At 40.9% G+C, this 70780-nt stretch overlaps 5 protein-coding genes across 18 annotated transcripts in view; 2 read left to right on the top strand and 3 right to left on the bottom strand.

Moving 5' to 3' along the window:
- Positions 1 to 4357: 4357 nt before the first annotated feature.
- On the bottom strand, positions 4358 to 6458 carry LOC144715970 (ATP-dependent Clp protease ATP-binding subunit). Its single transcript, XM_078590941.1, has 3 exons — positions 6072 to 6458; positions 4699 to 5033; positions 4358 to 4569 (listed from the first exon to the last, which is right to left on the bottom strand). The coding sequence occupies exons 1-2, from the start codon at positions 6456 to 6458 to the stop codon at positions 4740 to 4742; spliced, it is 681 nt and encodes a 226-aa protein (XP_078447067.1). The 3' UTR covers positions 4358 to 4569; positions 4699 to 4739.
- A 1300-nt stretch (positions 6459 to 7758) lies between these two features.
- On the bottom strand, positions 7759 to 12452 carry PEPKR1 (phosphoenolpyruvate carboxylase-related kinase 1). Of its 4 annotated transcripts, XM_078591830.1 has the most exons (6): positions 12315 to 12452; positions 10293 to 10620; positions 9934 to 10235; positions 8921 to 9217; positions 8292 to 8555; positions 7759 to 8052 (listed from the first exon to the last, which is right to left on the bottom strand). In XM_078591830.1, exons 2-6 carry the CDS (start codon positions 10499 to 10501, stop codon positions 7847 to 7849), a joined length of 1278 nt encoding a protein of 425 aa, XP_078447956.1. In that variant the 5' UTR covers positions 10502 to 10620; positions 12315 to 12452; the 3' UTR covers positions 7759 to 7846. The 4 variants fall into 4 exon arrangements, with proteins under 4 accessions (XP_078447956.1, XP_078447953.1, XP_078447955.1 ...); XM_078591827.1 differs by having other exon boundaries at positions 9934 to 10620; XM_078591829.1 differs by having other exon boundaries at positions 9934 to 10686.
- A 1903-nt stretch (positions 12453 to 14355) lies between these two features.
- NRPD1A (nuclear RNA polymerase D1A) lies at positions 14356 to 52417 on the top strand. Of its 3 annotated transcripts, XM_078591833.1 has the most exons (19): positions 14356 to 14621; positions 15349 to 15457; positions 18005 to 18125; positions 21589 to 21713; positions 23887 to 23952; positions 24030 to 24188; positions 35663 to 35815; positions 35965 to 36078; positions 36207 to 37278; positions 37645 to 38099; positions 48868 to 49037; positions 49126 to 49186; positions 49272 to 49390; positions 49768 to 49910; positions 50264 to 50499; positions 50601 to 50774; positions 50853 to 50984; positions 51564 to 51739; positions 51974 to 52417. In XM_078591833.1, the coding sequence occupies exons 1-19, from the start codon at positions 14605 to 14607 to the stop codon at positions 52116 to 52118; spliced, it is 3747 nt and encodes a 1248-aa protein (XP_078447959.1). In that variant the 5' UTR covers positions 14356 to 14604; the 3' UTR covers positions 52119 to 52417. The 3 variants fall into 3 exon arrangements, with proteins under 3 accessions (XP_078447959.1, XP_078447957.1, XP_078447958.1); XM_078591831.1 differs by having other exon boundaries at positions 36207 to 38099; XM_078591832.1 differs by lacking the exon at positions 51974 to 52417 and having other exon boundaries at positions 36207 to 38099; positions 51564 to 51758.
- Positions 50212 to 56944, bottom strand: LOC144716647 (GroES-like zinc-binding alcohol dehydrogenase family protein). 7 transcript variants are annotated; one of them, XR_013584958.1, is made up of 9 exons: positions 56617 to 56944; positions 56490 to 56557; positions 56165 to 56401; positions 53879 to 54169; positions 53622 to 53809; positions 53235 to 53492; positions 52999 to 53093; positions 51573 to 51700; positions 50212 to 50476 (listed from the first exon to the last, which is right to left on the bottom strand). XR_013584958.1 is itself a non-coding variant. In XM_078591834.1 (6 exons), exons 1-6 carry the CDS (start codon positions 56729 to 56731, stop codon positions 53300 to 53302), a joined length of 1092 nt encoding a protein of 363 aa, XP_078447960.1. In that variant the 5' UTR covers positions 56732 to 56944; the 3' UTR covers positions 53165 to 53299. The 7 variants fall into 7 exon arrangements, 1 of the variants encoding a protein (XP_078447960.1); XR_013584960.1 differs by having other exon boundaries at positions 51573 to 51707; XR_013584957.1 differs by having other exon boundaries at positions 52999 to 53163.
- Positions 56945 to 69115: 12171 nt separating this feature from the next.
- LOC144716648 (FAD synthetase, chloroplastic-like) overlaps positions 69116 to 70780 on the top strand; it is a 4220-nt gene continuing 2555 nt past the window's right edge. The window contains exons 1-3 of one of the 3 annotated variants that reach the window (XM_078591836.1): positions 69116 to 69269; positions 69352 to 69439; positions 70184 to 70263. In XM_078591836.1, the coding sequence (XP_078447962.1) occupies positions 69163 to 69269; positions 69352 to 69439; positions 70184 to 70263 (275 nt within the window). In that variant the 5' untranslated portion in view covers positions 69116 to 69162. Of the gene's footprint in view, positions 69270 to 69351; positions 69440 to 70183; positions 70264 to 70780 lie in introns of those variants that run through there. The other 2 variants (XM_078591837.1, XM_078591838.1) reach the window with 2 other exon arrangements.

The raw sequence follows: 70780 nt of genomic DNA on the forward strand, positions 1-70780 counted from the left end.
GCACTATTCTGATGCAAGTCAGCCTCTCCATTTCTCTATTAATCCTCCCCAACCACTCTAGCCATCAAGAACACTCTTGATGGACATTAAAAACTTCACTGTCTTTCAATCAGCCTCTCTAAAAGGAAATGAGCTTAAAGATACTTTTCACAAAAAATGAGGTAAAGATCCAACCATATAGATGGAAAGATCAGGTAGAAGGAAGATTCGTTACAAATTTGAACCCTAAACTCATTCTAGATTGGAAGAACTATGACAGGAATTGGAGCAGATGCATTGGCTATTACCCAGTAGCTCATTGTATCCTTTAGTAGTTATCACCCGTCAACACATCAGGTACTAACTGCTCCGCATATACTGGTATATCTTTATACAAGCATTCACAATGGAAATATGACTCCTTTCTTGGGGGTAATTGATCATATGACACCAAATAAGATTTTTTATGTTCAATATATAAAATTACTATGTAGATAAGAAGCTTCTCACAGCTGATGGCTAGTTAATTCCTGTTTTTAGCTATGGGGTTATAAGAATTCCTAGCATTGAAAAAGTTTGAGCTCGTATTTCATGTGCCATATCTATCCCCCAATATTATATCTGTTAGTTTCTTATTCGAGTCTACTGATGGAAATATATGTGGCCGGCAAGCCAATCACACATTCCACATCTCGTTCCATGTTCATTAATAGAACATATTCATTATAGTGCACGTGTGATGCGTATAATGAAGTCCATGAATACATGATCAGACGTAGTGAATTATGATGAGATCGTAATACGGAGATCACTAGTCTTTAAGCATGTGTTCTAAACATTCCTATTCGAAGGATACGCGAGAAGGACATCAAAGTATCCGGATAGAATAGCACTATCTAGCCTCACTCATATGATGAGTATGGCAAGTCCCGTAGCCATTAGTGTGGCGACACTAAGGATAGATAGTGGGTGCTCTTTAGTAGAAAGAGTTCACTGAATTGATCCGTACGAATCCCTAAATGGTATTATACCGAACTGTCAATCAGGTTGATTCATGTCACGGTTGTGTAAGTGGTCCTTAGACCAGAGACACCAAAGACGTCTTGTGGACGGACGGTTGCACTTTGGCTATGGCCAACGAGTCTCTAATCATGGGATTCTAAACGGTCTTAGTTTGGGTGCATCAAGAAGTACACAAACGCGATTGAGTGGTCAATATAGGAATGCCACCCTCGGTATAAGAGGTGACAGCTCAAGGAAGATGATGGGATGAAGTCCTTGGCCAAGGCAGTGAAATATTGGAGAAGAGTTATCCGATGATTTCCGAATGCATCAGTACTAACTCCGATAACCGATTAGGGTTTGACAGTTGACCATACCCTAAGTCGTCCACGGAGCGTCAAGTGGATGAGGGATTATACATACGGTAAGCGATGATGAACAGGTTCCATGACTGATTCGATACACACTCTTTTGTATCTTCTAGGACACGAGGTGTAGCTTGGCACCCCACGTGTCGGAGTCTCGACCTATCGATTGGGTTAAATCGGTCCGACATTAATTAATCTATATGATGATATAGTTAATTAATTTGGAAGGCCACTAAAGGTTATTGGGCCATTGGAGTTATTAACTAGACTGATACATGGGCCTAGAGGGTCACACGCAAATGGTCTTTTGAACGTTTGAAGATATACTTAAGTTTTGGGGGTTTTTATGAAAAATACCCACTTAGTATAAATAGGGGAAGGCCCTGAACGAAATTCACCCAAGCCAGAATTGTTCAGGGGCCTTTCCCCTTCTTCTCCACTCTCCCCACACCCCCTCTCCATCCCTGATGTGATCGGGACGACGTAACAATGCCAACGGAGAAAGAACAGGGCTCGTCAACGAGGAGGAGATCTGACGCACCGAGGACCGCGTGGATACGTCTAGAGGCCGCACACTTGAGCAGCTCGACTCGTCTCGCTCCGGGATCGAAGAAATCACGGAAGCGATCCGTGAAAAGGTACTTCGTTTAATGTTTTCGTTGATGTCGTTCGATTCGCAAAAGACTTCCGCTACACATCGTTTTTGTTCTGTTCATGCAAGTCAAGGCCTCTAGAATCCAACATCTACTACATTCATCTATGATTCCCTGAAAATGGTTGTATTCTTACAAACAAAGTGATGGGGTGGAAGATTAGACTTCTTGTTCAAGAGAAGCATGGAATTAACTACCTGGTGGCACACTCAATGAACCGCGGAAGGGAGGTTGTCTCCTTATCCTCCCCAAGTGCCTTTCAACCCACTGTGATGGATTCACATCATGATATTATTCTTCAGAAAAACTAGGGCATTTGGATTTTAAAACTCTTATATGTTTCCTTTTTTATGTCTGTAAAGATGTGGACCATGTTCGTGAAACTTTTCAATGATTGGTCAACATATTTTTTCTATCTATACTTGCATATCTCAAGAAAAACTTCATTTTTTGGCATCATCCATCTTGATATTTGGGGTCCATCTTAGATAACTGGATAGTCTATCACATTCATTTATGAGTGCACCCAGATAACTTGGGTGTACCAATGACAGATACGTTAATAATAAATTCATTTATTATTAAATTTTTAAAGATGATATCCCTTGAACTTAATACACGTATTTAAAACTTTGATAATACAAAAGAATTCATCAACAGCACAATACAGCATTTTTTTCACCACGAGGCACAATCCATCAAACGTTTTGTGTCAATACCCCTTGCAGAGCGGTGTGGTTGAACAGAAGAACCATCACTTGTTAGAAGTTACTCGAGCACTACTTTTCTAGAGTAAAGTCTGAACTAACCTCCACTGAGACACACTCCTTACTGGTACTCATTTGATAAATGAGTGGTCTACCTGCAATATAGGACGGAAAAGTCACATATAAGAGATGAAATCGCATTTGTCCTTATGTCATTGGAGGCCTACTCTTTCACTAAAGGTATTTGGGTGTACTGCGTATATTCATGCATCATCTTCTCATAAAGGTATCTTTATGGCGGGTACTCAATAACTTTGAAAGGACACCACAACTATGATCCTAACAGAAAATGTTATTATGTCACCAAGGATATCACATTTGATGAGGATACTCCCTACTATCCATCTGTTAATATCCAGTATCAGGGGAACTATACTCAGTGGAAGAGCACCAAGAAGTCATGCAGCTTGAGAGCCTTGCCGACCAGTTCTCCAAGAGACTCCCAAGGAAACACGAGGGCAACACGGTCCGCAAGGACATATAATTGAAAATCACCTCAACATGAAGATATCATCTTACTAGTCCCTTCTATCAAAGATTTCAGCCAATTTTACACTAAAACAAAACAAACAGCCAGTGAGGAGTTGTATACCCTTCTCACTAGTATTGTTCGATCTGTTAATATGGGACAATATCCTATTCAAAAAATATGCTAGTTCAGCTAGTCTCTCAGTTCCTTATGAACTGTTCATATCCAAAGTGGGTTCAATTCGGCTTCCACCAACCATCTTTGAAGCTTTAGTGGATCCAAACTAGAAGCAGGCTATGGAGGATGAGATGGTGCCACTCCAACATAACCATACTTGGACATTAGTTCAACTCCCACCAGGAAATAAGGTAGTGGGCTACAGATGGGTATTCACTATCAAGTATAAGTCAGATGGAGACATAAAATGATACAAAGCATGACTAGTTGGCTAAGGGATATACGCAAATGTATGGGACAGATTACAGTGAAACCTTTGCTCCATTAGACAAAATGAATCTGTTAAGAATCTTTATTAGACTGGATTCTATCAGGTTGGGAAACGAATCAGCTAGATATTAAAAACACATTTTCTCCATGGCAATCTCGCAGAGGAAATTTATGTACATATTCCTAAAGGTTATAAGACGGCTCAGAAAGTGGCTCTTGTGTGCAAACTACATAAAGCTCTCTATGGCATCAAGAAGTCCCGACAAGCCTGGTTTAGGGAATTAAACAAGGCAATGCATCATAGAGCAATCTCTGCCCAAATTCTCTACATCTCATACAATTCTTAAACAATCACACCATTGAAATAGGTTATTTAAGTGAACACCTCATTATTATTATTTTTATTCATCCTTATCGCGTTGCTTTGAAGCCATCAACGAGGCGTCCCGTTGATGACTGTTGAAATTCTGATTTGTGACTCAGGTATGAATATACCTATTTGACCATTACTAACTGTCTGACACTGAGATAGTCCAATTGTGCGTTTATAGATATCTATTTTTTCATTTTTAAACTTCGTTTCGATGAGGCCGACCAGTCTTATACCATGGTTATTCCTTACCATGCGTTGGATTGTTTCTATGCTGTCCATGTTATTAATGCCCCTACAACTCCAAAAAAGTGTATTTATCATGGATTACGTGGGTGATATGAATTTACCATTCCCAGAAGAGAATCTTGCTGCTCTCCTGCCCCATCATACATTTTTTTTATTTTTCTTCCTGGCATTTTTTCTTTTCACTGGTCGCCAAGTCTTCATGAATGCCACTTCTCATCTCTTTGAACTCTGATCACCTTGTCCAAAATACTGAATATTCATACATCTGCCACAAATCAAAATATAAACATTCATCAACATTCATGCCTGTAATGTTTTTGTTATCATGGTAAGCTAACTGAGACCATCAACTTCCTTTCTCATGTTGAAGTCTCCAAGAATGTAACTTTCTCACCTCTTTGAGCTCTGCTGACCATGGTCTGAAAGAATCATTACTCAAACTTCGTTTTCGTCCAACTGGGTAGTTGAGACAGAGATGAAGGCATTGAGGCGGGCGATACACTCAGTGGGCAAGCGGAGGAAGTTGTCCAAGAGAAGATCGTTGACTGGAGTTACGGTGGCGACGCCGACAAGGCTACAAACGCCGCCTTCATCAAGCCGCCGGCCCCGGCCCGCCATGGCCTTGCCCACTGACTCTTCAGTTGTTAGCTTTGTTTCCACAACCAGTGCCGGCGCCTGGTACAGTCTCCCCACAGAGAACCAGAACTTGGCCCTGAAATCCAAGTCCACCTGCTCTGACAATCACAAGTTACCCAGTTAGAAAACGAACAAATGGGTTAGTAGTAGTAGTAGTTGAGGAAGAAGAAGCAAAGAAGAAAGAAGGATAAGGGAGAAGAAATAGGAGAAGGGGAGAAGAGAGTAGTAAGAAGAAGTAAGGATCAAGGGAGAAAAGAAAGAAGAAATGTGAAGAAGGAAGAAAAAAAATGAAGAAAATAGAGAGAAAGGAGAAGAAAGAAGAAAGATGCAAAAGGAGAATCAAAGAAAGATAAGAAAAATGAAGTAGAAAGAGGAAAAAAGAAGAGAGAAGAAAAATGTAGAAAGAAGAAAAAAAGAAGTAGAAACAGGAAAAAAGAAGAAAAAAAGAAAAGTAGAGAAGAAGAAAAAAAGAAAAGTAGAGAAGAAGAAAAAGGAAAAGTAGAGAAGAAGAAATAAGAAAATAAGTAAAAAGAGGAAGAGAGAAGGTAAGGAAAAAATAGGAGAAAAAGAAAGAAGAGAGAAGATAAGAAAAAGTAGGAGAAAAAGAAAGAAGAGAGAACATAGGAAAAAAAGGAGAAAAAGAAAGAAGACAGAAGAGAAGAGAGGAAGAGAGAAGGTAAGAAAAAATAGGAGACACAAAGAAGAGAGAAGATAAGATAAAATAAGAGAAAAAGAAAGAAGAGAGAAGAGAGGAAGAAAAGAAGAAAGAAGAAAGAAGAGAGAAGATCAGAAAAAATAGGAGAAAAAGAAAGAAGAGAGAAGATAAGAACAATTAGGAGAAAAAAAAGAAGAGAAAAGAGAGGAAGAAAAGAAAAAGAAGAAAGAAGAGAGAAGATCAGAAAAAAACAGGAGAAAAAGAAAGAAGAGAGGAGAGGAAGAAAAGAAGAAAAAAGAAAGAAGAGAGAAGATAAGAAAAAACAGGAGAAGAAACAAGAGAAGAAGAAGAAGAAAGAAGAGAGAAGATCAGAAAAAAACAGGAGAAGAAGCAAGAGAAGAAAAAGAAGAAAAAAGAGAGAAGAAACAAGGAAAAAAGACCAAGAAGAAGAAGAAGAAGTTGAAGAAGAGGGATGCCTGGCCAGTGTGCGTGTTGATGATGCCCTGGAGCTTCTCCGGGGCGATTTCGATCTTCAGAAAGGGCGGCAATGGGAGACCCAAGAACCTCGTCGTCCCCGACGCCAGCGCCGGGATATACATCGACGCCGCCTCGAATTCCACCGCCAGCTCCTTCCCCTCCTCCTCCGCCATCGCCATCGCCGCCCCTCCCGTGGCGTCGTAGTCGAACTCGGGGTACCACGAAATCCCCAACTTGCACCCCCCCATCGTCTTGAAATCAACGCTGTACCCCCGCCCCGTCGCCGCCGCCGCCGCCGCCGGCCTCCGCCGCCGCCTCTGGTCGCCGCCGCGGCCGAGCCCGCCGACGGCGCTCCCCCCCGCCGCGATCGCCCCGCAGCCAATCATCTCTCTTCCCCAAAGCGTGTGGCTCCAACGAACTTATGAGTTCGTTGGTCAACGGTCAATGGTCAACGGTCAAGGGTCAATGGTCAACGGTCAATGTCGATGGTCAACGGCAAGAGAGAAAACTGATAAGTTTGATTCCCGGTTAACTTTTTACTCCGAAACGATCAGTTGGATCGCTGGTCATCAATGATTTTGATTACATTTTGATTAAATTTCGGAAGATCTCAGAAATGGAGGAAGAGATATTTATGAAGAGAAGGTCTTAGGATCGTTTGGGTGCGGAAAATTCGAAGAGTTTCTGGCGGTTAAAAGGGATAATTAAATATCGAGGATAATCCTAATTACGTTTGAACAGTCGGAGTAGATTAAACGTGATCTAACCTTAGGTGAAGATTAACAACCGGAAAACAAAAAACGAACCGATGAAGAAGGGGAGCATCGTGATCTTCGAAACAAGAAAGATTGAACCCAGAAAACAAGAATTCACAAGGGTTTAGGGTAATCAGAATTAGATTCCGTTTCTCAACCAATCTCTTCCCATCCACGTCTACTAATTACGACAAGTGGTCAACAGTCAATGGTCAAACCACAAAGTACGATGGCCCCTCCGCGATGGTCATCCCCATTGTCAACAGTTATCTTACCCTTGCCGGCAGCAGTCATCGGTGCTGTAGAAGATTCTCATCCCTGCCATCGTCGGTCATCATCCACATTCGTCCCCGTTGACAATTGTCGTTATTCCCATCCTCTCATTTTTCTATTTTTTAATTTTTTATATTTTCTTCCACATTTCCGTGGTGCTCGTCATTAGACATAATCGTTCTGTTCTTTTTGTGCGAATTGTTCATTCTGTTCGGTTTTCCGAACAGAAAAAAACAAATTCGAACATAACGTCGCACAGACCCGTGTGCGATTCCTTTGTTCGCTTTGTGCAAATTTTGTTCTAGTTATGTGCGACTGTGCAAATTTGTGCGAATGTGCGAATTTCGTTCGTTATTTAAAAAAAAAAGAACAGAACAAACAACAAGGCCCTGTGCAGTTCTTTTATGCGAATTTTTTGTTCGCTTAAAATGAACAGAACAGAACGACCATGTCTACTCATCATCTATTCCCTTGTTTTCGTCATCAGTCATGTGTGACATGGAATTGAATTCGTATAGTCATCTATCCATCACTCCGGACGATGACGAACAACAAAAACAGACGGGACGGAGTACGGTCCCTGATCCGTCCAACAAGGCCATTAACCAACTCATTAGTTGCGTTCATGGACAGTCAACGGTCAACAGTCAAAGGTCGATGGTCGTGAAATTTTTTTAGCTCATAGCTAGAATCGGTAGTTCGAACATACTTGAGGGGAGAAGGGTGAGGAGTTGACCAGAGGGACTTCAACAGACAAGAGAGGAGGGGAGGGAGTGGGCGCTGGAGAGGCGCGTGGGCGAGGCCCAACGAATGATTGATTCCGAGACGATGAGCCCGACTGGTTTCACCTCGCCCCCTCCCATTGTCTGGTTCCTCCTCCTCTGTATCGCCACCGTTGACGCCTCCTCGTCTTCGGCCGCCCCGCCAGCGAAGGGCTTCCCCAAGCTGCAGTCTGAACCCACAAAGACAAGTTAAAAAATGCAGTCTTGGGTCCAGATCAGGACTAGTTGGCGTTTCATCGAAGAGGGGTTGACCATATCAGCGTTCAAGTAAGGTAAAAAGTCAACGTCAACCATCCATCCATGTAATTTCATCAGTGTCAACAATAGTCGATGACGTTGATTTGGCTAGCCTTTACTGAACCAAAGCTGGCGATGCTCACAAAGACGGGGAGTTTGGCCCAAATTGTACCTCTTTGGACTCCTCCGGAAGCAGGTTGGAAGAATTCGAAGCTGGGCAGCGTTTGAACAGGAGGCGAGCTCGACCCCCGGTCGAAGGAGACGGAAGCGAGCGCAAAAGAGAAGGACGCCTTGCAGGAGAAGGAGAACGTCGAGGAAGAACAACCAGCCGCCTCGTCTGAGCGGCCCCCACAGTTGGACCGAGACTTGAGCCTGATCGAGCCGGGCTTGCTTGTTGCCGGGGGATCTGGCCCACCATCTCTCATCCAAGGATGTTCTGCACAAAAAACATCAAACCCACCTTGAAATTAACACCAGATATTCATCATCAGCAAGTGTCTACAAAAGATGATAACGATTTATTCATCCTAATCCAGGACGCAGACGGATAATAATGACGATTTCATCACATCATCGTCTAAATGAAGGTAACAGTGGGAGAGTGATGAGATAAAATCATTGTCGTCATCGTATTTGCGGTGACAATTGCATAATTGTCATCCATGGGGAGAAGACGATGGCAGTTTCGACATTGCCATCCCAGGAATGACGGGGATGATGATGACTCGTCATCGTCATCTGTTACTGTGAACACATTTTCACCAGCAGTAATAAAATTCTCTCTCTCTCTCTCTGTCTTACCGAGGATTTGGTTGGAGGTGAGGCGCAGAGAAGGGTCCTTGCGAAGCATGCCAGAGATGAGGGCGATTGCGGAAGGGGAGATGTGGCCCCAGCGATCGGATGGGAACCGCAGGTTGGCGGCTCGGACGGCGCCGAAGATCCCTGACTTGGTTTTTGCCCAGAAGGGCGGGACACCGCTCAGCAGTATATAGAGAATGACCCCAGCGCTCCATATGTCAGCAGCCTGGTTGTATCCTCCTCCCAACACCTCCGGCGCTATGTAGAACGGGCTACCCACCGTCGACGACAATTTTTTCCCTGCCCAATCGCAAAAAAGCAGAAACCCAAACGGAAAAAATGATTGTTAAAGTACAACAATGAGCTTAATGGGTACTAGAGTCGACGCCAATTCTCCTCTGCCCAGGGGGTGAAACCCAAAACCCAGGTGAAAAAAGTTGAATTTTTATAGAAGAAAACGAGCCCAACTGCAAAAATACAAAACTCCTACAGAAAACGTATTTTGTGAGTGAAGAAATGCGCCCAGTAGCAAAAACTCAAAAACCCAGATGAGAAAAAATCATCTTTCTTGACACCCCTCGTCCTCGACGATTTCTTCCTCTCCCAGTCGCAGAAACCCATAACCTAGGTGGAAAATGGGAAGTTTTAATTTTAAAAAAAAAACGAACTTTACGGGTGCCCCGCTACCCCGTCCTTGACAATTTCTTTCCTGCTTAGTAACAAACAACAGATTCAGAATTTAGATGAATAAAACAGGAATTATAAATTAAAAAAAAAAAGAGCTGTACGGGTGCCCTCCGTGCCGGACAATTTCTTCCTGCCCGGTAGCGAATAACCAAAACCCAGATGAAAAATAAAATATTTATTAAATATACGCCAACTCCCAGATAGAGAAAATAGGACTTAGAAATAAAAAAATGACCTCTATAAGTTCCCGCCCTAGTGCGAGAAACCAAAAACCCAGACACCCATAAAAAAATAGGAATTTGAGAGTAAAAAAAGAGCTTTACGAGCACCTGGTTCGAAGAAAGTGGCCAGCCCGAAGTCGGCCAGCTTGATCGGCGACGAGGGAGAGTCATTCATCAAGAGGATGTTCTCCGGCTTCAGATCCCGGTGAACGACGCCCATATCATGACAAAACTTCACCACCTCCATAAGCCGCCTAAAAAGAGTCCTCGCCTCCCCCTCAGAGAAACTTCCGCATCTCTCTAAAAGATGAAACAGCTCCCCTCCAGCGCATAGCTCCATCACCAAATGAACGTAGTCCTCCTCTTCGAACACGGCCTTCAACTCCACCACGCTGGGGTGCCCTGAAAGCCTGGACATGATCTCAATTTCTAGCTTCAAACTGCGAAGATCGTCCGCAGTGACCAACCGGTCTTTGGCGATCGATTTGCAGGCGAACCTCTCGCCGGTGAAAATGTCAGTGCACTCTCGAATGACCCCAAACTGGCCCCAGCCCAGCTGACATCCCAAGCTGAATCGATCGAGGAGATTGCTGGTGAGAGAGGATTTCAAGATCGGGGCGGCTAAGTCTGGAACGGTGTAGCAATGACATTGGTTGCTCGTCTGGCCGACAGCCATTGCCGATGAATCTTCCTGTTCTTCGGTGGGTTTGATCGATTTATGTGTTGTTCCTCATCTGCCAGGAGAGATCACGAGCGGATCAATGATCACCGATCGCTTTACTTTGTCACCGCCTCCTGCGATCAATGATTTTTCTTTTGGGTTAGACTCGAGAATCTGGTGAGTTTTGGTTGAAGCCATTGCTACAGAAAATAAAGTCACGATCAGTATATTTAGGTACAGAAAGTCTAGGAATCATTTGAGATGGAAATTGGAAGTGTTCCCGAGTATAAAGCATGAAGAAGGAATCAGGGTTAGATATCGATGATTGTTTTCTCACGTGTTCTAAGCCTTCTCGTTTCTCATCTCCTGAGATGTGAAGGAAATGATGACATTTTATTTTTACCGGGACGAATGATTCATACGTTGTTCATCGATGATCGGTAGGTTACAGAACTAGAGGGGGCAAAACTTTGGTAGAGAAAGTTTTACGATCATTTGGCCAGAGTATATCAAAGAATTTACGAGGAATGTGGAACCAGGGATCAAAATTGACGATTGTTTTCCATCTGATTGGGTCAATCATCAGGGAACATGATTCTGAAACATTCCAATGATTCGTATCATTCGAAGAAGAGGGTTAACCAGAGGGCATCACTTTCTGACCGCTTTCTGAGATCTGGGGGAAAATTATGAGGAAGATCAAGGTTTGTTTGGGTAAGACTCAAGAATCTGGAGACTTTTGATAAAAGCTGTTGCTATGGAAAATGAAGGCAAGAGAAGAAACTGGCGAGGTTCATCCCAGGTAACTATTTGACGAATTATTTGATCACTGGTCATCGGTAATCCGTAGATCTCAGAAATAGAGAATAAAACAAGGTAGAGAAAGTCTTAAGATAGAACTCTGATTGATTCGAACGTTAAACCCCGATAGTTCAAACACATAAGGGAAACAGGGTAACATATCGACGATTGTTTTAATCCTTCTGGTTTCTCATTAACTGAGATCGGGAGGAGAGCTATAAGCGAGATTACAGTTTTTTGTGTAAGACTCGAGAATCTAATAAATTTTGGTTAAAGCCGTTGCTAGAGAGACTAAAGGTAAGAGAGAGATCTGGTAAGTTTGATTCCCGGCAACTTTTTCTCCGAACGATCAATTCGATCATTGGTCATCAATGATTTTGATTACATTTTCATTAAACTTCAGTAGATCTCAGAAATGGAGGAAATAAATTACTGAAGTGAAAGTCTTATGATCGTTTGGGTACGGAAATTCAAAGAGTTTCTGAGGGTTAAAAGGGATAATTACAAGAAAAATTTGGAATCAGGACTAAATCTCGAAGATTATCCTGATTAAGCTTGATCAATCAGAGTTAATAAAACGTAATCTAACCATAGGTGAAGATCAACAACCGGAAAAAAAAACGAACCGATGAGGGGGGAGCATCGCGATCTTCGAAACAAGAAAGATTAAACTCAGAAAACAAGAAATACGACGGCAGAATTCGCAAGGGTTTAGGGTAATCAGAATTAGATTATGTTTCTCAACCAATCTCTTCCCATCCACGTCTACTGATTCCACGACAGCAAGCGAGGGTTTGACTCGCTCGGCGTACCGCAACAAACCATAAATTCAAACGAAACCCTGAAAAAAAAACTGATCCCTCTAACCTCCCCTCCACAAACAGTAAGATAACCGGAAATTCAGCACCAATATCCACCGCAGAACCAACCAGGAAACTCCTCTCCACGGTCGATCCACGATCACCGGAAGAACAAGAAAGAAGTGACGACAACATCAACCGGGATCAAAACGAGAAGAAACACTCACATCTATGCGAGAACTGCAAGAACTGCACGATCGCCGCAGATTGGCCCCCCTTCAATCTGGAGCCAGTCCTCGGCCTCGACAGCTCTTGCGTCCTCTTCCCCTCTTCAGCGTAGATATCCAACTCCTCTCCCTCGCTCCCGCTGCTGTTAAATCGTATTACTTGCTAAAATCCCTCATATTTATTCGTTCAAACTCTTGAAACTCGGCTTAATTAATTAATCTACTTCCTAATCACCTAACTTCCATTGGACCGGAGGCGCCAATCAATGGCGTCGGTACCTCCTCCGCAGAGAGAATCTCCGCCGTTCATCTCAAGATTATGTACCGATGGCCCAGATCCAACGGCGATGCTTTGCTGGGCTCATTGGACCACCAGTTGTTTGCATTGAAATCCAATAACTGGGCCCTGAAGAATCCCGTTTGGCCCAAATGCTGACGTGGACACATCATGTCATTGACTTGTCTTCCATCTTTATCCGTCATCTGTCAAACCCGCGGGGGATGAATGGACGAAGTCATTTCTGTCATTAGTCATTAGTCATCAGTTCCAATTCCACTGAGTCCAAGTGTTGTTGGCTATCTCTTTCCCTACTAGTGGGCCGCTAGGACCGGATCGTCCGGGACTGGACGATGGATGGGTCGTAACGAAGATCGTCCCGTCCGACGTCTGGAATCAGTGCAGGGATGCAGACAGGATAGTTTTTTCGTCCGAGTGGACGAAAACCATCCCGTCCGCTCGTCCGGGACAAATTTCCTTCCCGGTTTTCGTCCAACCTCGTGAACGGGACAAATTTTTCATCATGGGCCGAAAAACCGTCCCGTCCACGTCCCTGCACTACTAGTAATTCCGGATCGTCCAGGACGTGGAACATGGACGGGACGTGACGAAGATTGTCCCATCTGACGTCCGAAATCAGTGCGGGGACGCGGACGGGATGGTTTTTTTGTTTGAGACCTCCGGACGGGACAAATTTTTTTGTCCGAGTGGATGAAAACCGTCTCGTCCATTGGTCTTGGCATGAATTTCCGTCCCATTTTTTGTCCAACCTCACAGACGGGATGATTTTTTTCGTTCTGGGATGAAAAAAAACGTCCCCTCCGCGTCCCTGCACTACTAATTGCTCCGGATCATTCGGGACGTGGACGATGGACGGGACGGGACAAAGATCGTCTATTCTGACATCCGGAAGCAGTGCATGGACGCAAACAGGATTGTTTTTTTGTTCGAGACCTCCGGACGGGACAAATTTTTTCGTCCGAGTGGACAAAAACCGTCTCGTCCGTTGGTCTTGGCACAAATTTCTGCACTGTTTTTAAACCAACCTCGTAGACGGGATGATTTTTTCGTTCAGGGATGAAAAAACGACCCGCCCGCATCCCTGCACTACTAATTGTTCCGGATCATTCGGGACGTGGAAGATGGACGGGACGGGAGGAAGATTGTCCCATCCAACTTCTGTAATCAGTGCAGGGACGCGGAGGGGATGGTTTTCTCATCCAAAACCTCTGTAAGGGACAAATTTTTCATCCGTGTGGATGAAAACCGTCCCGTCTGTTTGTCCGGGATGAATTTCCGTCTTGGTTTTCATCCAACCTCGCTAGCGCGATGATTTTTTGGTCCTGGGACGAAAAAATCGTCCCGTCCGCGTCCCTGCAATATACTAGTGGGATTTGAGGATGGATGATGGATCATTTCGTCTCAATTCCTCGCCTGTCCAACAGGTAGATGGAGGGCTTGGACTAAGTGATTTCCGTCACTAGACATTAGTGATTCGTATGAGACGAGAGCGAAAAAGAGAAAGAGAATTGGGAGCAGGAGAATTGCTATCCACAATTAATGCAAGTATAGTCTGTCACCCGTTTTAAAAAAAAAGGGAAGTCTAATAAATTATTGAACAACGGGAGTTCTGCTATCTAAGATTTTGGTTTCCACTTATCTGATTTCAAACTAAAATTGTAAGAACTTGTTTAAAAAATTCAAATTTATAGTTTGGAAAAGTATGCAGTAATCTATTTTAATATTCAATGGCAGGACCGTAAATCAGCGCTCTGCGGACTGCTATTATTTAAAAACCGGAGAATGTTCGAATGTTTCCCGCCAGATCAAGTCAGAGAAAAAGCCAGAGACTGTGATTTAAACCTAACGAGGAACGTTCTTCGAGGAAATGAAAGGGGAAAACTTCGCCGTTCGTCGCTCGATTCATCCTCCGATCTCCGCTCTCTTGATCGCGTCTGGTTAGAAATCAAGCCGTAACGCCGGAGATTTACTATCTGGTGGATCTAGGCAAAAATGGATGAAAAACAACGGTATTTGATCTTTTTGTTTCCGCTGCATAGTTCTCGTTTTGTCCTTTTCTTAGATGCTACTGTTGTCGTCGTTTTCCCGCCGGTTGCATCGGCGCAGCAGGTTTTTATGATAACTAAGCTCGAAATCTTAATTAGTTTTTTTTCATCATCAGTCGATCAATTTTTAAATAAGTATATTTTGAGACGGATGCCGTAGTGCACTTTCTCGAGACGCGTTTAAAGCTACTTTACCGGAAGACTTTTGATGAGTTGGATCTGTCTTCTTGTCTTTTCTCTGCCTTCAGAGGACCAGCCTGTGGCACGGACCTCGCTCTTGCTCGCATTTTGGATTTGACTCAGGAGAAAATCAGTGAACTTTACAATCGGAGAGTGGCACAAGTGAATTTGTTTTATTTTGTATTAAGTATTTATTTTGATAGCACGCGGGAACCATCCGCATGCTCATCTTTTGTTCATTTAATCTCAAAGCTTTGGATAGTTCCGTCTACATAGCATAACACTGATGGGTTTCATTTCTACACGGCATAACACTGTTGTTGTCGTGTCGACTATCTAGGGAAGTGACTCTTATATAATTACTTTTCACAAAAAAAACTCTTATATAATTAATTATCGATACTACTGATTACTTATAAAAGGCATCTTCCGCTTCAGTTAGAGAACTTTCAATGCTGATACCTGAACTGTGGCTGATAACATCATTACTTTTACTGTGATGCATCTACAGCCACGATGAATCTTTGCCGAACTTGAGCAACCTGCCGATCACTGAGAAACGTGCACCCGAAGGGAATCTACTTAGCTTGAAGTTCTTTATGATGACAAACACGGAAGTGGTGCGTACCACTATTATCCGTTTGCATATGCATTACGATATTCCTCGTGCGCTGTGGAACAAAGACTCAGTTCTAAGGACTGTTGGGATTCTTTGAAATGCGTAATTTTTTTTCTTGCCTCTTCTGAAAACTGTAAAATGCATTTTACATATTTAATCTGAATCTTTTTCGTTCAAAAGTAAAATTTTTTTCGTCTTTTAGATAGGAGAGGCTTACTCCATTTTATTCAAAAATGCTTTTCGTAGAATTTAAGCCTTCAGAAGATATCATTTAGTTGTGGTTTGATCTGGGGATGGATTGTCTTTGTCTCGTTTTTTTCTCCAAAGTTTAAAAACTTAACCCAAAATTCACTTTTGTCCTTGTCTGAAACTGGTTCAACAAACCTAAGGACGGTCTTGCACGTTTGTCAAAGCAAAAGTCGCTGATCTGCTTCATGCTCATAATATTGTCCGGTCTATTTCCTATTAGAGATAATCAGAAACTCGGTTGTTAATGGACAGATAAAGATGGCAAGAGTTGGTTATGAAGAGAATCAATTTGGAAATACAGTTGGATTTCCCTTCATTTGTTCTTTCGGCTGATATTATGCTAAGTTCTGTGTGAACCCATCGGTAGAAGGGGACGAGAGGATGCATAAAATGCTCACACATGCTGACCGTGGCACGTGCATGTAGTGGTAGCAATAAGGATGGAAGCAGGATATAGGGAGTCAAGATTTTAAAGGTTATAATAAAGGTCCTTCGACCAGACGGGTGTAGCCCTACACTGCAGAAGGCTGGGATGTGGAGATTCTCTGGGAGTCTTGAGACAGGAGGCTCTGATTCGCTCCTTCTGCTTCTATCACTTCTTTGCCTTCTATCTTTGTGATACGGCTCTCAATCTTGGCTCATATCTGAAGGAAATGGAGGACGAGGCGAGGTAGAAATTCCCGGGGTGGAGAGATGAAACGTGAAGGGGTATGAGAGGAGGCCGAGCAGAAGAGGTAGGGATCAGCCGGGACAAGCCGCCTGAAGAAGCGGTGAGGCAGAGACAATCGTGAGGATGGGGATCTTGGAGAGAGACGGAGAGTGGAGATAGAGGAGATGAAAGGTAAGGGGAAACACCAAAGATCGATTAAGAACCAAAGTCCAAGTCTGCCCCCCACTAGAGGGAGGGCTCTGCTATTTAAAGGAACATAAAAGGAGAATATGACAAGAATGCCCTCGACGCGGCCCGGGAAACCTATCACTTTGCTACCTTCACCAAACTACATGATCACCCGTCAATCTATATCAGTCTGAACTATGTGCATTTTAGCTCAGATTCGTTTTTAGTATGATTTCATAAGAACACCATTTTCATCATTTGAAGGAAGCATCTATCGTATACCCACAGAAATCTTCTCAGAATAAGAGGAATTCCTTGAGACCTACGGTACATTGTGTACCTAATTGCGTATACCTCTGGTACACTGGGTAACCTTACCCTTTTACAAGATTGACCCAACGTTTGATTTTGAACCAAACCAGAAAACTGTTTCACCTTCGAATTGGTGCAGTTCTCATAATTAAAAAAAGTCCAATCTCCAATAAACTGTGTCATTCTTCAATTTGAATAGAAATATCATTCTGATTTCCTTGGGAGTTAGGAGCTTCTACTATCAAAGAAACTATTTGAACTTCTTGATGATATTTTGCTACTGGTTTTAGTTGTGGCTGGTGCGATAAGTTTTTTTGAAAAAATACTTATCGTAGAAGTCAATTGTGGCTAATGAATCAGCATGTTTAAAATAAAGGCAGGGTCCCATAGAGAAAGCCACACTAGGGAAAACTGATAGAGAAGTCTTTTTCAAGATCTCATCATCAGCCCGTGCAGGGAAAACTGGAGCAGCTAGAAGGAGACATCGCAACCCCAGATCACAGAGTCCTATTAGGATCCTCGAGAATATCTTATTTTCCTTTAATTCTGCTTAACACCTAATGATTCAATTTCTTCACATTCCTTCATCACCTTGGTCAAGGTTCTCAAGATTTTTTATTATACAGTACAGACTATTTTTTATTGTCGTGATCCAGGATCTGTACACATGGAGGATCACGAATCAAATCCTGAATGGAAATTTCCACAGAAGTTCTTGTACAGATCATGCGGAATTAAGTTGTGCTCAATGTCTCTTGGTCACTAGCCATCATATTATTCTGTAGTTCTCCGCGCAGCTCGTTCTCTTATTTCTTTGTCATGAGAATCATTGTGAACCCATAAGGCATTCTAAGGCCTTAAAGGTCTGTCCTACCATTGTTCACATGTCCTAACCTCTTTAGCAAATGTCAATATCAGAATGGATCTCTGTGTCAGATATCGGAAGTGACAAAACAATAATCTTCGGAATGTATTGATTATGAATTCCATTGGCTCAGGAAGTTTTTTCAATGCCTAGGGATTTACCCTGGTTATACTTGAGCAATGTCAGTCATGATTGGTTTTTGCAGCTTTCTTTTTCAGGACAAGGCTGTTATCTTTGAACTTCATTAAATGAAACTTGATACATTCTTTTGTCAACAAATGCAGGAAAAATTATCTTCTCTCACTGCATTTAGAAGTAGTGATTTGACAAGCCCAAGCCTGGGTTTACCAAACCTTTCTGGTGAATGCTCAACCTGCAATGGTTCTTCCATGAGGCAATGTGATGGTGATTCCTTTTAACTTTGGCCATTTTTTGTTTTCTCATATTTCCTATACATTTTTAATATTCTATTCGGGGTTCTCTCAGTCATGTTTTTAGATTTACTTTGTTTTCATTAGTACCATCATCATTCTTAAGAGAGTAAACCATCCATTTTGCAGAAGTGGTTCACAGAGAGAATCTGATAGGTTACGGTCGATTGTGTGAAAAAATAGAGCCTCAGAACATGATATTGATATGATCCTTGCCTGAAGTTTTCAGTGGAAGTGAATCAAGACGGCAGGATGCATATACTGCTCAGTGGGCTTGTGCCTTAATAAGGAGTGGCCTTATAAATAAGGATGTCTACTCCAATATACGTCCAAGATTTGAATTAACTGAAGTAAGAAGTATTGTTCAAAAAAAAAACTGAACTCAGAACTAATGTTTGGCTGGAGTGCAGGAGATCCTCCCAATCCAGAGCATAATGACAACCAATGCAGCATTGTCCTGCATATTTTCAATCCTATTCCTTACTCTCCTCTCTTTTCTCTTGATTTCTGATCTGATCTCCAATTTGATCGCGGAATCTATATATTTTATGGATTCTTACAAATTTCGAATTTTCTTGGTAGAAGGACGGAGTTCTTGATTCCTATCAGAGGTGTATCGAATGCTATTGCGAAATAAAGTCATTGAAAGTTTGGTAGTAATTTTTCATATATCTCATGATGTTCTGCCTTCAGAACTGACGAAGAGTGATCCTATTCCTTGTAACAAGGCTATGGGCTAAGTCTTATTGGCGTTGTCAAGTGAAAAAGGTGAAATTATTGGTGTCAAATTCCTGGAAGCTAGAGGTTTATAATGGCAGGCTATGGAGGCTTTGATCAAGTTGTTTTGGAGTCTCTGCAGTCTGATATCAACTCGGCTGGTTTCCAAGGACTTCAATACGTTAGTTTTGGAGGTCACGATGAACGGTTTACTCCAATCTCGAATTTTGGAGGTGGAGGTGATCACATTAGTCGCCAAAATGATGCCGCTGCAGCAAGTTGCTTTGGTAAAGGATTTTCTCAATGAAAGGGGTGCAGGTACCTTTCAAGGAGTCTAATGGAGAAGGGGCTCTGGGGCCAAATAGATTCTCAGTGTTCGTTGTCACTAAATTATAAGCTTTGGTCATGAAAGGAGTTATGGGCACTTTGGAGGAGTTTCTGAGAAGTATGGACTGGAGCAAACCAACCAATTATATCTTCTACTTAAGTGTTGGAAATTTTCTGGCTATATTACTGTCTAACTCAATGTACTTTATCATGGCAAAAGTACTGGCAAACTGATTAGGGTAGGTGATTATCTTGTTAGACTCCAGTCTGCATACATCTGAAGGACGCAACTGGTAGGCAACATAGTAGTGGTAAGCAAAATCCTAATGGCATAGCAGAGAAAGGGGTCTAGGGGCTTTATGTCAAAAGCTGATCTTGCAAAAGCTTCCTGGACTGGGATTTCTTGTGGAAGGCTGTGAGAAAGAGAGGATTTCCCTCCAAGTGGCTAACATGGGTTTGGAGATGTGTTACCTCCTGCTCCTATTCAGTTTAGTCAATGACTGTCGATAGAGAAATAGGATCCACCCATAAAGAGGGTTTGGCAGAAATGTACCTTGATACCATTATTAGTTGTCTTAGGTGGGGATGTCATATCTACGCATTTGATCCAAGCATGTTCACATGGCTTGTTGAGGGGTTTTCAGATGACAAGCTACTCAACATGCATTAGGCTTCTCCAATGTGCAGATGACGCTAGATTCTTCTTCCAAGCCTGTGGAGGAGGTTAGGAATCTCTCCACCATATTATACCTATCTGCAGATTTTTTGGGTTTTGGCTATCACAGGAGGTGGATTCACAATGCTCTGGGGCTTTAGGGACGCCCATTGCAATATTACTCTTGTGATATTTGTGACTGTCATTGACGAGAGGAAGAATTTCGACCACAAACTGGTAGCTGGAGATCTACATGGTGGAGAGAAGGCTGGTGTGGTGACAGAGGAGAATAATAGCAAAGGTGATCCATCTGGTATTGTTATGATTCGTGCATTCTGTGCTTTGATCATTTATGTATTGGTCTTTAAGTTACCCAGGATGTCTGAAAGTGGTTTAAGACTTGATTAAGAGCTTCGTTCAAGAAGGCTTAAGGTCAGGGAATGTCAGAAAGAAGTCGCCAGAGAAAACCTTGTTTCTGGCAAGGCGTGACACAGATGTTTTGTTGAATCTGGGTATTATTCAAAGCCAGGCTAGGGAATGGCTTCTTCTTCTGATATTGGTCTGATAGCTACTTGTCTCAATGCACGTCATGTGAGGAATTTTCTTGCACCGAGTTGTCGGGCACAGTTAATGGCTTTGTGGAATGGAGGTTGCTATGTCTGATTATATGGTGGGAGATTTCTTGAGCATGCAACAGTCTATTTTACGCCTGTGACCTTTGAGTGCGACAAGGTGGCAAGGTGTATCTCTCATTTTCATTATAAGATGTCTTCATGAACATCAGAGAGGATCAGATGGAGGTATCAACTAAAAGTAACCTGCCTAGATTTCTTCTTGTGTCTCTTCGCCCAAAGGATATGAGCCTTGCAGAAGCTTTCAGAGTTGACGGTGACTTAAGACAAGGCATGCTGGCGATCTATCGGGGAGGCATGGGCAGGGGTTTATGATTGGGGGAAGGCTCCTTGTTGTGTCATGAGTGATATGGCTGCACGGCAATGAGATTGTGTTCGTGGGATGGATTATCTTGATGGACAGTGTCCTGCACAATGCAGATAATTTGGTTTCTTTCCAATTTAGGAGGGAGTGAAGGGTGTAGGAAGGGCCAATCTGACCATCAGAAATTTTCATTTGAAATTAGCTTCAGGTTGATCACTCAACTCATTTGATATTCCCTGTTTTTCTCCAAAAAGAGGTTGTATTGATTGTTCAATCCAATGGATCTATATATGTGGTCATTGGGCCACAAAAGAACTTTGTTGACCTTGTATATGGGATAAAATTTTCTTCCTGACAGCATGATACCTACATGAAGATGGCATCTTATAGTATTTTCAGGGATTATGGTTGGAGGTAGATAATCTTAGACTGATGCAGTTTATAGAGAACATGTGAACATGCAGTAGGGCAGCGTTATGACAGCATATGCCGCCAAGGTATGCTGGCAGGGAGAAAATGCGGATGCTTACGACCAGTATCCCATTTGTAAGTTCTGTTGTGGTAAAATTAATAACAAGAAATATGATGGGAACATTATTATTTTTTTTTAAAGTATGATGGGAACACTTGTAATAAGAATTTTAAACACCCATTCTCAATCTGATGCTATATAAGCGGTATTTTGAAGCCAGTTCTCTCATATAGGATGATTTGCTCCCCGTGTAAATAAGAAATCAGATATTGAGATTTACTGGAGAACTTTCTCTGTTGAAATTGATCTTCATTTTTTTATTATTATCAGGACACACTGGCTGCATTAAACTTCAAAGCCCAATTTATCATCCCTATTATGTTGAAAAACTAGTTCAGATTCTGAATGGGGTTTGCTTCATGTGCAAGTCTGCTAGAAAAAGTAAGAGGACCAAGGTATGGAGTTCCGTACTAACTCTTCCTTTGTTATCTAGTAGTTTTTGGATTAAATTTTTTAGCTTCGTATGATTCAGAGACTTTACCACTTTAATGATATTCTGATTAGACAAAGGCTTTTTAATTTAATAAACAGAAAATTAATCCTTTGTACAAGCTTGGCCTTTTAATTTTCCTGGGTCATAAATGTATTCCTGATTCAATTAACTGGTTGACCATTTAGCGAGCGAGCAGAATGCTGATAATTTTGCGAATGAGAGAAAAAATTATGATGTTTCGTCACATTTTCCTCTGACATTTTTCTCAGTGGGTTACCCAATAATTCCTGATTCATATTCTGTTGCCATATTGATTCTGATCAGTGAATCCTGAAGTTTTGGTGCGGCTGAAATTTGACCACAATTGTTAAATGGCATGCCTCTACTTTTCTAGTTTCCTTTTTTTATTTGTTCCATTGGATTGGGGTGAATGGGCCTGTTCACCACCCTATCTATCTGATGTCTCTCTTCCTTTTGTCCAAAAAATCTATGCTCCTTGTATATGGACCGGGAATGTCTCTAATGAAACGTTTGTGGAGCCATTGTTGTAAACTAGTCCACAAAAGTTGATACTAGTATTGTTAAAAAAAGAGTTGATACTAGTAATTTTAAAACATAAAATCTTATGAAATTCTTTGTGCCTCTCCGATCGTGTTTATCTCTGGATCTACCAACTTTTGAACCAGGAATTTTCGCCTCGCAGATGTTACTTCCCATGAAGTGGCATTTCTGTGTCAACATTTGCCGCGCACTGCTCCTACCTTCCCTAGGTCTATGTCCTTCAAGACACTCATTCCACTATCCTTGATCTTATTTTATTCTTTCTTGTTTCAATACTTTACTCGACTGTTCTTGACCTGGTGGACAGCCATACACATCATCTGTTGGCTTACGTGACACATTAATTAATGACATATTTCATTGACTGAGCCTTTCACGGTTTGCCAACGACTTTTTTCATTTGTCAACTATAGGATCATGTAAGGCCTAACTAGGTCAGGTTGTGAGACCCGATCAACATTGGAGGGGAAGCCTTTCTACAGCTCTTTTTTGGCTGTGATCTGTTGGCTCCTTTATGGCTGTGATCAGTCTCATAGTCGCGGGCTGTGTAGAACAAAGGTGGAGAGGATAAATGGATTCAAGGAGGACCAGAGAAGATGCATAGAGGGAGATATAATTTATCTCACTTGTGTAAATGTGCTTTAATACAATATGAGACAGAAATCCTATATCCTCCGGCTGCACTGTCAGTGTGCTGCCAGCTCCTGCCCTAGAGTTTAGATGAGTAGAAGGATTGTAATCTCTATCTTTCATTAACATGAAGGCAGTTTTAAACATTAATGAACATAAGACTAGTGCATGGTCACTTCAGTCTTCATTCTTTCACGTGGAGAAAAACTGAATTTAAAAAGGGAGGAGGTCACTTGAGTCAAACGACAAAGCCCATTGACCACAGTTCATTTAAATAGACATGAATGTTGGCCACTTATAACATGTGACCCATTTAAATTAAAGACAATAATTTGAAACAGGAAAGGACCCTGGTAACAGGAACTTAGAAAGCTGAAATCTTGAGAATATGGTTGTGATATCACAATCCTGGAGATACAACAATGCAAACCAATGGTCAGAGTCGGACAGCATCCATACCCAAGGATTATTTATGAGAGGCTCTTATGGATGGAATGTTTTTACATTGTTCTGTTCTCTCATTCGTGAACCTCAATTTTTACTCCATGTTTGGTGTGTAAGCCCGTAATTATGGGTAATGAATGAAACTGAGCTGTAGTCCTCACCATGATAAAAGAGAGCTCATTATCCGGATCTCTGCATTGTGGGAAGAGAGAGATGATTGCGACCCAATAAATATTTTTCTCTTTTATCCTCTTTTATGGTGTTTTTCTTGGGTCAGTTTCAAGATTGTTTCAAATTATTTCAATTTGATATCTGTTTCATCATTGTTCCTGCTGATTTCTGATGGTAAATTGCTAGACCATATGACCTTGGAAAAATAACTGAATAAAATTAGGCAACATTAATTTACTGATATAATTTTCATCTTCTTTTTTTCAAAAGAAATAAGTTTCCTTTTAGTTTCAAAAACAATGTCTCCTAATGTGTCGTTTTTATTACAGAGCCGTTTCAAGATAGCTCAAAAACATGCATCAGATGTTGATCGGCCTGGTTGCACATATTGTAATGTGAGTTGAAAATTCATTCATTGTATCTACTTAATTTGCTTCATTGAACTAACTTTGATTTAATTTTATTGGGAAAGATTCACAGGAGGAAATGGAAATTTAAAGCTTTGAAAGAGATGTCAAATCTAACAATTTCTATAGAGATCACTGGTTGTTTGCCAAATATGTTGGAGAAAAAAGGCATTCAAGATAGATTGGATCCCGGAGTGACAAATATTGTCCTTCATCCATTTCAGGTAACATGACTCATCCATTTACATTATTTCCGCTAATGAACCTTTGAGCGGAACATTTAAAAGTTTTATGGAGGTCATAATGTTTTTTATACTTTTGCATTTTTAATATAAGTGAAAATGGAATGACCTTAAAATTGTACTTGTGGAAATGAATTACAATTTTCATTTACTTTGTAAATTAAGTTTGTTATGCTTAAAAACACATCAAAGACTTTTTTCTGAAGAAAGAGAGGAGAGATCACACAAAATTGGTGTCCCTCCTGTCACGCTATATATAAATATAAATGTTAAGTACAAAAGTGGCCTACACAGCCACGCATTGTCCTAGCAATGGGCCTTTAAACCTCGCAGAGGTAAAACACCACTGCTTGTACATGCCTTGTATGTTGGATAAAAACACATGCAAAGGCTCCCCATCCCTTGAAGATTACTTCGTTTCAGTGCAGCCATAATGCCCTGAGCACTGTAAAGTGTCGACCTGGCCCCTCTCGCCCCCTGCATGGGCCGCCTTGTATGGAGTCCCAAAAGGTCTTCTCGGAGGAGACATCCACCCTTATTGACAAGCTTAAGATCTTCAGTATAGTTGGGGGGCATGGTATGGGAGATAAATAAATCGTTATGTTTCTTACGGGACTTAAACAGAGTTGTATGAGTCATTGAGGAACCACGTTTGCAACTGAAATTTTTTGTATCAGGAGGAAGCAATTCAGATTTTTTAATGAGAAATTGAGTAGCTGAAGCTCATACCTGTCTCAGTGGAAGAAGTGACAAGTAAAGAACCATAAACATCACCCAGTCAAAGCGGCTGAGTAGAAACTTAATAATGAGAATCGAATTGGCAAGTCAGGAACTTGCATTATTCCGACCTATTCGCAAAAGAGTTCCGACAAGGGACATGCAGTATGGAGATACTAAATCGGGCATATTTGGTTCTACTCCCCGAGCAGCAAGGTGCAGAACAAATCGAGGACTTCATACCAATCTCCTAGTCTAACTCCATATACCTTATCATTGCAAAGGTATTGGCAAACAGATTGAGAGAGGTGATTGGGGAACTTGTGGGACCCTCCCAATCAGCTTTCATTCCAGGTCATTTCCTTGTTAACAGTGCTGTAGCAGCAGGTGACATCCTAGCGACATGGAAATGAGATGGAACTAAAGGTCTCATGTGGAAGGTTGATTTTTCCAAGGCATATGACACGCTTGATTGGGGATTTCTCTGGGCGTCAATGAAAAAGAGGGGCTTTCCGAAAGAATGGGTCACATGGATGAAAAGATGCATCGCAACACATTCCTTCTCAGTGTTGGTGAATGGAAGGCGGAAGGCGGGCGTATACAACCGCAAAGGGGGGTGAGGTAAGGGTACCTGCTCGCACCCCTACTGTTTTTGCCAACGGTAGAGACATTCGCCACATGATCTAATCTAGCATGTACACATGGTCTTCTGAAGGGTTATCGAACCGCTAGTGTCCCTGGGGGTATCCTGTTACTGGCGTACGTGGATGACACTACTTTTTTTGTAGAAGCCTCTATTGAGGAGGCAAAAAACCTGTCTATGTTACTCGACTTATTCGCGGACTTCTCAGGCCTATGAATCAATCGGGCTAAGTCTGCATTTGTGAGCTGTGGCCTTTCCTTGGAGAAGGAGGCTCAATGTGCAGCGTCGCTGGGAACAATGATTGGTAGCCTCCCTATGAGATATCGGGGTCTGCAGTTAACTAGAGGGCGGATGACTAAGGCGGATTGGCTGCCGATGATAGAGAAGGTCGTGAGGCGGTTGGAAGGATGACAAGCCAAAGTGTTGTCCAGAGGCGGTAGGTGGTGCTACCGAGGGCGGTCCTGTCAGCAATCCCTATATTCTATTTATCTTCTCCGTATTCAAGATGCCTTCTGAAATCGGCCAGAGACTCGAAGGCTTGATGAGATGCTTCCTCTAGAAAGGCACAGGTACCGATCAGAGTCGAGGGCTCGCACTGCTTGCATGGGATACTGTCAAGATGCTGAAGATTGTCGAAGTGCAGATAGTTGAGAAAAGTAAGAGAAGGAAAATTTTATTTCACACAAAAACAGTACATAAAAGAGCGTTTTTCATCAGTACTCATAGCAGCAGTTTGGGCAGTCGCCCCACGGCTAGTTTTCACAAGCCATTAGCTTTTGTGGTGGGCCCCACTATCTCCTGGTTCTTCCCTCTAGTGGGCCCGATAGATCTCCTATTGGATTTGGGCCATTTTATCTGGGCTTGGACTCAGGTGGCACATATTTCTCAACACTCCCCCTCAAGTGCAGGAATGTATACTTATCATTCCAAGCTTGGATCTTAAATATTTGGAGTCAGAGTCAGTGTATAAGATAAGATCAATCTTACCTGTTCTTCGGTGTGCAATACCCAGGCCTGGTGTTCCCTTTAGGTACCTGAGAATTCTGTTAGCAGCTTGAAAATGCGAATTTCTAGGTGAGTGCACAAATTGACTTAGTACATTCACAGCATAACTTATATCTGGTCGAGTATGTGCCAAGTAAAAAAGTTTTCCTATTAGACTTTGGTATGAAGTAATTTCTACTTTAGGGTCACTTTCATTTAAAGTTAGCCTATGATTTACCTCAATTGGTGTCTCACTTATGTGACAGTTCACCTGTTTTGTTTCATTTAGAAGATCTAATATATATTTTGTTGTGTCATTAAGATTCCCTCACTCGATCTCGCAAACTCTAAGCCTAAAAAATACTTTTAAGGGTCCTATGTGTTTAACCTGAAAGTTCTCATTCAGGTGTTCTTTAAGTCTCTTTATTTCTTCTAAATTGTTCCCAGTGATTATTATGTCATCTACATATACTATTAAAATAGTTAGTAGATCTATTATTGTATAGTGTTTAAAAAACATAGTGTGTTCTCCATTACACTGGTTATATCCTAACATCTTCATGGCTTGGGTAAATCTTCCAAACCGTGCTCGAGTTATTTGTTTCAAACCATATAAAGCCTTTTGTAGTCTACCTACTTTTCCTTTGTTCTGTTGATTCTCATATCCTGGAGGAATATTCATGTGGATTTCCTCCTTCAGGTCTCCATGTAAAAAAAGCATTTTTAATGTCATATTGGTTTAATGGCCAATCTAGATTAACTGCCAAAGATATAAGAATTCTAATGGTGTTCATCTTGGCAATTGGGGCAAATGTTTCCTGGTAGTCAATTCCATATGTCTGAGTATGCCCTCTAGCTATAAGTTGTGCTTTGTACCTGTCTAAACTTCCATCCGAGTTGCACTTTACAGTATAAACCCATCTACAATCCACAGATTTCTTATCTTTGGGACGATCCACAATTTCCCAGGTTTTATTTTGGCTAGTGCTATCATCTCTTCATCCATTGCTCCTTTCCAACTAATATTGTTTATTGCTTCTTTTGTGGACTTAGGAATAGTAATGTCTTGGATTTTAGGTAGAAATACCTGGTATTTGGGTGATACTTTCTCATAGTTTAGACAGTTTGCCATAGTGTATTTCACACATTTTCGAGTCCCATTTCTCAGACCAATTGGCCAATGCCTCTTTCAGCTATAAGGTCAGTATCATTTGCATCTTCAGAGATTACTCCCCCTTCAGTGGGTACCTCTACCCCTTCATTGTATGAGTTTTCCCCTTCAACCAATTCCATGTCTTCAGGTTGACGATCCTTTTTCTTTCTTTGGTAGTATTTTGGGTATGGAGTAAGTTGGGATGATGTGGAAGTTTGTTCAGGTACATTCTCTGTCCTAGGTTCAATTAAGCTGCGCTGCTGATCAGTTCTCGGGGAATTGTCCCTGATACTTGTTCTGACTTCATTGTCGAATACTTGATACCTTTCTGACAATTGGACTGATTCAGGAGTAAGTTCAGGTTGTATTTCAAGTTTTGCAGCCTCACTATTAAGTATAGAAGTAGTATCTAGGTGTGACTCAGTGCCTCTTGGTTTGTAATAAAAAGATTTTTCGTCAAAGATCACATCGTTGGTGACTATGTACTTACGAGTGATAGGATGGTAGAATTTATATCCTTTCTGTGTAATAGAATATCCCACAAGTACACATTTCAACCCCTTTGTAGACCAGTTATTTTGTTTGTGTGCGATTGTACACATAACCAACACAACCAAATATCTTTGGAGGTAAACCTTTCTTTAATCTCACATTTGGGTAATATGCCTCAAGCAAGTCAAGTGGGCTTTTGAATGTTAAAGTGCTTGAGGGAAGTCGATTGATAAGGTGTGCAGATGTCATAACAGCAAAACCCCATAAATTTGTAGGAACATTCCCTTGGATTAAGAGTGTTCTTCCTTTATCCACAATATCTCCTATTTTTCTTTCAGCTACACCATTCTGTTGTGGAGTGTATGGACATGATGGTTCATGTCTTATTCCTTCAGACATAAAGAATTCAGTAAGCTCAGTATTAAGAAAATCTTTTGCATTGTCTGTTCTTAATCCTTGAGGTTACACAATCGTTGTTTAGATTTTTGGTAACCTCATACTTATGTTTTGATAGAAAGACCCAACTATATCTACTATAGTCGTCCGTACATATTAGGAAGTACTGGTATCCTAGTATGTCTGCTTGGGGTGATGGCCCCCAGACTTCACAGTGAATGATCTGGAAAGTTTTTAGCACTCGTGTATGACTTGGTGGGTATGTGCCCCTCTTAAAGTTTCCCAATTGGCATGCCTCACAAACGAAATTTTCAACAAGAATGTTCTTAAACAAATTTGGATACAAATGTTTAAGAAGATGATAGGATGGATGACCCATTCTTTAATGAGTCTCTTTAGCTGTTTCCTCAGGAGATAGCCTCACTGCCGCCACCTTGGGTGTATCTCCTGGGTGTCCCATGGGAAGGTAGTAGAGCCCTTGATGAACCCTAGCTAGTCCAATCCTCCACCTGAGCTCCTTATGACATAAATAAGCATCCAGATTATCAAATAGAATATTATACTCTCTACATTTTGCTAGTTGCTGCACAGATACTAGATTTATAGATAGTTTGGTACATGCAACGCATGTTTTAACTCACCAATGTGTTGGATGTGCAGACTTCCAATGCCAATTTGATAGATTCTATACCAAGAAAGGGTTAATAGCACGGTATATCCCAAACTTTTTCAAAAATCTGAGATATAACCTAAACTTTTTTTTTGGCACGATATATCCCAAACTCTCTGAGTTGACGCCGACATATCCCGGTGATGACGTGGAATCCATCGTGGCGGCCAGGTGGATTTCCGGCCAGCTTTTGACCTGGCGGAATCCACCTGGCAGCCACGATGGATTCCACGTCATAACGGGGATTCCACTGCCAGGTGTTTTCTGATAAGAGAGAGAGAGGCATTCTAGAGAGAGAGATAAGGAGAGAGAGAGGCGTTCTAGAGAGAGAAATAGAGGCATTCTAGAGAGAGAGAGAAAGGCGTCGTAGGCTCTGATACCATGACAACTTTGAAGATCCAGCAAGAGAGGATGACAGAGGTAGAGAAGAGAAAAGAGTTAACACTTTCACTAAAAAGGATCAAACTTTACAATGGTACATCACTTAGATTTGTAGGAACTGTCTAACGGTTAATTCTCCGATGGCTAGATAATGGCTAGTTTAACTAGCCATTAGCTGTCGTTAGTGGGCCTAATAGAGCTCGATAGGGGATCTAACAGGGCTCGATAGTGATGAAGGAGTAGCCCGATTCGCCTGCAACTTTTTAGCCCATATCTTCAACACTCCCCCTCAAGCACAGGAATGTATATTCACCATTCGAAGCTTGGATCGCAGATATTGAGTTCGCTTGATTGGTAAGCTTTGGTTAAAATATCTGCACACTGTTCTTCAGAGCTCACATACTCGTCTTCAAGGTTCCTTGTTCCAAGTGATTTTGTGTATAGAACCTGTCAATATTAATGTGCTTTATCCTATCATGATCAACTGTATCGTGAGCTATGCTAATGGCTGATTTATTGTCGCAGCGGATAATAATTGGTCTTAGAAATGTGATCTTCAAATCTTCTACTAAGCTCTTGATCCATATTGCTTTGTCAATTCCTTTTGGCATGGCTCGAAATTCAGCTTCCGTACTGGATTTTGATACCACACTTTGCTTTTTGCTTCTCCATGTAACCAAATTCCCTCCTAGCATTGTGCAATATCCAGTAGTAGACCTGTAATCAAGTCTAGAACCAGCAAAGTCAGAATCGGTGTATAGAATAAGGTCAAGCTTACATGTTTTCCTGTGTGCAATGCCGAGTCCCGGTGTTCCCTTTAGATACCTGAGAATTCTGTTAGCAGCTTGAAAATGAGAGCTTCTAGGTGAATGCATAAATTGACTTAGAACATTCACAGCATAGCATATATCGGGTCGTGTGTGGGATAAATAAAGCAGTTTTCCAATTAGCCTCTGATACGAGTCAATTTCTACCTTACGTTCACTCTCACTTAGAGTTAACCTATGATTTACTTCCATTGGTGTCTTGTTTACATGACAGTTTGTGTGTTTGGTTTCATTTAAGAGATCCAAAATATACTTTTGTTGTGTCACCCTCACTTGATCTTGCAAACTCTATGCCTAGAAAGTAATTTAAGGGTCCTAAATGTTTAACCTGAAAATTCCTACTCAAATGTTCTTTGAGATTCTTTATTTCTTCTAGATTGTTCCCAGTAATTATTATATTATCTACATATACTATTAAAATAGTTAGTAAATCCTTGGAATGATGTCTAAAAAACATAGTGTGTTCTCCATTGCTTTGTTTATATCCTAGCATTTTCATGGTTTGGGTAAATCTCCCAAACCATGCCAGAGGTGATTGTTTTAACCCATACAAGGCCTTTCAAAGTCTGCATACTTTTCCTCTGTTGTATTGATTTTCATATCCTGGAGGAATATTCATGTAGATTTCCTCCTTTAAGTCGCCATGTAAAAAGGCATTTTTGATATCATATTGATTTAGTGGCCAGTCTAGATTAACTGCCAATGATATTAGGATTCTAATAGTATTAATCTTCACAACTGGGGAAAATGTTTCCTGATAATCAATCCATAAGTTTGAGTATATCCTCTAGCTACAAGTCTTGCTTTATATCTGTCTAAGCTTCCATCTGATTTACACTTTATAGTGTCAACCCACCTACAGCCCACAGATTTCTTATCCTTGGGTCGATCCACGATTTCCCAGGTATTATTCTGTATTAAGGCCCTCATTTCTTCATCCATCGCTTCTTTCCAACTGATATTCTTCAGTGCTTCTTGTGGGGACTTGGGAATAACTACTTCTTGAATTTTCGTCAGAAAAACTTGGTATTTGGGTGACACTTTCGCATAATTTAGGTAATTTTTCATTGGATATGGTGGGAGTTTCACACATTTTAGAGAACCCTTTCTCAAAGCAATTGGCCAAGGACTTTCTTCAGATCTAGGGGAAGTATTAGTTGTTCCTCCAGATATGATACGAACCTTTGTCGAGGTCCGTATCTGAAGGTGGAAGAGGGTGAGACGAGAAGAGAAGTTCCCGGGGTAGAGAGGTGAAACGGGAATGGTCGGGGGAAGCAGAGCAGAGAGGATAGGGATCGGCCCGGGACGAACCGCCTGGAGATGCGGTGAGGAGGGACGATCGCAGGAGGACGGGGATCGTGAGGGGAGGGGAAATCACTACTTCATAATCAAATTCCAGTCTGCCCTCCTCCAAGGAGGGCTGTGCTATTTAAAGTTAACATAAAGAGAGAGAAAGCATAATAAAGTGACGAGAATGCCCCCACGTGGAGCTTGGTATCCTATCAAGATACTACTCCCCCTTCAGTGGATACTCCTTCCCCTTCATTAGGTTGTTCTCCCCCTTCACCCAAATCCATGACTTCCGACTGTTTACCCTTGTTCTTCCTTTGGTAATACTTCGGATATGGTGTAAGTTGAGATGATTCTCCAGTTCTTTCAGCTACATGCTCTGTTACAGATTCGTGTCCCTGTTCTGTCCTTCGCGAATTATCCTGACAAAATGCCTCTACTTCGTTTTCAAATATCTGATACCTAGGCTGTTCAGATTCAAGTTCATGTTGCAGCTCAAGTAGTGTATTCTCACATTGAGTATAGAATCAGTGTCTAGTTGTGATTCGGTTCCCCTTGGTTTGTAATAAAATGATTTTTCATCAAATATTACATCCTTGGTGACAATGTATTTGCGGGTGATAGGATGATAAAACTTATATCCCTTTTGTGTAACAGAATATCCCACAAACACACATTTTAGTCCTTTGGTAGACCATTTATTCTGTTTGTGTGTATGATTATACACATAACCAACACAACCAAAGATTTTAGGAGGTAATCCAGTTTTCAATCTCACATTTGGGTAATACGACTCAAGTAAGCCAAGTGGGCTTTTAAAGGATAGGTTACTTGACAGAAGTGGATTTATAAGGTGTGTAGAAGTCATGACTGCAAAACCCCATAAATTCTTAGGGACATTCCCTTGGATTAAGAGTGTTCTTCCTTTGTCTACAATGTCCCCTATTTTCCTTTCAGCCACTCCATTCTGTTGTGGAGTGTATGGACATGATGTTTCATGTGTTATTCCTTCAGTCATGATAAATTCAGCAAGTTCATTATTGAGGAAATCCTTTGCATTTTCTGTCCTCAGCCCTTGGACTTGACCACCAAATTGTCTTTTGATGAGATTACATAATCCTTTTAGGTTCTTAGTAACCTCATACTTATGATTTTGTAGGAAAACCCAACTGTATCGACTGAAGATATCGGTTACCTAGTATGTCTGTTTGAGGGGATGGCCCCCAGACATCACAATGAATGATCTGAAAAGGTCTTTTCATTCCAGTATAACTTGGGGAATATGTTCCCCTTTTGAACTTGCCTAATTGACATGCTTCACAAACTAGAAAATATCGGTTTCCTAGTATGTCTGTTTGAGGGGATGGCCCCCAGACATCATAATGAATGATCTGAAAAGGTCTTTTCATTCCAGTATAACTTGGGGAATATGTTCCCCTTTTGAACTTGCCTAATTGACATGCTTCACAAACTAATTTTTCAACAAGAATGTTCTCAAATAGGTTTGGGTACAAATGTTTACGAAGGTGATAGGATGGATGACCCATTCGTTGGTGAGTCTCTATTGATCGTTTCCTCAGGAGATATCTTCACCGCTGCCACCTTGGATTTATCTCCTGGGCATTCCATGGGTAAGTAGTAAAGTCCTTGATGGACTCTAGCTAGTCCAGTCCTCCACCCGAGCTCCTTATGACATAAATAAGCATCCAAATTATCAAAGAGAATATTATACTCCCTACATTTTGCTAGTTGCTGCACTGATACTAGGTTTATAGATAATTTAGGAACATATAGCACATTTTGTAACTCACCAATAGGTTTAACGTTCAATTTTCCAATGCCCATTACTGGAAGTAATGTACCATCGGCTGTTTGAACGTACTTACCCGGACGAACTTCCCCATATGTTATAAAGAGCTCCTTTCTAAATGATGTATAGTCAGTCGCACCTGAGTCAAGGATCCATGCCGTAGATGGATCCTTAGCAAGTAAAGCGATATTATGGAGTATTTCTTTCATACCAGAGTTGACTAGTGAAGCTGATCCAATGACTGTTCCAGAATTGATGAATGACTTGATACTTTGTAGTTCCTGCATCATCTTCTGGAAGTCTTGGATTGATGGTGTAGTACTCTGAGAATCTGGATTCACACTTCCATCTCCTACTTGTAACATATGAGCTCTGGCAATGTAAGGTGGTTTGCCATAAAGCTTCCAACATTTGTCCTTCATGTGCCCCTTCTTCTTACAATAGTTGCACACAATGTCTTCCTTGCTCTGTTTGTCTGAATCGTTCTTCGGTTGATTCTGAGCTTTTGCTACATAGGAGGTGTTTTCAATAGCTCCTCTGGTGAAGTTAAGTCTACTTTCCTCCTGCATAACTTTGGACACAGCTTCACCAAAGATAGGCTCTTCTTCTCTGTTGTAGAGTTGACTCCTGACCATTTCAAATTCTGGTCAAAGTCCTTGTAGGAATTGACACAAACGATTTGTTGCCACTGGATCAGTGGAGGGTGGCCTACAATGATCCAGTTCATTATGAATATCCCTCAATTTATTTTAGTAAGTTAGCACATCCATATCTCCTTGCTTGAGAGTGCAACGTTGTATAATAAGATCAATAATCTTAGCTCTGTCATTCTTCTTGGAATGGTTCTGATGAATAGCTTCCCACAAAGTTCTGGCCGTTCCATAAGAAGAATACTGAACTAATTGTTCTGCAGAGATGGAGTCGAGCATCCACCCAAATACTTACTCTTCCTCTACTACCCGTCTTGGATAGTTTGGATGAATCTCTGGCGGAGAATTTTCTGTAAGATGATACAGAAGCTTTCTTGGCTTTAGAGCAGCTTGGATTGTTCTGTCCCACAATAACATATTCTTACTGTTGAAAATATTGCATTTAGCAATAACTGGAAGTGTAGTAATCCATCTATCGGTAATAACTATTTGATTTCCCGATGATGGCATTACTGTTTCAGAGGAGATCTTAGCCATGCCCTCTGCCATGACTTATGTAACTGATAATAGCAAAAATACTGACCTTCAACAGGTTTGAACAAGTCCTCCCAGGGGTAGAGAAGAGCAAGGATTGAACAGCAAAAATACTGACCTTGATGCCGACGAATTCTTCAGATGATTACGTTGTAGGCTCTGATACCATGACAACTTTGAAGATCCAGCAAGAGAGGATGACAGAGGTAGAGAAGAGAAAAGAGATTTAACACTTTCACTAAAAAGGATCAAACTTTACAATGGTACATCGCTTAGATTTATAGGAGCCGTCTAACGGTTAATTCTCCAACGGCTAGTTTAACTAGCCGTTAGCTGTCGTTAGTGGGCCCGATAGAGCCCAATAGGGGATCTAGCAGGGCCCAATAGTGATGGAGGAGCCCGATTCGCCTGCAACTTTTTAGCCCATATCTTCAACAATTACTATACATGTTAATTTTCTTCAAAAAAATACTATACATGTTAATTGCAGTCTTTTAACATGCTTATTAATTACTCAATTTCTTAGTACGTAAAAAACTTTACAAAGAAACTTTTAAAAATTTAACTGAGAACATTGTGGCATTTTTTGATCATGAGGGGACATTGAGAACAATTAATATCATTGCATGGGCTGTTTAGATATTTATTGTGCACAGCCGTTATGCACAACAGATTTCCCCAGAAGTTTATTTATTCCATCTCTTTGATCCAAATAACTTAAACTGGTCAAAAGCTGATTTTTGAACTATTGATTAATAAATGTGTGGGGGAAACTGTTTTGTAAACGCATTATAACATAAATTCTATCAGTCGACAGATCCTTGCTCCCTAGTATGTGGTGCTGCATAGTTATGCCTTCAATATGAATTTGTTTCAGTGATTGATATTGTGTCCTTTGATGTTGAACAGGTTTTTCAATTGTTGAAGGATCTAGAACGAAATTTGATTGACTGGCATATTCTCCGAAGAGACTTACTTTTTCTGTCTTGCCTTCCAGTGCCACCAAATTGCTGTAGATTGACAGAGTCCAGAAAATATGCCAGTTCTTCCAAAGCTGCATTTGTGAGTATTCTTTACTTATTTGGAATGTTTATAATGCATGAACATATGGATTAGGTTACTGCACTTATAATGGAAAGTTATTGTACCATGTGCTGTATATTAAGTTCAGTTTGGAAAACTTGTGATGGATGTTTGTTATTTAAGTATAGGACACTAGAACCAAGGCCTTAAAAAGTGTCGTTAATCTTAACGGACTTACAGATGACGAGCAACAACACAGAGATGTTCCATATGCTGTTCTCGATTCACTACATCTTTCAAAGGCAGGTTTAACCTTTTTTTTTTTTTTTTTGAAAGAAGGTTTAACCTTATTATGTGCAGCTTTAACTTATTTGTTTAATAGCATGTGACTTTCTTCCATTTAACTTACCACTTTTGCTGTCAATTTCAGTTGCACCCAAAGTATCAAAGCAGATCAACTTCTTCTAATGTTTCTGGCATGAGATGGATAAAAGAAGTTGTGCTCAGTAAAAGGACAGATCATGTATGCCGTATGACGGTGGTTGGTGATCCTACCATAAGATTGAACGAAATTGGTATACCCAAAGACATTTGCAAATGCCTAACGGTTCCTGAAGTTATAACATGCCACAACATTCACATCTGGAATGCACAAATTGAGAACGTTGAACTCAGGGATATCTATGTCAGAAGGAATTCTAAATTATGCTTCCTTAATGACTTAGAGCGTCTGCATATTGGTGATATTTTGTCCCGACCACTTAAAGATGGTGATCTTCTGCTCGTCAACAGGCCTCCATCCATTCATCAGCATTCTATGATCGCTCTATCTGTTAAAACTCTTCCTACTGCTGCAGTCTTTTCCTTGAATCCACTTTGTTGTGCTCCTCTCTATGGGGACTTTGATGGGGATTGCTTACATGCATATATTCCTCAGTCTATCCATTCCAAGATTGAGCTTCAGGACCTTGTTCATTTAGATAAACAGTTACTGAATGGTCAAGACAATCGGTCACTCATATCCTTGAGTCAAGATAGCTTAACTGCTTCCCATTTACTGTTAAGGGACATGGCTTTTCTTAATAAATTTGCAATTCAGCAGCTTGAGCTTTCATCTATGAGGTTTCTACCCAGTCCTGCAATCATCAAGGCACCTCTTGCCCCTGGTCCTCTCTGGACAGGACAGCAACTGTTCAATGTGATTCTTCCCGAAGGCTTTGAATTTTCTATTCAGTCAGGCCTGGTTAATATAAGCAATGGCGAAGTTCTAGTTTCTCCTGCTGATTCCCTATGGTTAGAGAACAAGCCTGATGGATTATTTTCTAAAATTTGTAGGTCTTACAGTGACATGGCTATCAAAAATTTCACTTCAGCCCAGAAAATCTTTTGCGAATGGATATCAGCTAGAGGTCTTAGTGTTTCCTTAGAGGATTTGTTTATTACATCTCATACTTACGATCAGAAGAAATTGATTCAAGAGGTGGAGGCATGTCTGAGAGAAGGTCATCATGCTTGCTTTATCAACTGCTTATTGCTCACAAATATAAACGGCATGAATTACTTCAATGTTTCTCATAAGAGGAAAGATATTTCTAACTCTGGTAATGATGATCCTCATCACATTGTTAACTCTGGTAATGAAAAAGACTATCTGATCACAAATCCAAAATGTTTTTTGGCATTTAAGGAGGTGTTTTCTGGACTTGAAAATATTGTGCAAGATTTTGTAAACAAGAGTAACTCGATGCTTTTAATGATTAAAGCTGGAAGCAAAGGAAGTTTATCAAAATTCCTTCAACAAAGTGTTTGTGTTGGTTTACAGTTCCATGCTGCATCTTATAAGATAGCATACACATTTTCTTGTGCAGACTGGAACAAATACAGATTCTCACATAAGGGTGGAATTCTTCCTGAGAAATCTTATCATGAGAAGACTTGTGGCTCATGCTCTGTAATTAGAAGCTCTTTTATTGATGGACTTAATCCTTTAGAATTTTTCCTTGTGTCTTCGTCTGGAAGGATGAACCTATTTAGTGATAATGCGGAATATCCTGGTACTCTGACTCGTAAGCTTATGTTCTATTTAAGAGACATCAGGATTGAGTATGATCGGACTGTAAGAAGTTCATATGGGCCTCAGATAATCAAGTTTCCTTATGAAAATCCGGCTCTGAATCAGGGCCAAAGTGTAAATACCGAGGTTAATTTTCAAGGCGGTCATCCTATCGGAGCACTAGCTGCTTGCTCAATCTCAGATGCTGCTTATAGTGCTTTGGATTTGCCCAACACTTTTCATGAAACCTCACCTCTAGCATCCTTAAGGGTAACATATTACTTTCAAATTTTAAACAGATTGACGCTTTTGATAATCATCCTACGTATAGAAAAGACATGAAATATTGAAAATAATTTTCTGTCAAGTTTTTGTTTTAGATCTTTCTTTTATCCATCTCTCCAAATTTTATGGATATTTTTATCTATGTTCTTGATTAGTTGCAATGTTCCATTGTGTGTCCTGGTTTGTGAATGAAGCCTTTCTTAGTCATGGATAATAAGATCAAGCCTCAGTTGAATTTCTTCACAGTGCTGCGAGATAGTATCAGTGTGAAGGAATGGCTGCGTTTCTTGATTCAACCTTATTTGAGTTTGCTTATGACTTTGCTTCATTCGTTTCCATATACTCATTATGAGCTGACTAACATCAGGTTTGGATCCTCAATTTTTAATGAATGGAGCCAGTGGACTTGTAACCTAGCTTTATGTATCTCATCATCTATGTTCGAAACTGTCAGCTATCACATGTGGTATAAAGTTCCCGAATAAAATTCCTTCATTGCATGACTGGATTTTTTATTTACTGGTCAACGTAAGGTTTATTGGGTTATGCCCAATCAACTATAACAAAAGACCACACATCACACGAAAGCAAAGGATCAAGAAATAAGTTTAAGTAAAAATTAGTCAGAAATGCTAAGGTCACTGGTTGCTAAAAACATATCTCTTGATCTATTGAAATGTACAAGGCTTGGTAATACTGATGCCTGCTTTGGTTCTCAAAAACTCTTTTAATCTTCTCTATGTCAAAATCATGTCACTTATCCTTCATTTCTCCTCCTATTGTGAATGAATGATCCAGGGGCAATTCTCCCTTGTCTGGGGCCATAAAAGATGGTTCTTGTATTGGTGTGAGCCTGCAATATCTACTCATTCTTAAGGCCTCTTTCATATTTTTTCCCAAAATGCCCTTTTGAGATTCACCTGGACTAAAGGAATCTTGTATTGTACCTTAAATACCGGCCCACTGGGACCTTGCGTTGTGGAATCCAGTTATGCTGTAGGTCATGTTGAATGAATGAATTAAAAATATTTTTTAAAATATTCTTTACTTTGAGAGCAAGGGTAGCCAAGGGCTACTGGAATGATTCTTGTCATGCTACCAGAGCAGTTCCGACAACATTCCATTATGTCAATGTCAAACTTGCATCAGACCTCTCTCCTCTCCAGCTGCTCTCTGCCCTGAAGCTCTGTCGGCTAGGGTTTTGGCCAAAAAACACACTCAATTCTATTGAACGGGATTGGCCTTTAAAAGGCCATACAAAGTGAGAGGGTGGGCCCCATGTCACTTAAATGAAATGGGCGACTTATATCATGTGGCCCATTAGTACATGAAGAAGAAAATATAAAGGAAAAGAAAAGAAGAAAAATAAAAGACTGTCTAACACCCCCCCGCAAGTTGGGCGTGAATGTTGATCATGCCCAACTTGGATGAGTCTCTGGAACTGGGGACCGGAAGGCCTTTGGTGAAAATGTCAGCAACTTGCTCCAATGACCTTACACACTGGAGTGTGATAACTCCTCCATCAATTTTTCTTTAATGAAATGCCGATCAATCTCAATGTGCTTTGTCCTATCATGCTGAACCGGATTCTGAGCAATTGCAATGTCTGATTGATTATCACAGCACAGTTTAATATCCCCTTGGGAGAATAAGCTAAGGTCCTCCATGATGCCTTTGATCCAAAGTGCTTCACGTACACCATGTGCTCAGGCTCTGAACTCTGCTTCTGCACTTGAGAGAACAACTACTTTCTGCTTCTTACTTCGCCATGTCACTAGACTGTTCCCAATAAAAGTACAATAGCCAGAGGTGGATCCTCTGTCTGTTATTGAACCAGCAAATTCAGCACCAGAATAAATCTTTACTGACACATCTTCATCTCTTGTGAACAATATACCTAGTCCCACTGTAGCCTTAAGGTACTACAATACTCTGTTTGCTGCCTGGAGGTGAGCTTTACATGGATTATTCATAAACTGGCTCAAAGTACTAACAACATACGAAATATCTGGCCGGGTATGATTTGGATAGATGAGTTTTTCGATCAACCTCTGAAACGAGTCTTTATTCACTGGATGGCTATCGTTCTCCTTACCCAGTTTAACATTGATGTCAACTGGTGTTCCCAGCGGTCTGCTGTCAAGTTTTCCCGTCTCATGGAGTAGATCCATAATGTACTTATGCTGTGAAATAAAAATTCCTCCTTTTGAGTATGCAACCTCAATACCCAGGAAATATGTCAAGGCCCCCAATGCTGAATTTGTTCCGCATTGTTTCCTGTGACAATTATATCATCCACATAGACACTAAGAATTGCCATAGAACCAGAGGGACTATGCTTGATAAACAGTGTATTATCATCGTTACTCTGCCGATATCCCAAACTTCTCATGACTGGAGAATTTTCCAAACCAGGCCCTTGGCGACTGCTTCAGGCCATAAAGTGCCTTCCGCAATTTACACACCACATTTGGCCTATCTGCAAGTTGGTATCCAGGAGGAGTAGTCATATACACTTCCTTCTCTAAATCACCTTGCAGAAAAGCATTTTTAACATCAAACTGGAGCAAATTCCATCCCAACTTTGCAGCTAGAGCAATCAAGATTCTGACAGTATTGAACTTGGCTACAGGTGCAAATGTTTCGAAGTAATCGATGCCATATGATTGAGTATAACCCTTGGCAACCAGCCTCGCCATGTATCTCTCTAGAGTCCCATCAGGTGCAACTGGATCAGTTCCAGAAATCTCCTCAGGTTGTTCAATATGTAGTTCTTCATCGCCTATTGGAACATCGTTGGCTTCTCCTTCACTGGGCACAATCGGTTCTTTGAATGTCTCCTGAATTTCCATCGTCTGTTCTGAGGCCAGTGGCAACATTTCATCACATCTTGGACCCTCTGACTCCGGTTGACCGACTTCATGTGGAATGGCCTCTCCCACACTTAGAATCCCCGTCGGTAGAGTTAGGAACTGGAAGTCTTGCTGCATTATTTCAGAAGCTTCTCCTGTGTCCTTCTCATGGGCAAAGAACACTGCTTTTCATTAAATGTCACATCTGCTGTGACAAAAAATCTTCTGGATCCAGGGTGATAGATCCGATAAACACAATAAACACACACTTGGTTGCCCTCGGATCAAGCTTTCCTGCATACATGTGAACAAACACACCACACCCAAATATCCTGGACATCAACCCAGCCCTCAATGTCACGTGAGGATAGATTGAGGACGTAAGGTCAATGGGACTCTTGTATCCAATTACCTTTGTCGGAGTTCTATTAATGAGATAGATTGCAGTTGATACTGCCTCTCCCTAGTATGACTTGGGCATGTTTGCCGGAAAGAGTAGTGACCTAGCTGTTGCAAGTATATGTCCGATTCTCCTTTCGGCTAGCCCATTCTGTTGCGGGGTGTTGACACATGAAGATTCATGAAGAGTACCTCTCTGGTCACAGTACGTACTAACTGTGAAATTGAAGTACTCTCTAGCATTATCTGATCGGAGTCGTTTAATCCTCGCACCAAATTGATTATTAATTAGCTCACAAACTTGAACAATCACAGACGACTTCGACTTGAATAAATATAGCCAGGTTAACCTGGTGCAGTCATCCACAAAAATTGCAAACCATTTATGCCCAGAAAGACTGGTTACCGGGCATGGGCCCCACACGTCGCTGTGAATGCAATCAAATAGAGTCGAACTCCTATCATTTAGACTTTTGTAAGATACCCTTCGGTGCTTAGCCAGTTGGCAAACATCACAAAACAGAGTACTAATATCAATTCCTTCAAAAACAGACGGAAAACATAGTTTTAGTAACTCAAAAGAAGGATGGCCCATTCGCTTATGCAGCAGTAGGACCCGATCCACAGCCTGAGGAAGCTTAACGGAGGTGAGACAGGTGATGAGGGAGCCTTCGAGGAGCAGCAAGCCATCTTCCCTTCGACACGATGAAGTCCTCTTCCCAGTTACCTTGTCACAGAGAAAACACCCATTATTATCAAGAACAAACCTCCATCCACTGTCATCGACTAACTTATGCAATGAAATCAGTCTCGCCCTGAGGCCAGGTACGTGTAACACCCTCTTGAGTATGCCAATATTGAGGTTTATACGTCCAATCCCGACAACAGTCAAAACTCCTCCACCAGCAGTGATTACCTTGTGGGGCTCATTGACTGGTAGGTACGGAGCAAACTGATTCCGATCTGGGGTCATATGATCAGTTGCCCCAGTATCTAGAATCCAGGTGCTTTCACTAGGATTAGGAAAGAAGTCAATCCCAACAATGCCAAAGTTTTTCCTGAATGAGCCGAGGATGTAGAACCCAATAATCCCTTCAGGCGATTCACCTCCCTTTAGTGCATGAACACTTTCTCCCTTGTCTTGTTGTGCTTCATCCACCTGATTCTTTCCCAAGGGGGTCTCTCCCATTTCTTGAGTGTCTGAGGTTGCTACATATGCTTTCCTATACTGTTGAGGCTGCTGCTGCTGCTGATGGTTCTTGTTGGCTAATTTCCAGCAATTCTCTTTAGTGTGATTTCGTTTCTTGCAATAAACACAAAAAAGAGTGTCCCTGGTGTCTCCTTTTTGCATCTGTTTCTGGTTTGAGTTTCCAGTGTACTGAGATATTCCAGTTGGTTCGCCATGGATATCACTGGAATCATTTTTCTTAGTGGAGAATGCTCCTGATGTGCCACCTGCCCCAGGTGCATCTGGAGTAAGCTTCAGTCTCTTCTCTTCGTCCAAAAGCATTCCAACAGTCTCATCAAGGTCTGGGAGCTGTTCACGATGAAGGATCATACTTCGGACACTTTCATATTCTGGATTAATACCCATGAGAAAGGTAAAGAGTTCCTGCTTGAGGGTGTATTTTCTTTCCTTGGACTGGGGATTCTCAACTGGCCAATAGTGGTCAATTTCTCTCCAAATTCCCTTCAATCGGCTAGCATAAACCATGATGGTTGCTTCCCCTTGCTTTGCATGAATGACCTGTGCATTGAGCTCATAAATTCTCCAATCCATCTGCTGCTTAGAACAGCTCTTGATAATTTCTTCCCACATCTGCTTAACAGATTCCACATAGAGATAATCGTCTACATATCTGAGGCTATAGTTCTGAGAAGCCATTGATGGATAAGGGACTCTGACTTCCGCACTTTATACCTTGGATCTTCAGGGGTTATCAGATCCTCCACAAGGTGGTCTCCAAGGAATCTAGCCTCCAAAGATAATTCCACCAGCTTATGCCATTGATATGCATTAAGCCCATTGAACTCTATCTTGATATCAGGGAGCACAATCGTGACCCTGTCTCGATCTGTGAATCCTCTAGCAAGAGAGAGATAATGGAACAGAGAGGAAGGTTTCTACTGGAGAGAAGGGAGGCGCAATGTGCTCACCAGGCTTGCTCTGATACCATGTCAAACTTGCATCAGCCCTCTCTCCTCTCCAGCTGCTCTCTGCCCTGAAGCTCTGTCGGCTAGGATTTTGGCCAAAAAACACAATTCTATTGAACGGGATTAGCCTTTAAAAGGCCATACAGAGTGAGAGGGTGGGCCCCATGTCATTTAAACAAAATGGGCGACTTATATCATGTGGCCCATTTTGTAAAAGACTGTCTAACAGTCAACACTTCCTTCTCATGCTTATGGTACAATTCAATGTGGTTTTATTCTTTCGGGACAGTAACAAAGAGTGCTGTGAGATTCAGGGGATTGGGAAGCAAGAAATGTCCTTGCCTGGAAGCCAATAGGAATTATCAATTAAGGGAAAGATTAGGCGGATAACAAGCTCAAGCATGAGCCAGAATATGTCTATAGTGAGAAATGTTTCTCTGACATCTATGTCCAAACATCCTCTGATATGTACCTGACATCTAGGTAGTACTATAATCTCAACCTTATTCCCTTGTGACAATATGTACAGCTCATTCTGGGGGGACAAGGATAGGAAAAACATCTGACAACAGTGGTCAATTTTGTGGCTGGAAACAAGATGACTGTACCAGACATGCTTTCTTCTCGACAATAAGGCTAGATGGACTGCCAACAGCGGCATGATTGATGCCTGGAGACTAACAATTGAGTTCACCTCTGGCTGAACAGGGAGAACTTAAAAGATGACTAGGAACATAAATTGGTTAACTATCAACAAACATGAGGATCCAAACTGCATGCAGGTTGATTGAAGGATTCATGGCAGAAATCTGGATTACTGATGGCCATAAAAGTAAAAGGCGCACACAAATGCCACTCCCACAATGCTCCCTCTCCAGCTATGGCATGGATATCCCTCATGATCTTGGTACCTTCACACATACCCAGAGCCATGGATCAAACTTTATCTTCTGCATTGCATTTTGTTATGACCTTCCGTATTCTTCTTTCAAAAAAAAAAGAACTTCCATGTTCTACTTCTTAAAACAACTAGATTCCCAGACAGAGATCATAACCATCCTGATATGGATCTCCTGTCTCACTTTTCAAAAATAAAAAGGATCTCCTCTCTCAAACTGGACCAGCATAGGCATAATCTTTGTTCCCTTTAAGTGGCATAACCTCACTCTTTTTGAACGACCCTGTTGCAAGTGTTCCTTCAAGATGAGGCGAGATGCAATAAGCTGTCAGAAAATGAAACCCTTTAGGTCCATACATGAATAATCACATCACAGTCAATATCAGGTATTCTGTGTGCGAATTTAATCAGCTCCATTACCAGTCTCCGAAATCACCCTTTTCCACATCCAAGCTTCCATCATATATCGTTCAATCATGCATGAGGGAAAGGTCGCCAGATGTCACTGGGGCTTGAAAAATGGAGCAGAGGTCTGAGTGACCTCAGCTCCATCACATACAAATTTAATACCAGGTCTCCAGATGTCTGTACTTATCAACTTAAGAATTTTTTAGGAGGGGTGGCCCAAAAATCAATGTAGGAGCCACCATTAATCCTATTGTGCAGAAGCTCCTAAAAAATATATTCTGAATTGGGCCTCTCAAAACAAGAGTCGCAGTTCAGGTAAAACAAGCCATCTTTCTCCCTAATGTAGTCAATCTTCTTGTTTGTGATCTGATATACCAATTGTGTATAAAAGTGTGCAAATTGAATTCTTGAAAAGAACATCCAAATCGGGAATTTCAAAAGAGAGAATCGTGTCAAATCGTTGCCTCTGCATCATCACGTGGAGAATTGTTGCATGGAGACTAGGAATAGAGATGAAAAGAAAGGATAAATATCATCAGAATACAGTCTGCTAGATCTTTTCCTCCTTCTAAGGCCGCAGTTGTGCCATTGTTCTGTCGTGTGGTCGCTCTGACCTTGCTGCAATCTCCGATGCTTCAAAATGTGTTGATGATGTCCTTTCCCATTCAGATTGCCTTTAAAAGGGCTTCACACAAATGATGGCTCCACACCTGTCTCCTGTGGTGAAGTCCTCTTGAAGCACCGACAATATGTTCTTGTTTGGAAGGTATCATGACCCTATTAATAAGTATTCAGCAACCTAAATCAGCAAATAATCTGAGTAAAATAATGAGGAGCATGCATAAAGGATCTGAGGATACCCAAAGATCTCATTACATTTTTCCATTTTTAGTGAAGTAATTCACATCACATGGTTCACCGACGAGAAAATTCTGATTCCTTGAATTATCCCCCTAATCCTTCACAGGTCCCTTCTGTAATATTCCTATATTCAGCTTCAGTACTTGACTGAACCAGGATTGTACAAGAGATCGAATGTGAAAATCAACTAGTTATTGCTACCATTGGCAACCCTTCAAGAAATGGAAATCCAAATGACAAGTTTTTTTTTAAAAATATAAATCTAAATGACAAGTGACATAGAGGCAGAGTTGGATTAACTCACCCTGCTGCATGAAGTTGAAGTATCTCTTTCCTTCGCTCAAGAAGCTGTGGCTCCCTCTCCTCCAAGAAACAAAAAAAATTATGGATGTCCCTCAGCTCCAGCCATCCCCTTTCCCGTAGGTTCTGCTCCCATCTTTCACATATTTGTATCCACACGTGCAGGCTTTGAGTCACATGTAACTTGGCACCTTCTCATGCTGGTATGATAGGTTAAAGCAAGTACTGTATCATTTTTTGGTAAAACTGTCTCCAAGGAAGGCACAGTACTGTGAGGTTGACATTTGGTCAACTATGCATCTCATATTGTCATCATCCGTGTATATTTGAATTGACATTAATTTTAACAATTTCATATTCTCCTTTATTATTTCCTTGTGCTTTCTATAATCAGCTGTTGTAATACCATGTATAACCTTGAAAAGCATAAGACAGTTCTTTCCTCTTCTCTCCTCTCCATCAGCTCCCTATATCTCATTCTCAAGCAAAGATCTGAGGCATGTGACATGATGTGTAACAGTTTTCATCTTTCCAGCCTACCTACTCAAACCTTTTTATTTGGTCGTAGTTGTGATATGATATCTCTATGGATTTGGTGAGTTTTTCATCTCCATGTGGTTTTATACCAGTGTGAGAGTGTTGGATAATGTCAGCAAGATTGCAGATATGTACTGCTGAAGCACCCACTCTATGTTGAGGATGTAGTGTTAAGCTCCAAGTATGTTTTAATACCATGTGGCTTGGTCTCTATTGTTTGAGATGAGTGTTAACTTCTTTGTCAGAATATTTTGTGACTAACTACATTCTATGGGGGGGATCTCTTTCAATATGAATTTGTTGCATCCGTCACATGTATAGATCAGTCTTAAATTATACATCTGTTGCTTTGTAGGTTGTTAAACGTAGCTGGTGATCGAAGAGAGAGAGGAGAAGAACAAGAAACAAGAGAAAAAACTTTTATTTTATTGTAAAGAGTAGTACATTCCAATCCGTATACATCTTATTTATAATAGCCGTTCTAATGGCTATTTTCTAACGGCTAGTTTGACTCGTTTGTCTAGCCATTAACGAGAAATACTAGGCCCATTAGAACCCGATAATAACTTAGGAAGGCCCAATAATGCTCTGTCTTCGCTTGGGCCTATTTAATGTTTTTCCTCATGCTCGTTCAGCCCATATCTTCAACTTAGGAAGGCCCATTATATTCAACATAGGTGACAATCACTTCTTAGGGTGCACGGAACTAAGAAAACTTCATCAATATGTGCTTGATTCAGGTGGTTTGTCAAAGTGCATATTGATGGTTCAATTCTTACCAGTCGCCCGAGTTGATGAAGTTTAGAGGATGATAATGGAAACTCTGGAGAGAGACCAGGTGTCAGAGCTTCTCAAAAGAACTTTTCACATCCATTAGGATTAACCAATTTTCTGGCCAAAGACAAATTCGAATGAGCAGTACGAAGAGAGAGCTTTTGTGTATGTCAATCTTAGGCCATGCCGGATGCAAACATTGGCGGAATGGTCAGATAAAAAATTAGGTCTTTCACCTGTAATTCGATGAAAATTAACTGAACAAATTTTAATAACTTCTCAAATGGGTCCAAATAATACTCTGAGAAAGGGAACATAGAGAGAGGAATGGAAGGAGAGACGAATGAAGGGGGTGTCTGTGGTAAGATCTTCACATCGCACCTGTGGGATGCTGCTGACGAGGCAGAAAGATCATTTGTCTCGCCAAGACGGAGAGAGAGAGTTATGGAATGGAAAGGGGAGCCAGAAGCTCACAAACAATCTTGCCAGCCTTTTCCCGTACGAAACCAACTCTTTGAATGGGGAGGTTGTCCCTGACTGGGCTGGCGTTTCTCATAAACGCAGCCCGGTATTGCATCAGACCCTTCATCCCAGGAAAAATTACCTGAATGAGTTCCCACTTTCCTGCAGCACTTGCAGTTGAAGGTCAAACCAGAGAAGCTTCTTTCATTCAAGTTGTTACAAAGCACTTCCATTCTCATCTAGTGGAAGCATCTGCCTGATCCCATGGCCATGGGGGACCAAGTTTCCTGACTTTCAGCCAGAAGGATAGATGACATGATGGGGCAGGATTGATATGAAGCCCATAATTCCCCAGGCTTGCTGGCCCAACGAGTCAGCAAGACAGCCATCCTCAATACTATGCCAAGAGGAGGGACATGGGAGAATGAAGACTCAATTATGGTATTTCCTCCTTTCCATCCCATAGCATGTAGCTCCCCCTTCTTGTCTTATCTCATCTCCCTTTCACTTCAACTCCCACCCATCCACTTCTAAGGATCTTCTCTTGTATTTCTTCCAAGAATCTCCTTTATTCTCTCCGTCATCTTTCCTCTTCTCTCTACATTACTGTGCTCCTTGGACTGTTGATCAGTAAAAATAAAGAATTGACAATGAACAAGGTGCAAGGATCTCTGCGTTGATCAGAGAGTTCTTGGACTACAAGCGGAACAAGATTTAAGGATAATGGGCCCATTGCCTTAGAAAAAGGAAAGGTTATGTATTTACAAACTGGCCCACAGGTACATATTTAACTAGGAAACATAGCAATAAACCTCAGGCCGACTAGTACATTTTAGTGAATTGAAGTATTCAATTAGTTTTACTCTCTAAATCACAGATAAGACTCATGTGAAGTGCACTAAGTGTCATGCTGGATCAGAATCATTTTTTTATTTATTCCAGGTCTCTGATGCATAAGATTTGAGGAATTTGCCTGACTGTATGTTTTATTGTGTTTTGTTTATACTTGAGACGCCCTGGATGCCACAATATGCTTCTTTGATGCATCATTTATGTCTAACATTTTCTTAATGTCTTATTTCGAATGACATGTTGTTTTTGGTTGCAGAAAGCATTTGAACTAGGCCAAAAAAGGTCTACTTCGGGACAGATAATATCATTGGCGCTCTCTCATAAACTCAAAAGATGGGATTATGGTTACGAATATGCAGCTTTGAAGATTCAGCAGCACCTCAAAGGAGTCTACTTCTCTGATGTCGTTTGTAAAGTTTTAATTTTGTGAGTAATTTAGTATTTCCTGTGTTCGTCCTGGTCATGTTTCCATGACAAATACTTCATACTTATTTTGTTTTAATGTCTGTGCCAGTTATGCTGGTCAGAACGTGGAGGGAAACAGTCCATGGATTATTCATTTCCATTTGAATAAGGTTTTTGTAGTTCATGAATTTTCAAGCATTCCCCTTCTAAATAGAATATTTCTTGTGCTGACTTGTTTTGGAAACCCTTTTTCAGGAGAGGATGGCGAAACACAGATTGAGTGTGAACAAGATAGGTGATATAATTCTCAGCAAGTATAAATTATTCAAAAAGAAAACAAGCATTAAATTTCCTGTACTGCAAATATCAGGAAGGTGGATGTATCAGTAGCTGTTCCGTTAGTCTTTTCTGAATTTGGAATCCATTTTGCTTGTTATCTTCTGTTTTAATATTTGCAATATCGTAACTTGTTTTCATGTTGATCCTTATCTTCCTTTTGGAGTGGAGAGCTCTCAAACAAGTGCATCTTTTGTAAAAATCTTCTCCTACAATGTTCTCCTGAAGACTGGTGTCTTCGACTTTTCAAATATATAGCCATCTAGGAATCGTTTTGGCTTTTGACCATAATATTTAATGCATGGCTTTGTGTAGATGTAGAAGCGAATTATAGTATTTTGTGATTAGTTTTTTAAAAAGATGGTATGGCCAAACTGATCCACATTTTTGTTTTGGCTTGTGTTACTGGAAACAGATCTTGCTTGGTTGATAGTGTTAGAGAGGAGCAAACAATGGATGATTGTATCTCGATATCTGCTGAGAACTCCGTTATTCCCGTGGATCTGGATTATACTCAAAATACACTGATGCCTTTGCTTCTTCGCACCGTCATTAAGGGTATCACCTGAACTACATTATTTTTTCTTCATGTAGCTAGGGAATTTCGTCATGCCACATTGGATCATTTATCTCACTTTTTTCCTCGAATTAAATGTTTAATGCAATTAGAAAACAAGTGTTTATTTGGTACTCCCAGGATTGGCTCAGTCCTTTTATATGCATCCTTTTATTAATTTATATTTCACATTTACCTTTTGCTGATAATATTGGAAGAATAAAAACTGTTCTTACGGAGCGTGTTCTTGTTGCATTATAATCTGGTATTCCCTGTAATCAAACCACCTAGAGATTTATCACATCATACTATAAGGAAATTTGTTATTTAACTGTCAACATTGGTGTACTTACAGGATACCATGAGGTCAAGGAAGTGGACATCAAATGGGAAGATCATGTGGAATCGTCCGGACTTTATTTAAGAGTAATCATGTCAGAAAGCTGCAAACAGAAAACAGGATGGAACTTTCTTCTGCTGGCATGTCTTCCTATTATGGACTTGATTGACTGGAACCGTAGTCATCCCATCAGCATCTTTGATACGTTTACGGCTTTGGGTATTGACGCTGCATGGAGATGCTTTGTCAGAGTACGATACTTACATTAAAGTTTCTATTCTAATGCCTAAGCCACAATGCCTAGAAGAATACTACTTATTTCATTCATAGATTAAGATGAACTCCCACACAGGATTTGAAAGCTGCAACAGTAAAGATCGGAAAACAAATCCAAGATGAACACTTGCATCTGGTTGCAGACAGCCTTAGTGCAACTGGGGAATTCCATTCATTGACTGGTCGGGGGCTGAAGCTACAGAGGGAACAACAGTCTATTAATAGCCCTTTATTGCATGGATTCTTTTCTGTGGGTATCTAAAGCTGTTAAGGTTATTATGCTGCTAAATTTTCCATCTATTGACAGAAATCTTAATCAACCATGCAGACCCCAGCGAAGAATTTCATTAACGCTGCCAAGAAAGGAGAAGAGGACCGGCTTCTTGGGGCTGTGGAAGCCATGGCCTGGGGAAAAGAAGCCTCCTTTGGATCCAATGGGCCTTTTAAGCTCCTATGGAAGGTACTTTTTTCTGCTCTTTTGACCCTGCTTCGTCTTCTTATAAAGAAACTACTCTTCAGCAGAAAAAATGGAGGAAACAACCGTCTAAATGATCTTTTTTTTCCTTGATTCTTCTTCGATTCAACAGAATCTACCTCTGGTATTCCTTAACTTTACTGAAGTTGCATTCTTCGTTAGGATTTCTGTCTGAGCTGGAGATTTTTAGTCGTAGGGTGGTGTACAATAAAAAATTTACTGTCATCATCATTATCATACATAGAGGGCTGGGAGGAGCGATGATGATGATGATGATGATGATGATGATGATGATGAAGAAATCATAACCAACAGCTGGATGACAGGGTTAGCGACGATGATGAATCTTCAGAACTGGATAAGGATGACGATAAACCATCAAACTACACTTGCAAACTATGATGAATTCATCACTGTCATCGTCATGCCCAACACTGATGGACAACGATGGTCATCGTCATAGTCCACTCATCCTGGTCATCATTGATGCAGAATCCTACCCATGTTCCATGGGCTTGATCCTGAAATTCATTCTAATGTCATGGTTTTTTTCTCTTTTCTCAGGAGCCGAACCTCGATGCTCAGGGCAATGTCTATCAAATGCTGAAGCAAACTTGTGCTAGTACTCCAAAGGCATCCGCAAATTATCATGAACGAGCTCCAACTGGTGAATATTCAGGCCATGGCGTTGCTCCAGAGCCCTACAATCTTAAAGCATCATTGCGGAAGATTTTGCACAAGTAACCTTCTCCTTCCTAAACTTTTCATCTATCTATGCTTAAATTGCGCTACAAAGATAGTTCAAAAAAAAAAAAATTGCGCTACAAAAATTCTGTTGGTAACTAATCCGATGATCTTCTCAATTTATCTACCAGGGTTCATTATGTCCTTAAGCCATCCAAAACTATTGTAAGATAGAGTTATTCAAAACTATTGTATGCATGTGAATTTGACTTGGAAACTAATTTCTTAAGGTACCCCAAGGGCGCTTATCTCAAAGGAAATGATAAAACCCTTGTGACTGAGACGCTTGCATTCCATCCAAGAGCTGATGCAAAAATTGGGGTTGGACTCAGAGAAATTAAGGTACGCCTCTATACCTTTCTTGGATTAATATAAGTTTTTCTAATTTTGATGAACTTTTGTGCTGCTCCTCGATCATTTTTTAGCTCAGTCTCAATCTCCATCTCTTACTCGCTCTCAATCACGATTTCATCTCTATTTCTCTCTCAATCGCAATATCCATCTTAATTACTATCTCTACCGAGATAGTAATTAATTAATTAATTACTATCTCTATTAAGGCTGTCTTCTCAATTAATTACTATCTCCACCTGTTTTCAAAAAAAAAATACTATCTCTACCAACATCTATGTCTAAATTTACGTCTGTCTCCGCGAAAATTTCTATCTTTATCTTTCCATCTTTGTATCTCCATCTCCAACTTATATCTCTATCTTTTTTTTTAATCTCCATCGCCATCCCAATCCGCATTCCCATTCTCGTCTCCATCATCATTGCCGTGTCCGTATCCACATCCATCCTCGTCAACTCCATCTGCATCTGTATCTCTCTCTCTTTGGGATTAATAACACCAGATCTTAATAACCACAGTTCTGACACATTTAGCCTCTCTCTTTGAGGACAGACTCGACTCCATCCCTATCTATCTACTTCTATCTCTATCTCCTCTCCTGTATATTTCCACTACTACCACCATTCCCATCTCTATCTCCATCGCCATATCAATCCACTTCCCCAACTCCATCTTCATCGCCATCTCCATCTCAATCTCCATATCCCCATCCATCTTCACCGTCAACTCCATCTTCATCGCCATCTCCATCTCAATCTCCATATCCCCATCCATCTTCACCGTCAACTCCATCTGCATCTGTATCTCTATCTCCTTTGGATTAGTACGACTCAATCTTAATAACCACAGCTCTGACATAGGAGCTATTACTAGTATTAGAAAAAAAAAATATAATTAGCTTACCTCTCTCTCTGGGGACAGATTGGACACAAGCCACAATTCCCACTGTCCCGCTGCTTCATCTTGGAGAGGACAGATGGAACTTTCGACGACTTCTCCTACATGAAATGCGTCAATGGCGCCTTTGAGAGGCACTCTAATCCATCTCCAGCCTCAGTTAAACCTCCACTTAAGCAAGACAATAATAAACCCATTGACCAGCTGTCCAAACAGAAACGACCAAAAGCCATGTAACTTACCCAGTTTACCCTCAGGTTTTGACCCCTCTTGACTCTGTTTTTGCTGGAAAGTTCAATATAGAGCTTCAAAGGTTGAACATGACTTTGATGGTGTTGCCGCCACGGGCGCTGACGTCGAAGGCCTCTTCCACCTCGCGCTGGGAGAAGCCGTACCGGTGCGTGATCAGCGGCTTCACGTCGATCTTCCCCGTCCGCAGAAACTCCAGGCACAGCGGCCACGTATTCTTGTACCGGAACACTCCCACCACGTCCACCTCCCTGGCACGAAGCAATCACATGGGTGATGACCGTATTGGACGGATGAATCGGGCCGAACGGGCCTTCCGTTCCGTTCCGCTTTCTAAGGTCAGGACAGATGACTGATGACTGACCGGGTTCGGTGCTTACCTTGCTGCAGCGGGAGTAAGCGGGAGGGTCATCTCATTGTGACCCATCCCAACCAGGCAGACTCTGCCGCCGGCGCGAGCTGCGCTGAGGGCTGTGTTCATCGTTTTGGTGAACCCTGCACAGTCAAAGACGACGTCGGCTTCCCCTCCCATGGCAAGGTGTATGCGGGCCACCTCTTCGTCCACGTCCTGAGCAGAGCAAGAATGATCAGTGAATTGGGAGAGCAGAAGAGAGCAGGCGAGGCGAGGGGCCCGAACCTCGACGCGAGGGGAGACGACGACGACTGCGTCGGCGGCAAGGGACTTGGCTACAGAGAGACGGTGGGCATCGATGTCAGCCACAACAATCTTCGGGGCTCCAAAGGCGCGGGCGGCGAGTGCAGTGACGAGGCCGATCGGGCCGGCGCCCATCACTAGCACCGTCGTCTCGGGCCCGATCTCTGCCCGGCGGCAGGCATGCACCCCGACGCTCAGCGGCTCACACATCGCACCCTCCTCTAAGCTCACGTTATCGGGCAGCTTGAAGCAGAGATCCGCCGGGTGAACCACCTGGTAAATATGATCTCAGCCGTTGACCCAGTACCGAGCTTTTTGTGTTTAGATGGTTGATGACTACATCGACGAGTCAACACATTTAGTGCTCTTGACGTCAACATGTCTGTCAATGCCAACAGTCAACGGTTGATGGCATCGACATTGTCGGGGGACGAGATATGTCATCTGTCCTCCAGCATCACCAACAATAGGACAGATTGCAAAGTAAACATGTTAACCTAATGGAATCCATCCTCACTACGTCATCCGTCATCCGTCCTACAGTATCACACTATCACCTACAGTTTGGACAGATGACAAAGCGTATGGTTGGCACCATGGCACCCCTCCCGTTCCCCGTCATCTGTCATCCAGCATAACCTGCAGAAAGACGGATGACGAAGTGTCCGTTGACGTATCGGGTCTTTGACGCAATGGTTTCGGATGAAAACCATCCTGAACCATCCAGCTTCCCTGTCCTGGACGATCACACACTATACGCCTGTCATTGAATGGATGACATACGTCCCGTCCCCACATCATGCACCCTCATACTCGGATGGACGACGAAGTGCATGGTGGACGAAGCGCCACATGCCCCTGCATCCCGTCATCCGTCCTCCAGATCCCCTCTGATGTAACAGATGACGAAGTGCACGGTTGACGCAATGTCACAAGCCCTGTCAGTCCGTCATCCGTCCTCCAACAGATCCCATCACCCATGGGCAACTATATATGGTTGACGTGACGCCATGCGCCCTGTCCACCGTCATCCGTTCGAGAACCATAATTCTGGAAGATCTACGCACAGAGAGAGGTAGAAAGGTTAAGATAAAGAGAGAGAAATAGAGATAGAAAGATTAAGATTTAGAGAGAGAAATAGGGATACAAAGATAAAGACAGAGAGATTGAGATAGGGAGATACAAAGATTAAGATAAAGAGAGATTGAGATAGAGAGATACAAAGATTAAGATAAAAGAGAGAATGAGATAGAGAGATACAAAGAATAAGAAAAAGAGAGATAGAGATAGAGAGATACAAAGAAGATGAATAGAGATAGAGATAGAGAGATACAAAGATTAAGATAAATAGAGATAGAGATAAAGAGATACAAAGATTAAGATTAATAGAGATAGAGATAGAGAGATACAAAGATTAAGATAAAGTAAGACATATACAAAGATAGATAGAGATAAAGAGATACAAAGATTAAGATAAAGAGATATAGAGAGATACAAAGATTAAGGTAAAGAGATATAGAGAGATACAGAGATTAAGGTAAAGAGATATAGAGAGATACAAAGATTAAGGTAAAGAGAGATGGAAAGATTAAGATAAAGGGAGATAGAGAGATACAAAGATTAACATAAAGAGAGATAAAGATAGACAGAAAGAGAGATAGATATAGAGAGAGATGGAAAGATTAAGCTAAAGAGAGATATAGATAGCGAGATGGAAAGATTAAGATAATGAGAGATAGAGATACAAAGATTAATATAAAGAGAGATAGAGAGAGATGGAAAGATTAAGATATATATATATAGAGAGAGAGAGAGATCAAGATAAAGAAATAGAAAGATTAAGATAGAGAGAAAAGTAGAGTTTTATTTATATAAATAGGGAAAGAGAAAGAGAGATAAATATATACATATAAACAGAGAGAGAAAGAGATAGATTGAGAGAAATATAAATACGGAGAAATAGAAAGAGATATATATATATATAAATAGAGAGAGTCAGAGAAATATAAAAGTACAGAGAGATAGAGAAAGATATATAAATAGAGAGGGATAGAGATAAATATATATTTACAGAGACATATAGAGATATATAAATAGGGAGAGACAGAGAGAGATATACAAATACAGACAGATAGAGACAGAGATATATGTATTAAAACACATAGACAGATAGATGGAGATATATATATAAAAACAGAGAGACATAGACAGAGAGAGTAGTAGAGTAGCACAGTGGAAGAGAGAAGAGTAGAATAGCGAGGAGTAGACCTGGTTGGCGAGGGATCCATGGACGGGAGGAGTGGCGAAGAACTTCATGTCGGGGCAGAGATTGTACCGCCCTCCCTTGCAGTGATTGCACCGCCAGCAGCTGATCCCCGGCTCCAACGCCACCCGATCCCCCGCCATTAACGATCTCACCTCCTCCCCCACCTCCTCCACCACCCCCGCGCACTCGTGCCCTATCACCATCGGTTCCTTCACCACGAACCCCGCGCACCTCAGCGTCTGCCCCCCCCCCCCAATCCCCCCCAATTCAACCCCAATTCCATATCAGATCCGAATTCCAGCAAGAAATTGAAGTTATTGGGCGTACCTTGAGGTAGTGGACGTCGCTGCCGCAGATCCCGACGGCCTTCATCCGAACCCTAACGTCGTGCGGGCCTGCGAGAGGGGTTTGAGAGAGGGGTTTTGGGAAGGAGGAAGGGGGGAAGGGGGGGTACCGAGGGGAGGGAGGTCGAAGGGGAGGATCTGGAGGTCGTTGACGCCCATGAGCCAGGCGGCCATGTTCCTCTCGGGTTGGATTGATGGGGCTTCTCCATCGCCGCCCTTGCCCATGTCGATCTGGAGAGGAGATTGGGAGATTTTCTTCGCGAGGAGAGTGCAGAGTGGGTTGATTGATCGATCTGGAGAGGAGATTGGGAGATTTTCTTCGTGAGGAGAGTGCAGAGTGGGTTGATTGATCGATCTGGAGAGGAGATTGGGAGATTTTCTTCGCGAGGAGAGTGCAGAGTGGGTTGACTGATCGATCTGTCGCTGCTCGGGAGGAATCGGATATGGACATATAATAGTGGTGTGGCCACGTCGTCGGCCTAATCTCTAACGTTCCTTTTTTTTTTCCTTCTGACATGTCATTGTTTGGGCCTGTTGGATCATGTCAGATATGCCGGCCCAATATACTCTCTCTCTCTCTCTCTCTCTTTCTCTCTCACTCACTCAAGCACACACTCCCTCTCTCTTTATCTCTTTTTCTCTCTCTTTCAGTTTCTCTCTCTCTCTCTCTTTCTCTCTCACTCACTCAAGCACACACTCCCTCTCTCCTTATCTCTTTTTCTCTCTCTTTCAGTTTCTCTCTCTCTCTCTTTCTCTCTCACTCACTCAAGCACACACTCCCTCTCTCCTTATCTCTTTTTCTCTCTCTTTCAGTTTCTCTCTCTCTCTCTCTCTCTCTCTCTCTCTCACGCACACTCTCCCTCTCTCCTTATCTCTTTCTCTCTCTCTCTCCCTCTCTCTCTCTCTCTCTTTCTCTCTCACTCACTCAAGCACACACTCCCTCTCTCCTTATCTCTTTTTCTCTCTCTTTCAGTTTCTCTCTCTCTCTTTCTCTCTCACTCACTCAAGCACACACTCCCTCTCTCCTTATCTCTTTTTCTCTCTCTTTCAGTTTCTCTCTCTCTCTTTCTCTCTCACTCACTCAAGCACACACTCCCTCTCTCCTTATCTCTTTTTCTCGTTCTTTCAGTTTCTCTCTCTCTCTCTCTCTCTCTTTCAGTTTCTCTCTCTCTCTCTCTCTCTCTCTCTCTCTCTTTCAGTTTCACTCACTCAAGAACACACTTCCTCTCTCCTTATCTCTTTTTCTATCTCTGTCAGTTTCTTTCTCTCTCTCTCTCTCTCTCTCTTTCTCTCTCACTCACTCAAGCACACACTCTCTCTCTCCTTATCTCTTTTTCTCTCTCTTTCAGTTTCACTCAATCACACACTCTCTCTCGCTCTCTTTCAGTTTCAAACACTCTGTCCTCTTTTCCAGTTTCACTCTTTCTCTCTCTCTCAAATACACACTCTCTCTCTCCTTTTGCTCTTTTTTTTCTCTCTCGTTCAGTTTCACTCACTCACTTTCACCCTTCTTTTTGAATTTCCCTCACTCTGTTCTCTCTTTCTCTCTCTCACGCCCACTCTCTCTCTCTTTCAGATTCACTCATTCCCTCTCTCTCTCCTCAGCTCTTTCTCTCTCTCTCTCTCATATCTCTTTATATCTCTCTTTCTCTTTATCTCTCTCTTTCTTTCTTTGTCTCTCTCTCTCTCTCTTTATCTCTCTCTTTCCTTCTTTGTCTCTTTCTTTCCCTCTCTCTCTCTCTTCCTCTTTATCTCTTTCTCTCTCTCTCCTTATCCTTTTTCTATGGTTATCTCTTTCTCTCTCTATATATCATTTTTTCTCTTACTCTTCATCTCTTTATCTCTCTTTTTATCTTTTTCTTTCTCTTTCTCTTTATCTATTTCTCTCTCTTTATCTTTCTCTCTCTCTCTCTCTCTCTCTCTCTCTCTCCCTCTCTCTTTATCTTTTGCATTTTCCGGATGCATCTTTTTTTTCTCTCTCTCTCACACTCTCTTTATCTCTTTCTCTCTCTCTCCCACTCTTTATCTCTTTTCTCCCTTTCTCAACTTCACTCACTCACTCTCTCTCTCTCACACACTCTCTCTCTCTCACTCTCTCTCTTTCATTTCAGTTTCACTATTCATTCTCTCTCGCTCCCTCTTTCTTTCAGCCTCATCTCTGTCTCCCTCAGTTTCATTCATTCACTCTCTCTCTCCCTCTTTATCTCTGTTTTTTTTAGCAAAAAACACAGTGCCGGTTATGGCCAACCCTGTGGTTGTGCCCGTAGTCTGATCCAGTCGTGCCTTGGATGCCACTCAAGGGGATTTTATATATAAAGTGGGGTGTTTATCATTGTTTATAGGCGTGGAGCGAACATAAATATCCCAATTATACTCAGATCCTACTCGTCCATGCCAATGTGCATGAAAGGAAAAGATTTATAAATGATACCTAGCAGGAGCTCGAAGAAGTTCGCGAGTGCCGACCTCACCCGTCCGTGCTCCCTCCGAGTGAAAGTGGGGGCAGAGAGTGCGGTGACCGTGGAGCAGCTACGATGGTGGAAGTGTGGGCTGTCCACCCCGCCGTTGTGAAAGTCGTCCGATCAGGCGAAAGGTTGGGCGCGCCCACCTCTTTATCTCTGTTCATTTAATCTCTCTCGCTCTCTTTTTCCTTCAGCCTCATCTCTCTCTCCCTCAGTTTCACTCACTCACTCTCTCTTTCCCTCTTTATCTATGTTCATTTAATCTCTCTCACTCCCCCTCTCTTTCAGTTTCACACACGCCCTGTATTTGTCTCGATCTAGTAAAAATTAACCAGTAACGGTGATATGTTTTGAATGGTTTTTACTGACAATCTTTTGTTCTGTTAAAGCTATTTCAGGTCTTTAAAACAAGGAAAAAATCTTATATAAAATACTTTCTCTAAGTTCCACTTTGCAGTAACTTAAGAAGTGCATCTCATTAACATTTAACCCAAAGATGACCATAATAATTTATCTCCTTTTTTCATCCTTAGGATGTATCCCTGTTCCTCCTTTCTTCCGTCATCAAGGTCATCTGCTACTTTACTCTTTTGAGTGATATGATTATTTGTATAAGGGTGCCTTACACCATATGTACTCCACTTTTTTCATACACAAGTTTTTTTTGGTAATCTCTTTTGGCATACCATAATTTGGGTGAGGCCCTATTGGACTACATTGTCAATGTATCAGATAGGACGCCATAATTCTATCTCTTCTTTCTCTCCCTTTCTATATAGGAAATGGATATTTATGGTAATATTTATTTTCTTATTTTTTTGGAAAATATACATAGCGTAAAACTTGATTGACTTATTCCATATTTTCAAGAATATATATATATATATAGATGTGTTTTTTAGTTTTTAATTTAGTATAATTAAAATTTAGGTCCCATCATACCATTACTAGTACTCTATTTTCTATATTGCGCTTTTTTCCCATGCCATTTTGGAAAATCAACACATAAATTTTGTTTAATCTTGGCTGCATAACGGCTTAAAAATAGTTATTCAAGTTCAGGAGAATAAACTGTTGAGGTAAGCTCAAAGATATATATTTCAAGTTCTGATGGTCCACGTGGAACCTGCCATATTTTCCCTTGAATTGATTCACTAGGGATGGAAGATGGATAATGAATGATGGTTATCAAACAAAGGGACGTGAGTAAAGGACTGTATGTTCAGTCCATCCATATTTTGCCTCAACTGCCTTCCCTTCGCATTTTTTCACCATCGCTTCTCATTCATCAATCCCATTCAAGTATTTACCAATGGCAAGTAGTGGTCAAGACAAGATCATCTACCATTGGTATAGGATCATATTGACTCAAGGAAGATGATGGAGACAATGCCCTAGCCAGATTAGTGAGGATATTAGAGAATATGTTCTCCGATGATCCCTATTGCACATCACTACTAACCAAATGATGGATTATGATTTGACGATTAGCCATACCGTAATTCGTATAGGAGTCTCATGCGGACAAAGGATAATACATGTACGTTAAACGATGAAAACAAAGTTCAATAAGAGAGTTCAAAGACTACTCTATTTGTTCTAGAGCACACGAGTGAAGGTGTAGATTTAGGCATACTCCACGAGCTAGAAATTTCACCTATCGATTGGGTTTTTTGATGCTTGATTAATTAATCTATATGTTGATGTAGTTAATTAATAAGGTAGGTCTATAAATGCGATTGGACTTTAAGGTATCCAGATAGAATATCACTATCTGGCCTCATTAATATAATGATTATGGCCGGTCCCGTAGCCATTAGTGTGGAGATAGTGGGTGCAACTTAATGGAAAGAGTTTGTTAAATTGGTTTGTACGAATCCCTAAATGGTATTATACAAAAATGTCAATCAGGGTGATTCACGTCATGGTTGTGGTAGTAGTCCTTAGACTTGAGACACCAAAGATGTCTTGTGGATGGGCAATAATATTTTGAAATAACCAATCAGTCTCTAATCATGGATTCTAATTAGTCTTAGTTCAGGTGCATCAATAAGTTCACGAAGAAGATTGAATGGTCAAAATGGGATCCTCCACCCTCGGTTTAAGAGGAGACAACTCAAGGAAGATGATGCAATGAAGTCCTAGGCCAAGGTAACACAATATTGAAGAAGAGTCCTCTAATGATTTTTGAACACATTAGTAATGTCTAGGATGACCGATTAAGGTTTGATAGTTGTGCATAACCTAATTCGTTCTAGGAGCGTCAAGTGGTTGATGGACTTTACGTACACTATAATTGATGATAAAGATGTTCCATAAGTGATTCGATATACAATCATTCATATACACACTCCTTTGTATTATATAAAGCACATGGTATAGCTTGTCACCCCATGGATTGAAGACTCAACCTATCAATTGTTTTAAATCAATCTGACATTAATTAATTTATATGATGATAAAATAATTAATTTGGAAGGCCAATAAATGTTATTGGGCCTCTAGAGTTGTTAACTAGACTAATACATGGGTCTAGAAGGTCACATGCAAATGGTCTTTTGAACATTAGAAGAAAATACTAAAATTTTGGGGGGTTTTAATGAAAAATACTTATTTAGTATAAATAGGGTAAGGATTTGAACAAAATTCACTGATACTAAAATTGTTCATGGGCCTTCCCTTTATTCTCCCTTCTCCCCATAGTTCCTCTCCATTCCTGATGCAATCGGGACAACATAACGACGATGATAGAGGGCTTGATGTGGCGACGATTGTGTGGATACATCTTGAGGTTGCATACATGAGCAGCTTGACTCGTCTTGCTCAAGGATCCAAGAAATCATGGATGTGATCCCTAGAAAGGTGATTCATTTCATATTTTGTTGATGTCATAACGATTCCTTTTAACTCTTTTGATGCAAATTGATTTAAGTTTTCATCCAGATTAAGGCCTCCATAAACCAACACATGTCCCACCCACCTTTCTTCTTTCTTTACATTTTCCAATCATTCCACAAGTCTTGGATGGTGAGAAGATTTACAAAATCTTCAAGAAAAAGTGTTGAAGAAGGAGAGGAGATCCAACAACCTTCTAGTTGCATGGATACCGCTGGAGGCTGAGGAATTGATTGAGTTGAAAAATTCTTTTAGGAAGGAAGTCATGGGTGAAAAAAGTTCCCAAAATTTGCTAATTACATTACATGTTTTAGAGATCATTTATGAACTGATCTCATGCTTCTGCTCGTTGAGATTCATTTCATGCATCAAAAGCGTAGGCCCACAACCCAATATTCACCTCCCTATGTTGGGATAGTATCAGTAGCCTTTTCGGATGAATGACAGATGATGCTTTCAGACACATGAAATGGGACTAAATGAACTTTTGTTCATTCATCTGTCCACAACATTTCATTTCAATCATTACATCATCTGTCCATGTTTTGTCATCATCAAAACTTGATCATCAGTCCCGTTCCATCATTCGTCTTGTGCAGAAAATAGAACTCATGATGGACAAATGGATGACAAAGTAGACTATATGTGTATAGAGAGGCTGAATGGAGAGATAAAGAGAGATAGAAAGAGATTGCAAGGAGAGAGAGAAAGAAACTCAAAAAAGAGTGCTAGCTAGAGTGTGAGTGTCGAGTAAAAAGGAGAGAGAAAATTAGAAAGCGCACTAGAGAGAGAGAGAGAGCAAAAAAGAGAAAGAGAGAGACAGGGAGCAAAAAGAAAGAAAATCAACGAACAAAAGAGAGAAACTGTGCAAGAGAGAGAGAGCAGGTGTGAGGAGACAGAGAAAGTAAAAAAACAAGTGCGAGAGCGAGTGAGTGGGATGAGCATCTGCGAGATAAAGAGAGAGAGGATGAAAGAGAAGAAGAAATAGAGCAAATGAGAGGTAGAGAGAGAAAGAGAGCGACAACAACAGAAAAAGAGCGAGCAACCAGAGAGCGTGCAAGACAGAGAGAAAGAGAGAGATAAAGTGTTTGATAGTGAGAGAGAGGTAGCGAGAGAGTGAGAAAGTGTTTGATAGTGAGAGAGAGAGAGAGAGAAAGTATTTGATAGTGAGAGAGAGGTAGAGAGAGAAACAACAAGAGGGAGTGATAAGAGAGAACGAGAGAGAATGATTGAGAGTGATAGAAAGGGAAAACAAGCAATCAAGAGGGAGAGTATAGGTAGACGTAGAGAGAGTGAAATCAAGATAAACAGGGAGGGAGAAAAAAAAGAGATAGATGGGAAGAGAGAGAGAGAGCGAGAAAGAGATGGAGAGAGAGTGTGTGAGAGAGATAATTATCATATGTCTTCTTCCTCATCCGCGTTCATGATGAACATCATCCCCGTTGTCGGTCACAATTATTGTCTCCATCAATGATAACCATCGTACCATCATTCATGGTCTTCATCTTTGTCCTTGATGGTCATCATCCGCCTTGTTGACAGTTGTCATCCCCCTCGTCATGGTCATCGTCGCATTGGTGGCGGTCATCATCCTTGTCAATTGCAGTGGTTGTCCAGTTGCCGGTCATCGTGTCATCATCGTTCCCATTGTTCTTCTCCTCGTCTATGTCATAATCAGTCATCATCCTCTCACTATTGGTCGTCATCCCCATCATCATCATCATTTTTTGTGTCTTCCTCAGTCATCGTCCCCATCATTGTTGGTTGTCTTCCTCAGTCATCAATTTTTGTCATCCCCATTGTCATTGGTCATCCTCCCGTCATCATCACAACTCCGACATTGTCATCGATAGTTATCGCCCTATCATTAGAGGTCATTTGCATCCTCAGCGGTCATTGACTGCATCCTCAACATTCATCCTCCCCATCGCTCATGTTAGTTGGTTCTGTAGGTGGTGGTCATGGTCTGTGTTATCGATGGTCATCATCCCCATTGTTCATGCTAGCCATTCCCACCAGTGATGGTTGTCATGTGCGTCATTGATGGCCATCATCCCCGTCATCTATGGTCATCATCTACATTGTCAGAGGTCGTCGTCCCTACTGTTGACTCTTGTCGTACTCTGATCGTCATTAGCATCATGGGCAATCCTAATCCGCATGATCATCTGTTTCCATCTACATCATATACGGTCATTGTCCCCTTTGTCCACAGTTGTCGTCCCCAGCTTTTCTGTCTATGAAGGTACTTTATTATTATATTTTTATTTTTATATATTATTTCACATTTCTAGTAGCCTGAATATCATCAGGCATCATTGTCATATATTACGTCATTTTTTCCATCAGTCATCCATCACATGTGACATATAATTGAAGATCATTCGCTCAGTCATCTGTCCATTTCTTTGGACAATGACCGAGGATGAATTTGAAAAGCAGATGACAGTTTGTCATCTGTCCAATCCCCCCCCCCCCCCACATCACAGGAATGCAGGAAATGGGTGCTTGACTTGTCAACGATTAGAAAGAGAGGGACGTGCATGGGAAACAAAAGCCACATCCCCCTTTATCTCTCTTGTAAGTTTCTTTCATGAATGGGCCTTTTTTTAGCCAATTCCTTGCCCTATGTAGAAGCGTTTGATTCTCTTTCAAACTCAAAGGCGACCTACAATCTCAAGGAGTTTTACTGCTATGGTGAAAGAGATTTTTCTCTATTAATCTATTGGTTTTTATTCCATCTCTCCATTCTCCATCTATTCCTGGTTTATTATTCATTCCATTTTTTATTCTCTATTAATTCTTCCCTTGCCTTTGGAGTTCTTGGAGAAACTTCTCTGTATCTGCATGTGACAAGCATACATCCAATGCATTAGACAAAGGACACTGACATCATACTGGTGTCTATAGTACTTATTTATTATATTATCATATTATATGGATTGGTATATTGTGCATTTACTCTAGCATCTCAGGGTTTCTTTCAGCACATCCCCTCTTTACCGAGACACCCATTTCCCATTTCTGATGTCGCTGCTACCTCAGGTATCCACTTGATCACTTGACAACCTCTTTCTTTCCCCCTCTCTAAACCTATTGCTCACCCTCTCTGTTTCCCTCTCACTCTTCCTCTGCATCCACTCTGATATTTTTCCCTCACATTGTTCCTGTCCATCCACCCTACTCTCTATCCCTCTCACTCTTCCTCATTCCCAATTCTCTATCTTTCTCTCTCTCTTTCTGTCTCCCAAATCTAATCTCTATCTTCCATTCTTGATTCCTGGTAGTGTCCTTCTGTTATTTTTCATTAGAAATTTTTTTAACTAATTAATCAATCCATAAATTTGGTTCCGCTAACACTTACCTTGATCATTCCACCTCTTCTAGCATTTGTGTTTCTTCCATGTTAGTTGAGAGTGGCATAGTAGGCATCGTTCTCTGCAAGGGTTTCTAGAATCTCGATGGATTCATCTAGATATTTACGCATAAACGTAACTCCATTAGCCACAGTGATCGTCTTACGATCTTGGTCTCTTAACCTTGCATAAAATGTTTGGAAAATCTCCCATTATTCTATGCCATGATGTGGACATTTTCGTGTTAATCCCCTTAATTTCGCGCATGCATCTATGAAGGATTCATATGGTTCTCCTATATGTATTAGTTTTTCAATGGAATAATATTTTTTCAAGAATGCAATATCCCTTTATTTCCAACTATTTAAACTCACAGATAAATAAGTAAACCAACTACTGAGCTTTATCATGAAGGCTGAATGGAAATAATCTCATTTTAATTGCACATTACTGACGTTGCGCAAAATGAAAATTTTGACAAATGAGAGGGAATTCTTTTAAATGTTTATAAGGTTCCTCTTGGGATAAACCGTGAAACATGGGAAGAGATTGAATCATATGATGATCTATCTTAAAATTTGACCCTTCAGCAAACAAACCGTTAATTTTGATTAGTTGTTCATACCCTAGAGGCTTGGAATATTCATTTAATCTTTGTCTTCTATTTATTAGTCTTACATTCTCATTTATCACATAATCCTTAACATCATCATTAATATCTGTATCATTAGAGGTTCCCCCCCATTCAATTTCATTTCCTAATTTATAGTGTATATTTGTGTTTCTATCGGTCATTTAACTTAGAATTTATCAAAATTCTAAGTGATCTATAAAGATAAATAACATGACTAGAAAATTAAAATGTACCTTCTTGTGGATATAAATGGAATTTAATGCGCTGACTCAATCAAGATAGAGGTTAATTTAACAAAAGATAATTACCAAACAACAAAGTAAAAATCCCAAATGACAACTGTTTCTGGCAACGGCGTCAATTGATAGCTCAAAATTAGGGTGAAATTTATGTCATTGTGAATTTGAGTTTAATCAATAATATTTATAAACCTTTACTCATTTAATAATTTATCTAGATAGCGATGATCAAGGGTCGTCTCCATAGGGAACAGATCTTAGGTAAATAGCTTTTTCGAAGGGTGAATTCTAGAAGGTGAGAAGGGTTTATGTATAGTGTAAGAGGTAGTGAATGGGCAAAGATGTTAGTCACAATAGGGGTAGTAGTCATTTAATAAGATGGAACGAGTATCATACTAGTAATGAATCCTTATCAAGCGAGTAGAACTAGAGCTTAGGGTGAAGGAAGATGTGAATGGAGGCTGTGAGACGAGGTTAGAATTAATGATAAGAGGTAGATAATTTTGGGTTTAATAGTTTAGGTTTTACTAATTAGGGTTTTATATAATATAGCAGGCTGAAAAAGAAAGATGGGATGAAGATGATGGTGTGGTGATGGAGGCAGTGAAAAGTAGAGTGAGGATTGAAATAGGAGTAGATAGAGCTTCAGGTTTTCTTAGACGAGTAGAGCGGGAAACACGTTACGAGTTTCTGATGGCGTAGGTGACACGTGAGGTGGATTGTAGATGATGATGGATGAGGATGGATGATTTACCTAAATGTGGTGAAGAATAATTAGCGGGAGGCAAGAGGCTAACCTTAGATCCCTATGTTCCTGTGGGATCAAGGCATCTTCCTGATGCAGATTAGTCTCCCCACTTCTATGTTGACCCTCTCCAAGCACCAAAGACACCAAGAAAAACCTTGATGGACCTTCAAAACTTCGCCATCTTTCAATCTGCCTCTCTGCAAGGAAGTGAGCTCAAATATAATTTTACAAATATCAAGAGCTCAACTTATAGATCCAGCTGTATGGATGTATAGAGGACATAAAACTCTAAAAATTTCAGCTCAATCAGAGTTTTGGATTGTTAGATATCAAGCTTGGAAGTTGGACAACTTCTAGCCATTGATTTACTCAAAAGCTTTCTCTCTACTCATCAGCAACATCATGCTGTTTTGTTAGGGTTTTGTCTCGTCATGACAATTAATGCAATGATTGGCTCAGACTTTTCCTCGTCATCTGTGATCTACGTCTCTGGTTGCGCCACCTGTCACCTCTGGAAAAAAGACAAATTAATAGACAACAATTTAATATTAAAATATACTATTTAATAATTATGTCACTCCTGACATGGCGGCATGTCAATGCCTCCCCTTTAAAAGCCATTGATAGGATGACACATATGCACCATGTGTACTTGTGCGCTGCAACTTTTGACCAGTCAAACTGTTTTAAAAATTATTTTTTCTGAATGTTTGAACCTTGGTCTCCACATAACATTCATTGCAAAAAGCTCATTTTTTTATTGGGCCATGTCACACTACTACAAGAAAATTAAGAGAGAAAGCATTAGTCATAAATGACATTAGGGCATCACTAATTGAGATGCCATAATGGTCTTAGATCAATGATTGGCTGATGCCAATCATTAATGAAGGGTAATGATTGGCTGTCACCAATCATTAGTCCTAATTGCAAGCTGGATGTTGTTCCAGGAATTGAATGGTGAGATGTGGCATCACAGAAATAAAAGGGGTTAAAAAATAATCCAAAATTCATATTAAATTAAATCTAAGCCCAAGAAAAATTCGTACCTTTATGAATATAATGTTGACAAATTCAGGAAAAATCATATTTTGACTCAAAATTTTATTTTTTTGTCAGTAAAATCCCTTAGAATGCCTAAAAATGCATAAAATTCAAAATACCATTTTTACAATAAATTTAATCATTTAAGCTTGATAAATTTAATGCAAATTAACATGTAAATATGGTCAGATTAGGCTACTAAAAATGTGTGTCATCAGCCATCCATCGACTTGCCCATATGACTGATGACTAATGATGGAAATGACATAATATTATCAGTCATTTGTCTGCGGATTCGTACGGATGTATGATAATGGGTTGGGATGAAACTAATGATGTCTCATCATCCGACATCCAATCCTACAACACGGCCGCCACATCTTTAGTCCAGAAACTATCTTCTAACACATCACGCATTGTAGCCTAAATAACACGGATCAAAGGTACAATTATGGCTCCTTATAGTTACGTTAAAGTTAATCTAACTATTGGAAATTTCAAAATAATAAAAAATCATTTTAAGAATGGCTGAGTGCAATTATGAGGGCGGATAAATATAGAATAAAAAAAAGTTTGTCCTGCCTACTAGAATAATGAAAGTCCTCGTCCCCATTCACAAAGATAGTCTTTCCCATTCGCAGAAGTTTTCTTCCTCTTCCAGGATGGTCCTCGTCCTTGCCTACGATTTTTCTCCTCCTCGTCAAAGACGACAAACATGCTCATCGTCTCTGTCTACAATGGTCTTCACTTTCAATTTTTGTTTCTTGTATCCACAGTTCCATCATCCAAATCATCATTAGTCATCCTCCATCATCAGTTCCAACAAGTTTAGAGCTGAGTAAAAATATGAGGGCAGAACAAAATAGAGTAAATATATTTTTTGACGGATGACGGATGACGAAAACGACGGAAATCATTCTGTTTAGTTATGCATCAATCGCTCCAGACCATGATGGGCGACCGATGACAGGAATGGTGGAAATCGTTCCGTTCAGTCATTCGTCAATTGCTCCAGACGATGACGGATGACGGGCAGTCATCAGTTCAACAAGCCCAGTGCTGGGTACAAATTTGAGAGTAGACAAAAATAAAAGTAAGATATTTTTATCCTGCCTACTACTAAAGGTAAGGTCGAAGTTTACTTATGATGATGATGAAAATCGACGTGGGAAATGCCTGACCGTTGGATCGCGATAGAAGGTGACGTGGAGGGCTGAGATTAAAAAGGGGCTCGTTAGACTCTACCTTTCCTTGGTCTGCTCGCTTCAGCGCGCTTCCATGGCGCCTCCGCTAAGCAAGAGCGCTCCATCTCCATTTTCTCCGAATTCTGTCTCTACCGCGACTGCCGTCGCATCCATGAAGCTCGGATCTTCCATCGGCATGAGGTATATATATATCTCAGACCGTTTAATTATCGTTTCTTGGTCGTTCTGGAACTTTGATCGACGAGTGATTGATTAATTGCAGGAAAGGGTTCAGATGCGAGGTTTCTGCGGCCAAATGGGGGTTTTCTGGTGGCCAGCACTCGACGGAGCGTGCGTTCTTCCCGTCTCCCGTAGTCTTTCCCTCCTCTTACTGTCTTTTTTCCTGGAGTTGTTCGCATATGTCCATTTTCATATTTTTTTAATGTTAGTTTCGGTGGTTTCTCCTTCCTTGACTGGCCTTTATTATCTTCCCGTGAACATTTCTCGGATTCACTGAAACTGAGGTTTATGATAAATGGTTTAACTTGGAATTTTTCATGCCCATTTGATTTTTTCCCCGAAAAGTTAGAAATATTAATGTATTCTGACGTTGGAACAATCATTTATTGTCTTTAATGAACGGGATTTGCAAGTAGCCTCCGACACGGAAAAAGTATGATACTCATACTTGTCTAATTTCGTGTCGGGGGAAATATCTGAGAAGTGTAATCTTAGTTGCGGTGTCGTATCCTTCACTGATTAATATTATACCATTTTGAACTTAAAATTAGGTTTCTGATAAATGATTACAACCTAGAAATTTTCATGTCGGTTTGATTTCCATTCTGAAAACTTATGGATGCGAATTTCCTGACTATTATTAACTCCTCTCTATTATTTCTCCAATTATCTTAAACTGAAACTTAGTTTCTCGTCTTTGGGAATTAAGCATGTTGGAATTTGAGGGCTTACCGCTGTGTTAAAAGCTATGACTGATATCTAGGGTGTTACTCTTCTTCTTTACTTTTAGGCAGGATTTTGATCTTCGACATTATGGTATACCGTTTTCTTATTGTCCAAATTCCATAGTTTTTAAATTCTTTTTATCATCTCAGGAAAGATACTTGTTGGGTTCAATTGTGCAGAGATTGTGCTCTTGTCGGGAGGTTATGGCACGTGACTGCTTACACTACCGGTTAGTCTAACTAGCACTTAGCTTACTTTTTCTATAAGTTCTCTTAAACAAGAACTGGTTCCGATCCTATTTTCCTACACATGATAAGGGACCACCGATTTTTTATTTGACTATTTTGCTGTACTTGATAAGGAACCGTTTGTAATTTGGAGAGGATTTCTATGATAAGACAGGAAAAAATTAAAGGAATCGAGACCTAACAAAATCTGTTATCAGTATATGACATTGTTAACTTACTGACAACGAACGGAAAAAAATGCTCTGGTGAAGTAAGATTTACCATTATATTAGGGTATGTGGTTATCCAACATTCTTCAAGAAAACTTGCGTGAATTTGTGCTGATTTTAATCATAAAACATGAAATAAATCTGAAGATAATCATTAATAGTTATCTTTTTATAGTTCTCCGTGTTTATTATTTTCATCATTACGTTTCAATGTCTCACACTTATGTTGCTCCAGAAATATTCTAAATTTTATTCTCAATTTATACAAATTTATTACGAGTTTCACAAT

This window comes from Wolffia australiana, chromosome 2 (assembly GCF_029677425.1).
Source record: "Wolffia australiana isolate 7733 chromosome 2, ASM2967742v1".
In the NCBI taxonomy this organism is placed as follows: Eukaryota; Viridiplantae; Streptophyta; class Magnoliopsida; order Alismatales; family Araceae; genus Wolffia; species Wolffia australiana.

Coding starts and splice junctions, on each gene's coding strand:
- LOC144716647 (XM_078591834.1), bottom strand. CDS start 56,731: ATGGGCAAGGGCGGCGATGGAGAAGCCCCATCAATCCAACCCGAGAGG. Junction 56,558..56,616: donor CTTCGACCTCCCTCCCCTCG/GTACCCCCCCTT, acceptor CCCCTCTCGCAG/GCCCGCACGACGTTAGGGTT. Junction 53,493..53,621: donor CTTACTCCCGCTGCAGCAAG/GTAAGCACCGAA, acceptor GCTTCGTGCCAG/GGAGGTGGACGTGGTGGGAG.
- NRPD1A (XM_078591831.1), top strand. Junction 49,038..49,125: donor GTTTGTAAAGTTTTAATTTT/GTGAGTAATTTA, acceptor TGTCTGTGCCAG/TTATGCTGGTCAGAACGTGG. Junction 49,391..49,767: donor GTACTGCAAATATCAGGAAG/GTGGATGTATCA, acceptor TACTGGAAACAG/ATCTTGCTTGGTTGATAGTG.
- PEPKR1 (XM_078591827.1), bottom strand. CDS start 10,501: ATGGCTGTCGGCCAGACGAGCAACCAATGTCATTGCTACACCGTTCCA. Junction 9,218..9,933: donor GGCCACTTTCTTCGAACCAG/GTGCTCGTAAAG, acceptor GCGATTGGGCAG/GGAAAAAATTGTCGTCGACG. Junction 8,053..8,291: donor TTCCGGAGGAGTCCAAAGAG/GTACAATTTGGG, acceptor TTGTGGGTTCAG/ACTGCAGCTTGGGGAAGCCC.
- LOC144715970 (XM_078590941.1), bottom strand. CDS start 6,458: ATGATTGGCTGCGGGGCGATCGCGGCGGGGGGGAGCGCCGTCGGCGGG. Junction 5,034..6,071: donor TCAACACGCACACTGGCCAG/GCATCCCTCTTC, acceptor TTGTCAGAGCAG/GTGGACTTGGATTTCAGGGC.